Below are 72,089 nucleotides of genomic sequence, written 5' to 3'. Positions count from 1 at the left end.
ACAAGAAAAAATAAAAGGGATCCAAATTGGAAAGGAGGAAGTGAAACTGTTATTATTTGCAGATGACATGATATTGTACATAGACATATTGTAACCCTAAGACTCCTTCAAAAATCTACTAGATTTAATTAATGAATTTGGCAAAGTAGCAGAATACAAAATTAATATCCAGAAATCAATGACATTTTTATGTACCAATAATGAACACTCTGAAAGGGAAACTAAAAACACAATTCTCATTTAACATTGCAACAACAACAAAATACCTAGGAATAAACTTAACCAAAGAGGTAGAGCACCTGTTCTCAGAAAACTACAGGACTTTGAAAAAAGAAATAGAGGAATATATGAAAAAGTGAAAACATATACCATGTTCATGAATTGAAAAAATAAACTTCATTAAAATGTCCATACTACCCAAAGCAATCTACAGATTTGATGCAATCCCCATTAAATTCCCAATGGCATATTTGACAGATCTAGAACAAATATTCCAAAAGTTTACATGGAACCAAAAAAAAAAGAAAAAAAACCACAAAGAAATCCTGAATAGCCACAGCTATCTTGAAAAAGAACAAAGTGAGAGAGATCACAACGACAGATATCAAGTTATACAAAGCCACTGAAATCAAAACAGCCTGGCACTGGCACAAGAAGAGGCATATAGATCAATGGAACAGAACAGAGAACACAGATATCGACCCAAGACAGTATGCACAATTAATATTTGACAAAGGAGGCAAAAGCATACAATGGAGAAAAGATAGTCTCTTCAATAAATGGTGTTGGGAAAATTGGACAGCTACATGCAAAAAGAAAAGAAAAAAACTGCATCACCAACTTCACCATACATAAGAATAAACTCAAAATGATAAAAGACTTAAATGAAACCATAACAATCCTACGAAGAAAATGTAGGCAGAAAACTCTCAGGAACCATACATAGCAGAATTTTCACTGATACATTGCCTAGGTCAAGAGAAACAAAGAAAAAACATAAATGGAAATACATCAAACTAAAAAGCTTCTGCATGGCAAGGGGGAACAATCATCAAAATGAAAAGGGAACCCAGTTTCTGGAAAAACGTTATTTGCCAATGATACATCGGATAAGGGGTTAATATCCAAAATATATAGAGTACTCATACAATTCAACAAAGAGAAGACAAACAATCTAACTGAAAAATGGGCAGAGCCCTGGCCAGTTTGGCTCAGCAGTTGAGTGTCGGCCTGCGGACCAGAGAGTCCCGGGTTTGGTTCCTGCTAGGGGCACATACCACACACACACACACACACACACACACACACACACACATAATAATAAATAAAATAAAAAAATAAAATAAATAAAAAATAAAATAAAAAATAAAATAAAATAAAAAAATAAAAATAAAAAAAATAAAAAAAAAAAAAAAAAAAAAATAAAAAATAAATAAAAAAAAAAAAAAAATAAATAAAATAAAAATAAAATAAATATAAAAAATAAAAAAAAATAAAAAAAATAATAAAATAAAAAAAAATAAATAAATAAAAATAAAAAAAAAAAAAAAAAATAAAATAAAAAAAATAAAATAAAAAAAAAATAAATAAAAAAATAAATAAAATAAAAAAATAAATAAAAAATAAAAAAAAACATAAAATAAAAAAATAAAATAAAATAAAATAAATAAAAAATAAAATAAAATAAAAAAAAAATAGGAAAAGCTAGCTACTCCCAAAATATTTTCAATTACTTAAAAAAAAAAAAAAAAAAAAAGGAGGACAATGGGCAGAGGACCTGGATAGACATTTCTCTAAACAGCATGTACAAATGACCAGGAGACATATGGGAAAATGCTTAACATCTCTAATCATCAGAAAAGTGCAAATTAAAACAACTATGAGATATCACATCACACCTACCAGAATGGCAGCCAGCAACATAATCTCAAACAATTGCTGGTGAGGAGCTGGAGAAAAGGAAACTCTAGTGTACTGCTGTTGGGAACGCAGACTGGTGTAGCCACTATGGAAAACAATATGATGTTTCCTTGGAAATTAAAAATGGAACTGCCATTTGGCCTAGTGCTCCTATTTCTTGGAATATATCCTAAGAAGCCTGAAACACCGATCAGGAAGAATATATACACCCCAATGTTCATAGAAGCACAATTTACAATAGCTAAGATCTGGAAACAGGCCAAGTGCCCATCAGTAGTTGAATGGATAAAAAAGCTGCAGTACATTTACACAATGGAATACTATACAGCTGTAAGAAAGAATGATCTCTTACCTTTTGAGGCGACATGGAGCAACCTGGAGAGTATTATGCTGAGCGAAGTAAGCCAGTCAGGGAAATGCCATCTCTCAACCTGCCGGGATCCGTGCAATTGTAATGAACCTACAACCACATGCTGGTTGGAGTGAGAGGGAGCCTTGCAAGATAGCAAGAACTCTTGAACTCTGGATGCCATCCTATTTATTTTCAGATTGGTACCCCCAGGTGAAAATCATTTTCTTGAAGCCAACAGATCACAAACCCTTATTTTTACCCAATACACTTGGATGGGCCAGGTTCTCCCCCAGGTCAGGTGAGAGTGCTTAACACAAGGTTACATAACATCCTTCTTCCATCCCTCCAACCCCACATCTCCCCCCCCCCCTTTTTGTTTTCTTGCAAATATGAGAACACCACAGTTGTGGTGGTCAGGAGCATCATCACTCATTTTTCGGTCTTCTGCGTAGAGGACACCATTCGCCAGAGTCCTCAGAGAATCACATCAAGTCTTTGGGCTGGAAACGGTGCACAGGGCCCAAGGTGGGCACAGGCAGGGTGTCACAGATGAGTTAATGGACAGCTTTCTGGGTAGACTGCAGGGCCTGCAAGAATTGCAAGAGGGTGAGGGGGAGCAGAGTGGTCCAGTTTTCAAAGTAAATTTGGCTGAGGTTTCCTTTAAGGTCCTGTCTAAATCTTTCTTTAACTTGCATAGACCCTCTGCGACTTTCCTAGTGCTTTCCCTGCATAAACCTGGGAGCTTGCTCAATCTATCTGCTGTCTGCACATGGCCCAGGTTTCCTTCGCTTCCTCCTTACTCAGACCCACACATTCCTGTTTCTCTCTGCCTTCCCCCTTTCCCTGAGAGTTTACTGGACATAACCTCTCTCTCAGAAGTTTAGTAAGCTTGGAGTAACCTAAGTGGGTAGTCTGGTGCAGCTGGTTGACTAAAGTCCAACTTAAAACCTCTGGGACCAATAACCTCCCAGCAAGCAGTGTCCATCATCCATTGATTCTTGGGTGGCTTGCTTCTATTCAGCCAGGTCATTTTCTGACCTAGTGTATCTGGAGAGGCCCCACTGTTTCCAGGGCTCTAGTCTGTAGCAGATTTTCCTTGCCCTATTGGAGAGCCTGGATCAGGGCTATGAGTTCAGGCCATTGGGCTGAAGTTCCTCTACTTTATGACTGAGACCAAATGACAAGGTCCAGAGTCATTGCCGCTGCCCTAGCATACCCGACCTCCTCCTGGACACAGCTGCTCTGGTCCACGAACAATACCTCTTTCGATGAAGGCAGTGGAACATCCCTGAGGCCTGAATGGGCCATCTGCACCACGTCGACCACCTCCAGGCAGTCCTGAAGAGGTTTCTCTGGGCCACCACGCAGGAGGCAGGCTGGCAGGATTGATGGCCAACATTCTGTAGAACTTGATGTGGGGCTGGCCTGGAGTGGTAGTGGCCAGCAATTGAACAGTCACTGGAGAAGACATGTCCAAATAGGGGATATGGATACTCCAGCATGACCAGAAATGAGAGACAGTATTTCTCCCATGGTCCATAGTCCTCTTTGAAGTCCAGGGCTAGGTTAGTGGCCCATTGGCTTGGTCAGGACTGAGTCTGCTGCACCAGTATCCTTTACACCTGACTTAGTCCTAGTCTTTTCTATCCCTAATTGGGACCTAGGCCTGCCATCTAGACCCTTCCTAAGGTAACCCTTCCCCAAGGGCCCTGTTTCCCTAAAGGCTGCTTGTAATACCTTGGCTAATTTTTAATCTTGTTTTTCCCCAGAGGCGTCTCTAATATAACATATCTTTAGAGCTAATTAATCAATTGAGCCTTAGGCCTAACAGGAGAACATGGTGAAAAGTGTCCAAGGAAGCCCTCCCCTGGCAGTATTTGGGTCCCACCATGGGCAGAGAGATGGAAAAATTTCTTCCAACCCCAGATTTACAAAAAGACTCAGGAAAGGGGAGGGTCATACTTCGCGCCCGCACCTGAAATCCTTATTTTTAACTCCTCAAAGTTTAGAGAAGCCAGTTGGAAACTAGCTGCTGCTCGGGCTGGCACCGAAGGAACAAGCCCCTTTTGTGGCCTGATCGCCCTCCCTGGGGAACCTTGTGGCCTCCAGGTGAGTGCTTGTGTGTCTGCTTGACTGCTGCCCCCATTTCCCAGGACGAGGGGCTCTCCACACCCATCCCAGTCCCAAAGCCCAGCGCCATGCAGAACACACAGAGCGGCCCACCAGCAGGGATGGCCCCTGAAACATAAATTATTCTGTTAACTGCCTGTAGCTACAAAATCTTGATATGGCTCTTCGGGTCCCTGTGTGATGGATGTAAGATCTAGCAATTTTTTTTCCCTTTTGTTGGGAGCTCTTTCCAGGCCTACAAAGCACATATTAATTACAGCTGTAGTAGAAGATGGTGGGGGAGTTATTAAGGACTCATAGCCTTTCTCGGATTTTCTCAAGTCTTTCATTACACATTGCTTCCTCACCTTATTAGCCTCCTGCACAGGATTAAGGAAATTCCTAACCAGGGCCCAAAGAGTAAATGTTTGCACCAGAAACTTGTTTGGGCCTTTAGCTGTAACTCTGCCTCGCAGGCACTGCCCTACCGTTGTCCAGGTTTCTCTTGTATATGTGCCCTAATCATAACCTCCCTCAAGTCTTTCTCTAAGAATGTTTCAAAATGCAACCCTGCCCTGGCTGGTTTGGCTCAGCGGTAGAGCGTCAGCCTGCGGTCTAGAGAGACCTGGGTTCGGTTCCCACTAAGGGCATGTACCTCGGATGTAGTTTGTCCCCGGCCCTGGTTGGTCGTGTGGGTGGCAGCCACTCGATGTGTCCCTTTTGCGTCGATGTTTCTCTCTCTCTCTCTCTCTCTCTCTCTCTCTCTCTCTCTCTCTCCCTCTCTCCCTCTCTCCCTCTCTCCCTCTCTCCCTCTCTCCCTCCCCACTCTATCTGAACAATAACAACAACAAAAACCAAAATACAACCCTATGAGGTCTTCTGGGCACTAGGGCTGCTATCCATGATTAGATGAATCATAACAAAGTTCAGGGAGACACAGTAGGGAGGCAGATGAGGACAAAAACAAGGGAAGACACACAAGACAGAAACTTTTTCTTACAAACATCGTGGAGCACAGTCACACACACAATTACATTTACAGAGTCATATTCACATACCGTTTAAATTTTCTTCCAGAAATTTCTTATCTTGAGCGGTGCCTATGACACTAGGGAGGTGATCAGTCTCCTCTTCCGCTCCAGTGATGCGTCTGAATGAACAGATTTGCCAAATTTGAACCCCACCTAATGTCTTAGGGAGATTCCCAGGAGAGAAGAGGCTGTGCTGCGTCTGGCCCTCTCACTCTCATCTAGATAGACCGGTCACCCAGAATACACCTCCGGAGGCTTTACAGGTCTCCTTTAATCTTTCTGGGGATGTCTTGGCATCTCCCAGCTGCTCGTCGGAAACCCAAGTAGGATCTTCGAGGCCCTGGAACTCAAGGGGTGCCTCCCCTCAGATCTACAGGGGTCTGGCAGCCGGATGGGGAAAGGCTGTCCATCCCAAGCATCTAGTCCTTGGTGTAGCAAAACAGCAGGGAATCTTGCTTCAGAACATTGTTGCAACTGCTTAAGGCTTCCCCAGATAACCCTAGAAAGAATTAGAGAGGGGCCATGGGACCAAGTCCAGAACCGAGTGTGAGTTTTATGATCAGTGTCCAAGGTCAGCTGTATCATTTGGGGAGTCAGGTTGAAGGGCAGGTCCTTCCTATTCATGGTAAAGTTTTATCCACCAAGCTGCCAGCCACTTAGGACCTATAGGAGACAACACAAGCATACCCCGCCCCCAAGCCAGTAACTCTGCAGGACCTTGCCATTCAGGTCCTTGCTGTGGATCTCTGTACTGGACTAAAGGCTTGGGCCCTGTGTCAGAAGACTTTTGTCGATGTCGCTCCACAGCTATAGTGCCAAAGCAATCTTGATTTAAAAAATTTAATGTGTAGATTGCCAGAGAAAGCTGATTTACAGGGGGTTCTCCCATACTCCCCCCTTTTTGTTTTGTAATTAATAATTTTAAAGTAGCATGAGCACGTTCAACAATAACTTGTCCTGTAGGGTTATAGGGGATGCCAGTTTTATGGCTAATGTTCCATTGTTGGATAAATATTTTAATGTTTTGAGATGTACAGGCTGGCCCATTATCTGTTTTAATTTCCATTGGCACCCCTATATGTGCAAAACAGGACAGCCAGTAACGCTTAACATCTTTGGCTTTTCCCCTGGTAGTGGCGGTTGCATGTAGAAAATTGAAATGGGTATCTATAGTAACATGTACCCATTGAAATTGACCAAATGATGGACTATATGTTACATCTGTTTGCTATAAGGTATTAGGGGATAAACCGCGAGCATTGACTCCTGCTGATATTGGAGTCCCTCCGGAAAGTTGGCAATCTGGGCAAGTTTTAATAATAACCTGATAGGGCAAACATTTTTGTACAGGTTGTTGACCTGGCCATATTATAGCTGGAAAAACAAAATGGAAAAAAAAAAAAAAGGAACCACGACCTACTGAGATGCTAGCTGAAGGCAATAGGAATACAGAATGGAGAGTTGAGAAAGGTAGTTATAAATACCAGTTATAATCATGTGACCAGTTATAGGAAGTAGAACTGTTTCTATATCTGCCACGCACACACACAAATTTTTTCTTCCCTCTCTTACTCCCTTATCAAGTAACATAAGATATTTTGATTTTATATCATAGTAATTTAGTATTTTTAATTTAACATCATAGTACAAGTTATGGGAGATCATGGGGAAGGGTAAACATCACTCAAGGACTTTACCTTTTCTGGGAAAGAGCTTAGCAAATTTTTGGTTGTATATAGCCTAGTTGTCTCATGATAGACAAAATTATGCCTTTATTTGGAGATTAGGTATGGTTTAAGGAGATGTATATGGGTGCCACATTGAGAAGAGGTGGACTTATGATGGTTCATTTTGTATATCAACTTGAGTAAACCACAGAGTGCCCACATTAAACATTATTTCTGGAAGTCTCTTGAGGATGATTCCAAATGAGATTAGCATTTGATTCAGTGGACTCTATAAAGTAGATCACCCTCCCTAATGTAGCTGGGCGTCATCCAATCTGTTGAAGGCCCATTGAGAAGGAAAGATGGAGGAAGGAGAAATTTACCCCCTTTTCCTTGCCTCAAAGATTGAGCTATGACATCTTATCTCATCTTCTCTATCCCGCAGACCAGGATTTACATCATCATCTGCCCTGGTTCTCAGGCCTTCAGACTGACTGGATTACACCAGCAGCTTTCCTCGTTCTCCAGATTGCAGGTGGGAGAAGTGGGACTTTTCAGCCTCTGGAATCACATTAGTCATTTCTTCATAATAAATGTCTACATATATACATACATACATACCCACCCACCCATCTGCACATACATATCCTATTGATTTTGTTTCTCTGGAGAATCCAAATACAATTAATTGATTTCTCTCCTGAACATTCTAATTCTGTCATTTCTGGGGTGGAGTCGGGGAAAATGTTTTATTTTTGATGAGCATCCCAAGTGATTATCTTCATGAGGAAGGTTGCAAAGCTCTGAATCTAACTTAGGCAAACAGTTTATCCTAGCTCTACCCATAGTTGTCTCAGTGAATCTAATTAGGTCAAGGAACTTTTCTGAAACTCAGTTATTCATAAGAGAATTATGAGGACTGGATTGAAGCATAATCCAATCACTAGATATTCTCTAAAAAACTTCCATTGTGGTCATAATCTTTCCAAAAGAAAAACTTTTGGGTGGCCATAAAATTGATCAATGGGAGGCAAACTCATATGTGGTAACTGAATTTTCACAAATGACAACATTGGGAAAAGCTTAAGTATTTAGTCAGCAATGTTACACTTCCAATTAATTATCCTACTGAACCATGAAAGGATTACAAAAATTGCTAACCTTACAAAATAAAAAGAGAAAAGAAAAAACTCAATATCAATTGGGTTTAAGAAAGTATTTTTTTTATCCTCACCTGAGGACGGTTTTCCATTTTTTATTCACACAGAGTGGGAGGGAGGGAGAGGAAGAGAGAGAGAAACGTCGATGTGAAAGGAACACATCAAGTGGCTGCCACCCACACAACCAACCAGGGCACATGCCCTTAGCGGGAACTGAACCCGGGTCTCTCTGGACCGCAGGCCGACGCTCTAACTGCTGAGCCAAACTGGCCAGGGCAAGAAAGTGTTTTTGAACTAGATGTTTTATCAAAATTCTTTAACCACTCAGCCTAATTGAACAATGTCAAACCAGAAAGATAACAACCAGGAGAAACTGTGAAGAGATTCCTGGCTATAACTGCATTAGCTAATAGCCTCCAGATGCTGAAACCCAAAGCCCTATAATTAAAAGAAAATTTATGATAAATTAGCCTTATTTGGAAAGTGTTGGACGTGTAAATGAAGGTTAGAAGGAAGCGGAGGCTAGTGTAGGACAGACTGAGCCTGGGAAAGGGAGATAAAGCTGTCATGTGCTTTACAGACCTACTCTTTATCCCACGATTAACTTGTAAAACCAATACTGGCAACATACAAGATTCTTTTGGCGAGTGAAACTATCTGTGACTCATTAAAATAAAGGATAAGAATACAGAAGCTCTGTGAATCCCGATCTTCACTCCTTTGTCCTCAGTCTCATCAGCACTTAGTAGCACATGGAGAGCTAACCGTTCCCCATGGTAAAAAAGCAGATTGTCCAGGAATGGGCCGCTTAGGACTGAGGTAGCTGCAGGAATTGGCTCTGCCAGCTCATGTTTAAGAGTTTCTGATTCACAGGCATACCTTCATTAAAAAATCCTCATCCTTATCTTCCTTTACATGTTGCAAATTTCCAACTATTGTTATACGACTTGAAAGCTGCCCTTCCATCTAGCCAGGTTTTTTCTTTTTTATCCTCACCTGAGGACATTTTTGCATTTATCTTCAGATAGAGCAGGAAGGAGAGAGGGGGGAAGAGAGAGAGAGACACACACACCAACTGGTTGCCACCTATACAACCCCAACCAGAGTGGAAACAAACTGAAACCGAGGTATGGGCCTTTAGTGGGAACTGAACCTGGGACTCTCTGGCCGACAGGCCGACACTCTAACTGCTGAGCCAAACCAGCCAGGGCTAGCCAGATTTTTATCTATGAGAGAATGTGAGCTATGATAGAACAGCAGAACTGGAATGAATAGTTTCACACAGCAGGCAATCCAGTCATTTCTCCTGTTGACTGACGGACTCTACTGAACTGCTTCATCCAAAGTAACAAAATTATAACAACTAATCCTAACATTTCAATGAAACCACAAAAGACCCCCCCAAAAAACTCAAAGTAATCTTAAGATAGAACAAAGAGGGAGTAAAAACAGTCTATTCAATAAGTGGTTCTGGGAAACTGGACAGATACATGCAAAAAAATAAAATTGGACCACTTTTCTATATCATACCCCAAAATAAACTTAAAGTGGATTAAAGACTTAAATGTAAGACCTTAAACCATAAAACTCCTGGAAAGAAAATAGGCAGTAAAATCTCTGACATTACTCTTAGTAGTACATTTTTTAATACGTCTCTTTGGGCAATGGTACAAAAAAAAAACAAAAAAAAAACAAATGGGACTACATCAAATTGAAAAGATTTTTTTTTTTTACAGCAAAGGAAACCATCAACAAAACAAAAAGATAACCTACTGAATGGAAGAACATATTCACAAATGATACATCCAATAATGGTTTAATATCCAAAATATTTAAAGAACTCATACAAATTAACACCAAAAGAACAAACAATCCAATTTATAAATGAGCAGAGAGCCCTGGTGGGTTTGGCTCAGCAGTTAGAGCAACGGTCACAGACCAGAGTCATGAGTTTGATTCTGATCAAGGGCACATGCCTTGGTTGCAGTTCCATCCCTGGCCCTGGTTGGGGTCATGCCAGAGGCAACCAATCTGTATGTCTCTCTCACATTAATGCTTTTCTCTCTTTCCCTCCCTCCCACTCTATCTGAAATTAATGGAAAAATATCCTTGGGTGAGGATTAAAAAAATAAATAAATAAAAATGGGCCAAGTACCTGAATAGACACTTCTCCAAAGAGGACATGCAGATGGCCAATAGACATATGAAAAGATGCTCAATGTCACTAATCATCAGAGAAATGCAAATTAAAACCACAATGAGATATCACCTCACACCTTTCTAATGGCTATTATTAGTAAATGAACAAGCAACAGGTGTTGAGAATGTGGAGAAAAGGGAACCCTTGTACACTGCTGGTGAGATTGTAAATTGGTGTATCCAGTTTTGAAAACAGTATGAAGGTTCCTCAAAAAATTAAAAATAGAATTACCTTATGACCCAGAAATTCCACTTCTAGGTATTTATCTGAAGAAACCAAAACACAAATATAATTAATTAATCAAAAATATAATTAATCACACCAGACAGGGCTTGCTTAATCTTTAAAATAGGCCTCCCCTTCTCTCTACCTTCCTCTATCTAAGAATCAGTGAAGAACCCTAGCTTGTGTGGTTCAGTGGTTAGAGCATTGGCCTGCACACCAAAGGGTCATGGGTTCAATTCCCAGTCAAGGTACCTGGGTTGCTGGTTTGGTCCCCAGCCCTGGTCGAGGTCATGCGAGAGGCAATCAGTCAATCTCAATCTCTCTTTCTCTCTCTCTCTTCCCCCTCCCTTCCTTCTACTTTATCTAAAAATCAATGGAAAGCCCTGGCCAGTTTGGCTCAGCGGTTAGAGCGTCGGCCTGCGGTCCGGAGAGACCCAGGTTCGGTTCCCGCTAGGGGCGCGTGCTTCGGTTGCAGCTTGTCCCCGGCCCTGGTTGGTCGTGCGGGTGGCAGCCACTCGATGTGTCCCTTCACGTCGATGTTTCTCTCTCTCTCTCCCTTCCACTCTATCTGTACAAAAAGTGGAAAAATATCCTCGGGTGAGGATAAAAAAAAAAAAAAAATCAATGGAAAAATATCCTCAGGTGAGGATTAACAACAACAACCACCACCCATAAAAAGTAATAATAATAAAATAAAAATCAATAAAGAAAATATATTTTAAGGTCTCCCCTTTGTTTATAGCCTGAGAGGTCTCACATCTTTCAAAGGATGAGGAAATAGATTGTTGTCTTATGGTAGGGGAAAGATTAGAGTGAAGCCAGATGCATCCTGGGAGATCAGCTTTAGGAAAGAGTACCATGGGAAGCTGAGCATCTGATATTGAGTCCTTTCCAACATTCAATGATTGAGACCCCGGGGTTGGCATCTCTCACTTTGAACACCACTGCCCTAGGATGCTGGCATCTAAGATACCATCCATACTCCTCAATCCCGTCCCCATAGAACAGCCCTGCCTAGTGCCTGCCCCTGCTGCCCGACACTTACACCCTTGGCTTTCACTTTTCTGCCCCCACGCTTTACTCCAGGCTAGGGCTGCCTCCCAGCTCTCTTGTGGAAGAAGCTGAAAGGTGTCCAAGGACAAACGGGCTGAAGAACATTGCCTCAAAAAAATTAGGTAGATGATAGATAGATAGATAGATAGATAGATAGATAGATAGATAGATGGAGAGGGGGAGCTAGACAGTTTGTTTTGTGTATTTTTATATGAATATTAATACATTTCTCATTTCCTCTAGAGCAGCATCGCTTATAGTCTATGAAATTTCTCTTTATCCTGTCATGTATAAACTTTTACTTCCAGAGAAATGCAATTGGTATCTTTGAGAAAGACATTCTGGGGACTTTAAAGTAAGAAACAAAGAACATTTAAAAAAAAATTTTATTTTTGCTACAGATGTTTTTCCTTTTTTACCCCATTGACACCCTCCTCCCCATCCCCCACGCACCGACCACAGCTTTGTTGTCCATGTACATTGGTTATGCATACATGCATGTAAGTTCTGTGGTTTATCCCTTCCCTTCCCCCACCACCCCTCTTCTGAAGGTTGTCAGTCTGTACCCTACTTCCATGTTTCTGGGTCTACCCTATTCCTCACCATACTATTTTCCACAGTGGCTGCACAGTCTGAATTCCCACCAGCAGTGTACTAGAGTCCCCTTTTCTCCAAAACCTCACCAACACTTGTTTGATGATTTGTTGATGGCGGCCATTCTGACAGGTGTAGGTGATACCTCATTGTTGTTTTAATGTGCATCTCTCTGATGATTAGTGATGTTGAACATTTCTTCATATGTCTCTCAGCCATTTGTATGTCCTGTTTGGAGAGGTGTCTATTCAGCTCCTCTGCCCATTTTTTATTGGGTTCTTTGTCTTCCTTTTGTTGAGTTGTATGAGTATTCTATATATTTTGCAAATTAACCCCTTATCTGATGTTTCATTGACAATGATGTTCTCCCATACAGTGGGTTGCCTTTCCATTTTGATGGTTGTTTCTTTTGCTGTGCAGAAGCTTTTTAGTTTGATGTAGTCCCATGTGTTCATTTTCTCCTTTGTTTCTGTTGCCTTAGGTGATGTATCAGTGAGAATTCTGCTGCATATGATGTCCGAAATTTTGTTGCCTACATTTTCTTCTAGAATTTTTATGGACTCATGGGTCACATTTAAGTCTTTTATTCATTTTAAGTTTATTTTTGTGTATGGTGTAGTTTCATTTTTTTGCAGGTAGCTGTCTAATTTTCCCAACACCATTTATTAAAGAGGCTGACTTTACTTCATTGTATGATCTTGCCTCTTTTGTCAAATATTAATTGAGCATAGTGTCTTGGGTTAATTTCTGGGTTCTCTATTTTGTTCCATTGGTCTATATGCCTGTTCTTGTGCCAGTACCAGGCCGTTTTGATTACAGTCACTTTGTAGTATAACCTAATATCTGGTATTGTAATCCCACCTACTATGTCCTTCTTTTTCAAGATTGCTGAGGCTATTCGGGTTTTTTTTTGTTTCCATATAAACTTTTGAAGTATTTGTTCTAGTTCTGTGAAATATGTCGTTGGTATTTAGATGGGGATTGCATTGAATCTATAGATTGCTTTGGGTAATATGGACATTTTAATGATGTTAATTCTTTCAATCCATGAACAAGGTATGTGCTTCCACTTTTTTATATCTTCCTCTATTTCTTTTTTCAATGTCCTGTAGTTTTCTGCAAATAGGTCCTTTACTTCTTGGTTAAGTTTATTCCTAGGTATCTTAATTTTTTTTGCCATGATGGTAAAAGGGATTGTTTTTTCAGTTTCTCTTTCTGTGAGTTCATTATTGGTGTAGACGAATGCTGTTGATTTCTTGACATTAATTTTGTATCCTACTACTTTGCCAAATTCATTTATTAAGTCTAGTAGATCTTTGATGGGATCTTTAGATTTTTCTATGTATAATATCATGTCATCTGTAAATAATGACAGTTTCACTTCCTCCTTTCCAATTTGGATCTTTTTTATTTTTTCTTCTTTTCTGATTGCTGTGGCTAAGACTTCCAGTACTATGTTAAATAAGAGTGGTGAAAGTGGGCATCCCTGTCTTGTCCCTGTTCTTAAGGGAAATGCTTTTAATTTCTGCCCATTGAGTATGATGTTGGCTATAGGTCTTTCATGTGTGGCCTTTATTATGTCGAGATATGATCCCTCTATTCCCACATTGCAGAGCGTTATTATCAGAAATGAATGCTGGGTTTTGGTGAATGCTTTTTCAGCATCTATTGATATGATCATGTGGTTTTTATCTTTCATTTTGTTTATGTGGTGTATCACATTTATTGATTTGTGAATATTGTACCAGCCTTGAATCCCTGGAATGAATCCCACTTGGTCATGGTGAATAATTTTTTTGATGTATTGCTGGATCCGATTTGCTAATATTTTGTTCAAGATTTTGGCGTCTATGTTCATCAGGGATATTGGCCTGTAGTTTTCTTTCTTCGTAGTGTCTTTTTCTGGTTTGGGAATTAGAATTATGCTGGCCTCATAGAACGTGTTTGGAAGTTTTCCTTCTTCTTGAATTTTTTGAAATAGTTTGAGGAGAATGGGTGTTAGTTCTTTTTTGAGTGTTCGGTAAAACTCCCCCGTGAAACCATCTGGGCCTGGGCTTTTGTTTGCTGGGAGAGTCTTGATTACCTCAATTTCCTTAGTTTTTATTGGTCTGTTCAAGGTTTCTATCTCTTCTCGGTCCAGTTTTGGGAGACTGTGTATTTCTAGAAATTTGTTCATTTCACTCAGATTGTTGAATTTGTTGCTATATAATTGTTCATAGTAGTTGTTAATGATCTTTTGTATTTCTGTGGTGTCAGTTGTTACTTCTCCTCTTTTATTTCTGGTTTTGTGTATATTGGTTCTCTCTCTTTGTTTCTTGGTGAGTCTAGCTATGGATCCATCAATCCTTTTTATCTTTTTGAAAAACCAGCTCTTTGTGTCCTTGATCCTTTGAATTATTTTTTTGGTCTCAATGTCATTTATTTCTGCTCTGATCTTTACTATTTTCTTCCTTCTACTTGTTCTGGGGTTTTCTTTTTGTTTGCTTTCTAGTTCTTTAAGTTGTGTGGTTAGACAGTCAATTAGAATTTTTTTTTGTTTCTTGAGGGAGGCCTGTAGTGCTATGAATTTCCCTCTCAGAATTGCTTTCATTGCATCCCATAGATTTTGTGTTCTTGTGTGTTCATTTTCATTGGATTCCAGGAAGTCTTTAATTTCTTCCTTGATTTCCTTGGTAACCCATTCATTGTTTAATAGCATGCTATTTAGCCTCCATGTGTTCAAATGTCTTTGCATATTTTTGTTGTAATTGATTTCTAGTTTCATGCCATTGTGATGTGAGAAGATGCTTGATATGATTTCAATCTTCTTGAACTTGTAGAGATTTAGTTTGTGTCTTATCATGTGGTCTATTTTTGAGAATGTTCCATGTGCACTTGAGAATATTGTGAATTCTGTAATTTTGGGGTGTAATTCTCTGTAGATATCTATGAAATCCTTTTGGTCTAGTGTTTCATTTATAGTGTCTGTTTCACCCTGGCCAGTTTTGCTCAGTTGTTAGAGCATCAGCCCGCAGTCCAGAGAGACCTGGGTTCATTTCTTTTTAAGGGCATGTACCTCGGTTGCAGTTTGTTTCTTGCCCTGGTGGGGTCGTGCACGTGACAACCACTCAATGTGTCCCTTTCATGTCTATGTTTTTTTTTTCTCTCTCTCCCTCCCAGTCAATCTGAACAAAAAATGGAAAATAAAATAGTTATTAGAGTCTCTGTTTCCTTGCTAATTTTTTTCTAGAGGATCCATCCAGTGGTGTCAGAGGGGTGTTGAAATCCCCTGCTATGATTGTATTGCTGTCGATTTCTCCTTTGAATTCCTCCAGAAGATTTTAAATATATTTTGGTGCTCCTGTATTGGGTGCATATATGTTTATCAAGGTTATATCTTCCTGTTGGATAGATCCTTTCAATATTATGTAGTGGCCTTCTTTGTCTCTACTTATGGCCTTCATTTTGAAATCTATTTTATCAGATATGAGTATTGCTACCCCAGCATTTTTTTCCTTTCTGTTTCCTTGGAAAAAATTTTTTTCCATCCCTTCACTTTCAACCTATGTGAGTCTTTTGTTGTGAGATGGGTTTCTTGCAAACAACGTATAGATGAGTCATGCTTTCTTATCCAATCAGCTACTCTGTGTCTTTTTATCAGAGCATTCAGTCCATTTACATTTAAGGTGATTATTGATATGTATTTATTTATTGCCATTTTTGTTTAGTTTGGTTATATTATTCTTCCTATTTCTTCTACTAAATACAGCAGTCCTTTTAACATTTCTTGCGGTGCTTGTTTGGTGCTAATGTATTCCCCTAGCCTTTGTTTGTCTGGGAAGCTCTTTATTTAACCTTCTATTTTGAATAACAGCTTTGCTGTGTAGAGTAGTCTTGCATTTAGATCCTTGTTTTTCATGACCTTGATTACTTCATGCCATTCCCTTCTGGCCTGTAGTGCCTTTTTTTTTTTTTTTTTTTTTAGAAGTCAGCTGATAGTATTATGAGGGTTCCTTTGTCAGTAACGTGTTGCCTATCTCTTGCTGCTTTTAGGATTCTCTTTTTGTCTTTAATTTTTGGCATTTTAATTACTATGTGTCTTGGTGTGGGCCTGTTTTGGTACTTCTTACTTGAGGCTCTCTGTGCTTCTTGAACTTGAATGCCTTCTTCCTTCTCCAAATTAGGGAAGTTTTCTGTCACTATTTCTTTGAATATATTCTCTGACCCTTTCCCATTTTCTTCTACTTTGTGGACTCCTATGATGTGAATATTATTGCGTTTCCAGTTGTCCCACAGTTCTCTTAAGCTGTCTTCCTGTTTTTTAATCGTTTTCTCCTTTCGGTTTTCTGATTGGTTGATTTTTTCTACCCTGTCTTCTAATTCACTGATCTAGTCCTCAGCTTCCTCTACTCTGTTGTTTAGACCTGCCAATGTGTTCTTTATTTCTGATATGTCATTCTTGATTTCGTCTTGGTGGTTTTAATTTCTGATTGGTTGATTTTCAGCATCTCTATGTCCTTAGTCATGCTGTTGAGCTTCCTCAAGATCATGGCTCTGAATTCTAGGTCTGTTAACTTGTTTAACTTCTCCACATTTATCTCATCTTTAGTAGAGGTCTCTTGTTCTTTCATTTGGCTTTTGTTTCTGTGTTTCACCATTTTGGCTATCACAGTGGGCTTTAGAGCCTGCCAAATTTTTTCTGTCAGTGTTGGTGTTCTGCTGTTTGTGGCTCCCTCTCCTGTTTTGATGAGCGATCGAGGACCCATGTTAAACACCACTGTCAAGTTCTACTTTTTTGGTTAGAGTTGCTAGCCCAGGAATGGTACAGTTATCCTCTAGCTTTTTGCCTGGAGGCTATCAGTAGCAGTTACTTGAAGACTCTTGGGTTCTCAGTTGAGTGAAAACCTCCCTCAGGTGCTCAGAGTAAGGGGATTTTCTGAGGGTGGAGCAGATGCTGATTGTTAGTGAGCCTCAATTTGCTTCAATGGCCCACTTGGGTGGGGTTGAATCTTCGAGGGAGGGGCTGCTGCCTCCTTCCAGAGCCCTGGGAAGGAGCAAGATGGCCACCATCCTGCATGGCTTCAACTCAGCAAAAGCTCTGAGCACCCTCCAAATCCTGAGTGTCCCCCACACAGTTCCAGTCCAGTCTGCCCTCCCTCTGCTGGAGCCCAAAGTGAGTGTCCTTGGCTATTTTAGTGTCTGTCCCAGCTCTGCACTGTGGAGCAACTTGGGAGTTTAACCCTAGGGTGTTTCTCACAGCTAAGGCTGCTGCTGAGCTGCCACCTTGAGCTCCCAGCCCCTGTCTCATACCTTCGCAATCCTACCAGGATCTAGTCAGTGTCCCTGGTTATATGGTCCTCGCAAGCTGCGTTTCTGTTGTTTTTTCCTGTTGATTTGTCTGTGTTTTAGTTGTAATTCCAGTTTGGTCTTAGGAGACGATCTGTGTAGCTTCCATTCACTCTGCCACCATTTTGGAATCTGGAAACAAAGAACTTAATTGGTATAAATAATAATACCAATTTTTGAGTGAAAAGCAAAATCTATAAATTGTTAATTCTTTGTCATAAATCCATTTTAAAAAAATGTTAACATGAAATATAAAGCAACTAAGATGATCTAATTAAAATAATCATAGAATATTTTAAAATATTTCTACTAGAATAGTAAAGCATAAATTTACATAGTATTTTAGGTCACATTCCCATTGTGTACTTTATGTATCTATTGCTAAAATTATTTTAAATAAAAATTATAGCACAGATAAAAATAATGATGCTTTTTTTTTTAAAAAAGAAAAAGTACTATTTTTCTTATTTAATCTTTGAACAAATACCTATTTGTTGAACACCTTCAATGTTCTAGGCACTGTTGCAATGCTTCACATTCATAAATAAAAAAAATCCCACAAAGATCTCTATCCACATGGAGCCTATATTCTAGCCTGTAGAGAAAAAAAAATGAAGAATAACCACTGTGCCCTGGCTGGTGTGGTTCAGTTGTTTGGGCATCACCCCATGCACCAGGAGGTTGCCGGTTTGATTCCTGGTCAAGGACACATGCCCAGGTTGCAGGCTTGATTTCTGGTATGCGGTGTGCAGGAGGTTGCCGATCGATGTTTCTCCCTCACATTACTGTTTCTCTCTCTCTCTCTCCCTTTTCCTTCCTCTCTCTAAAAATCAATAAACTATTCTTTGGGGAGGAAAAAGATTTGGTATCAGTGCCTCTAATCATTCTGGATGGACTATTAACACCCAAAACCTTAAGATAAAAACAAAAAGAATAAACATGGTAAGTTAGTAAGCTATCTAATATATAGAAGTTAAAAAGTGCCTTGGGAAAAAAACAGCAACAACGACAAAAACAAAAAACACACACTAAAAAAGTTAACCAAAGTAGAAGAGATGAAAGTGCCAGACGTGTGTGTGTGTGTGTGTGTGTGTGTGTGTGTGTGTGAAATCATCATACCCAATCAATCAAGTACATGTATTTTTCCATCACACTAATATATATATATTTTAAATCCTCACCCAAGGACATCTTTCCATTTACCTTCAGATAGAGTGGGAGAGGAAGAGAGAGAGAGAGGGAGAGAGAGAGAAAGAGAGAAAGAGAAACATCAATGTGAGAGAGACACATCCACTGGCTGCCTCCCATATGACCCAACAAGGGCCAGGGACTGAACAGCAACCGAGGTATATGCCCTTGACTGGAATCGAACCCATGACTCTTTGGTTCATGGGCTGATGCTCTAACCACTGAGCAAAACCAGTCAGGGCATAATATTTTAATGAAACATATTATAGTGTAAAAAATATTCTAATTTAATAAGAATGTCATATCCACAGGTGCCCTCTGGCCCAAGGTTTATTACAGAACAAATTTTCTTTTGAATTGCCAATTCTGGTTAAATTAATTTCTTCACAACTTATATCATGTAAAATAGTCACAAAAACAGTCCAATTCAAAAAGTATAGGACATCTATCACTTTCATTTTTCTGTGAACATTTTTTTTCAGGTAAAAGAGTTAAGCTAAAATTTTACCACCATTTATTTCTTTGCTCATGAAACCAAAAAATTATGATATTATTCACTGTAAGTTTAAGGTAGAAGATTAAGCTTGGACTGCATAATATGATTATGACTTATAATCGTATTATTTATGAGTATAAGTATTCTGACTTATGATTATAATTTACCTTATGATATTAGTTAATTCTAGCAAATTTAGAATGGTCAATAGGTATAACAGTTTAATACCTTAATTTTTACCAACACTGAGTAATTTTATATTTTTAATTAAATTTATTGGAGTGACATTGTTTAATACAATTAGATAGATTTCAAGTGTAACATTTTATGATACATCATCCATATAGTGCACTCTGTATTTACCTCCCAAAGTCAAGTCTTCTTCTGTCACCATATATTTTACCCCCTTTATCCATTTTCTGACATCAGTAACAAGTTTCTACCTGTAATGGCTCTTACAAACTTATAAAGTGAGAATTGGAAGTTTGTATGAATAACTGGCACAAAGATAGAAGTTTTTCATAAATTAAAAAAAATAAACAACAGACAAGCACATCTCCAGGAGAAGTAGCATGAAAAACTGGGTCTCTTCAGGATCAGTGTCAGATATAGTCTTATTTAATATTTAAGTTTGCAAACAGCCATAGTAAACATCTCTGAACATTGAAAGATCGAAGTGACAAGGGAAGTGCTCTAAAGGCTATTACAAGAGAAACATTCCAGGCAAGGTGAAGTTAAGGTACATAAATAATATATTTAGAGGAAAGGGACTTCAACTATAGAGCCCATTGTCAATCATAATCCAAGGGTCTCATTACTATAGTTTCTGACACTTGAACCCAGCACAGAACAGTGGTCATTAAAGTTATGAAGGAGACACACTTGGAAGGAAAAGGGATAAGAACTGTTACCAAGAACCTGATCTGTGTTTTAAACAATACTTTAAACACACACACACACACACACACACACACACACACACACACACACACAATTATTTCATAAGCAGTAATAGGATTATAGACATTTTCCTAAAGTAATAACTGTTGAAAAAACTTAAAAATACAAAAGTTTTAGATATGCATATATATGTTGGTATCCTCAATGAGATATTAAAGGAATCCAAGTATTTTGGCTCTTCAGCTAATTTTCTGAGACTAATAGCAAGAATAATAACCAAGTCCTTCCACAATAGTCCTTTCGTGTCTGCCAGACAGAGCCCAGGCCTAGATGGAAATGATTCATTTAGTTCATCCAAATCCTGGAAATACATAAAGGGACCTTTAAAGGTTGTGCCTCTTCTGTGGTTAATTGTCTATAAAAGTTTAAAAATATGTATGTTGATGTTTGTGATGGAAGTCCTTTATTTCTCCTTATATATGTCTTGGATAAGTAGTAAGAAAAATTTCCCCTTAGAGTCACCTTTTCTCTATCAACCAAATAAAGTAAAAACAGGTCTTCCCTGTTTGACAGAGCCCAGAATGTTCATCCCTGCTGTTTCATGATTATTTAATTATGCGATGATTCATCAAGTTCTCATTTAGTCAGAGGATTATAAAAGAAAAAACCATAATGAAATCAACACTGAGGATAAGTTCTACAAAGGGGCAGGATTTTGCCTTTTATGTTGCCAGTTTTCTTCCCGGCTGGCCCCTAAACCTGGCATTCTGCGTGTTGGTCAGGAATCATTCACCAGTGAGAATGACAAAGAACTTCAAGATGTGTCGATGGGACATATGTTCAGTTTACCTCTACCTGTTGGCATTCTTCTATGTCCACTTATGGTTTTTAAGACAGAGGTTATTTTAAAGTCATAACACAGAAATGCTGTGGCCATAAATATACATGAAATCATTCTCAGATTATTCTATGAAGTGGACAACAGTAATCATCTTGATTATGTCCTGGCTGAGGCACAAATTTAATTATTTTTATTTTTATTGTTGCAAGTATTATAGATGTACCCCTTTTTTCCCCATTGACCCCCTCTTTCCTGCTCCCACCCCGCTCTTGCTTTCCCCAACCTAATGCCTGTGTCCATTTGTTGTGCATATATGTATATAAGTTCTTTAGTTTTATCTCTTCTTAGCCCCCGCCCCCCATTCCTCTGAGGTTTGTTAGTCTGTTCCCTACTTTCATGACTCTGGATCTCTTTTAGTCAACAGCTTATTTTGTTCATTATGTTCCATAAATAAGTGAGATCATGTGATACTTTTCTTTCTCTGACTAGCTTATTTTACGTATCATAATACTCTCCAGGTCCCTCCATATCATCTCAAAGGGCAAGAGATCTTTCTTTCTTATAGCTGTATAGTGTTCCATTGTATAAATGGAACAGCTTTTTTATCTACTCATCTACTGATGGACACTTGAGCTGTTTCCAGATCTTAGCTATTGTAAATAGTGCTGCTATAAACTTAGGGATGCATATATTCTTTCTGATTGGTGTTTCAGGCTTCTTAGGATATATTCCAAGAAGTGGGGTCACCCAGTCAAATGGCAGTTTTATTTTTAATTTTTTGAGGAAACATCATATTGTTTTCCATAGTGGTTGCACCAGTCTGCATTCCCACCAGCGGTGCACTAGAGTCCCCTTTTCTCCATCTCCTCGCCAGCAATTGTTGTTTGAGGATTTGTTGATGGCCACTATTCTGGCAGATGTGAAGTGATATCTCATAGTTGTTTTAATGTGCATCTCTCTGATGGTTAGAGATGTTGAGCATTTTCCCATATGTTTCCTGGCCATTTGTATGTCCTGTTTGGAGAAGTGTCTATTCAGGTCCTCTGCCCATTTTTTCATTGGATTGTTTGTCTTCCTTTTGTTGAGTTGTATGAGTACTCTATATATTTTGGATATTAACCCCTTATCTGTTGTATCATTGGTAAATACGTTCTTCCAGAGAGTGGGTTCCCTTTTCATTTTGATGCTTGATTCTTTTGCTGTCAGAAGCTTTTTAGTTTGATGTAGTCCCATTTATTAATGTTTTCCTTTGTTTCTCTTGCTCTAGGCAATGTATCATTGAAAATTCTGCTATGTGTCATGTCTGAGATTTTTTTGCCTACATTTTCTTCTAGGATTATTATAGTTTCACAGGTTACATTTAAGTCTTTTATCCATTTTGAGTTTATTCTTGTGTATGGTATAAGTTGGTGATCTAGTCTCTTTCTTTTCTTTCTTGCATGTAGCTGTCCAATTTTCATAACACCATTTATTGAAGAGACTGTCTTTTCTTCATTGTATGCTTTTGCCTCCTTTGTCAAATATTAATTGTGCATACTCTCTTGGGTTGATATCTGTGTTCTCTGTTCTGTTCCATTGATCTATATGCCTGTTCTTGTGCCAGTAGCAGGTTGTTTTGAATTCAATGGCTTTGTAGTATAACTTGACATCAGTCATTGTGATCCCTCCCACTTTGTTCTTCTTTTTGAAGATTGCTATGGCTATTTGGAGTATTTTTCAGTTCCATATAAACTTTTGGAGTATTTGTTCTAGATCTGTAAAATATGTCATTGGTATTTTTTTTTCAATCCTCACCAGAGGATATTTTTCTATTTATCTTCAGATAGAGTGGGAGGGAGGGAGAAAGAGAAAGATGAGAGAGAAAGAGAGAGAGAGAGAGAGAGAGAGAGAGAGAGAGAGAGAGAGAGAGAGAGAGAAACATTGACATGGGAGGGACACATCAAGATGTTGCCTCTCTCATAACCCCGACCAGGGCCAGGGACGAACCACAACCAAGGTACATGCCCTTGGCTGGAATCAAACCTCAACACATTGGTCTGTAGGCCGACACTTTAACCACTTAGCCAAACTGGTTAAGGCCCATTGTTATTTTAATGGGAATTGAATTAAATCTGGAGATTGCTTTGGGTAGTATGGACATTTTAATGAAGTTGATTTTACCAATCCATGAACATGGCATATGTTTCCACTTTTTGATATCTTCCTCCATTTCTTTTTTCATGTCCTGTAGTTTTCTGAAAACAGGTGTTTTACCTCCTTGGTTAAGTTTATTCCTAGGTATTTTGTTGTCATTGCAATGGAAATGGGATTGTTTTTTGAGTTTCTCTTTGTGTAAGTTCATTATTGGTGTGTAAGAATGCCATTTATTTCTTTTTTCTTTTTTAATTTTATTTTTGTTACAGATGTTTCTCCTTTTTCACCCCATCGACACCCTCCTCCCCACCCCCACCCCCACCTCATCCCTGGCTTTGTTGTCCATGTCCATTGGTCGTGCATACATGCATATAAGTTCTGTGGTTTATCTCTTCCCACCCCCCACCACCACCTCTTCTGAGGGTTGTCAGTTTGTACCCTACTTCCGTGTTTCTGGGTCTACCCTATTCCTCAGACTGTTATATTCATTATATTCCACAAATAAGTGAGATCATGTGGTATTTGTCTTTTTCTGCTTGGCTTGTTTCACTTAGGATAATACGTTCCAGGTCCCTCCATGTCATCTCAAAGGATAAGAGATCTTTCTTTCTTACAGCTGCATAGTACTCCATTGTGTATATGTACCACTGTTTTTTATCCATTTGTCTACTGATGGACACTTGGGCTGTTTCCAGATCTTAGCTATTGTAAATAGTGCTGCTATGACCATGGAGGGACACATATTCTTCCTGATTGGTATTTCAGGCTTCTTAAGGTATATTCCTAGAAGCAGGATCACTGGGTCAAATGGCAATTCAATTTTTATTTTTTTGAAGTAACACCATACTGTTTTCCATAGTGGCTGCACCAGTCTGCATTCCCACCAGCAGTGCACTAGAGACCCCTTTTCACTACACTCTTGCCAACATTTGTTGTTTGATAATTTGTTAATGGTGGCCATTCTGACGGGTGTGAGGTGATACCTCATTGTTGTTTTAATTTGCATCTCTCTGATGATTACTGATGTTGAGCATTTCTTCATATGTCTCTTGGCCATTTGTATGTTCTATTTGGAGAGGTGTCTATTCAGCTCCTTTGCCCATTTTCTAATTGGGTTCTTTGTCTTTCTTTTGTTGAGTTGCATGAGTACTCTATATATTTTGGATATTAACCCCTTATCTGATGTATCATTGGCAATGATGTTCTCCCATACAGTGGGTTGTCTTTCCATTTTGATGATTGTTTCTTTTGCTGTGCAGAAGCTTTTTAGTTTGATATAGTCCCATGTGTTCATTTTTTGTTGTTGTTTTGTTTTGTCTCTGTTGCCTTAGGTGATGTATCAGTAAAAATTCTACTGCGTATGATGTCCAAAATTTTGTTGCCTACATTTTCTTCTGGAATTTTTGTGGATTCACAGGCCACATTTAAGTCTTTTGTCCATTTTGAGTTTATTTTTGTGTATAGTGTTAAGTTGATAGCCTAGCTTCATTTTTTTTGCATGTAGCTGTCCAATTTCCCAACACCATTTTTCAAAGAGGCTGTCTTTACTCCACTGTATGTTCTTGCCACCTTTGTCAAATATTAATTGAGCATATTGCCTTGGGTCCATTTCTGGGTTCTCTATTCTGTTACACTGGTTTATATGCCTGTTCTTGTGCCAGTACCAGGCTGTTTTGATTACAGTCACTTTGTAGTATAACCTGATATCTGGCATTGTGATCCCACCTACTTTGTCCTCCTTTTTCAAGATTGCTGTGGATATTTGGGGTCTTTTTTAGTTCCATATGAACTTTTGAAGTATTTGTTCTAGTTCTGTGAAATATGTCATTGATATTTTGATGGGGATTGCATTGAATCTGTAGATAGATTTGGATAATACGGACATTTTTTTTTCCCTATTATTTATTTATTTTTTTGTTACAGATATTTCACTTTTTTTTTTTATCCTCGCCCGAGGACATTTTTCCATTTTTTTTTGCACAGATAAAGTGGGAGGGAGAGAGAGGAAGAGAGAGAGAGAGAGAGAAACATCGACGTGAAAGAGACACATCGAGTGGCTGCCACCCGCATGACCAACCAGGGCCGGGGACAAACTGCAACTGAGGTACATGCCCTTAGCGGAAACCGAACCCGGGTCTCTCCGGACCACAGGCCGATGCTCTAAACGCTGAACCAAACCGGCCAGAGCTATTTCACCTTTTTTAACCCATTGGCACCCCCCTCCCCACTCCACCCCCGCCCCGTCCCCGGCTTAGTTGTCCATGTCCATTGGTCATGCATACATGCATATAAGTTCTGTGGTTTATCTCTTCCCACCCCCCCTACCCCCACTTCTGAGGGATGTCAGTCTGTGACCTACTTCCATGTTTCTGGGTCTACCCTATTCCTCAGACTGTTATGTTCATTATATTCCATATATAAGTGAGATCATGTGGTATTTGTCTTTTTCTGCTTGGCTTATTTCACTTAGAATAATACTTTCCAGGTCCCTCCATGTCGTCTCAAAGGATAAGAGATCTTTCTTTCTTACTGCTGCATAGTACTCCATTGTGTATATGTACCACAGCTTTTTATCCATTCGTCTACTGATGGACACTTGGGCTGTTTCCAGATCTTAGCTATTGTAAATAGTGCTGCTAAAACATGGGGGTACATATATTCTTCCTGATTGGTGTTTCAGGCTTCTTAGGGTATATTTCTAGAAGTGGGATCACTGGGTCAAATGGAAGTTCAATTTTTAATTTTTTGAGGTAACACCATAAAGTCTTCCATAGTGGCTGCACCAGTCTGCATTCCCACCAGCAGTGTATTAGAGTCCCCTTTTCTCCACACCCTTGCCAACACTTGTTGTTTGATGATTTGTTGATGGCGGCCATTCTGACAGGTGTGAGGTGATACCTCATTGTTGTTTTAATTTGCATCTCTCTGATGATTAGTGATGTTGAGCATTTCTTCATATGTCTCTTGGCCATTTGTATGTCCTGTTTGGAGAGGTGTCTATTCAGCTCCTCTGCCCATTTTTAAAAAATTATTATTATTATTTTTTATCCTCACCCGAGGATATTCTTTCCATTTTTTGTACAGATAGAGTGGGAGGGAGAGAGAGAGAGAGAAACATCGACGTGAAGGGACACATCGAATGGCTGCCTCCCGCACGACCAACCAGGGCCGGGCACAAACCGCCACCGAAGTACGTGCCCTTAGCGGGAACCGAACCTGGGTCTCACCGGACCACAGGCCGACGCTCTAACCACTGAGCCAAACTGGCCAGGGCTCCTCTGCCCATTTTTTAATTGGGTTCTTTGTCTTCCTTTTGTTGAGTTGTATGAGCACTCTCTATATATTGGAAATTAACCCCTTATCTGATACATCATTGGCAATGATGTTCTCCCATACAGTGGGTTGCCTTTCCATTTTGATGATTGTTTCTTTTGCTGTGCAGAAGCTTTTTAGTTTGATGTAGTCCCATGTGTTCATTTTCTCCTTTGTTTCTGTTGCCTTAGGTGATGTATCAGTGAAAATTCTGCTCCGTATGATGTCCGAAATTTTGTTGCCTACATTTTCTTCTAGAATTTTTATGAATTCACGGGTCACATTTAAGTCTTTTATCCATTTTGAGTTTATTTTTTTGTATGCTGTAGGTTGATGGTCTAGTTTCATTTTTTTGCATGTAGCTGTCCAATTTTTCCAACACCATTTATTAAAGAGGCTGTCTTTATTCCACTGTATGCTCTTGCCAGCTTTGTCAAATATTAATTGAGCGTATTGCGTTGGATCCATTTCTGGGTTTTCAGTACTGTTCCACTGGTCTATATGCCTGTTCTTGTGCCAGTACCAGGCTGTTTTGGTTACAGTCGCTTTGTAGTATAACCTGATATCTGGTATTGTGATCCCACCTACTTTGTTCTTCTTTTTCAATATTGCTGTGGCTATTCGGGGTCTTTTTTGGTTCCATATGAACTTTTGAAATATTTGTTTTAGTTCTATGAAATATGTCGTTGGTATTTTGTTGGGGATTGCATTGAATCTATAGATTGCTTTGGGTAGTATGGACATTTTAATGATGTTAATTCTTCCAATCCATGAACAAGGTGTGTGCTTCCACTTTTTTATATCATCCTCTATTTCTTTTTTCAATGACCTGTAGTTTTCTGCAAATAAGTCCTTTACTTCTTTGGTTAAGTTTATTCCTAGGTATCTTAATTTTTTGGCGTGATGGTAAATGGGATTGTTTTTTCAGTTTCTCTTTCTGTGAGTTCATCATTGGTGTACAAGAATGCCGTCGATTTCTTGACGTTAATTTTGTATCCTGCTACTTTGCCAATTTCATTTATTAAGTCTAGTAGATTTTTGATGGAGTCTTTAGGGTTTTCTATGTATAATATCATGTCATCTGCTAATAATGACAGTTTCACTTCCTCCTTTCCAATTTGGATCCCTTTTATTTTTTCTTTATGTCTGATTGCTGTGGCTAAGACTTCCAGTACAATGTTAAATAAGAGGGGCAAAAGTGGACATCCCTGTCTTGTTCCTGTTCTTAATGGAAATGTTTTTAGTTTCTGTCCATTGAGTATGATGTTGGCTGTAGGTCTTTCATATATGGCCTTTATTATGTCAAGATATGATCCCTCTATTCCCACATTGCTGAGCGTTTTTATCAGAAATGCATGCTGGATTTTGTCGAATGCTTTTTCAGCATCTATTGATATGATCATGTGGTTTTTTTCTTCATTTTGTTTATGTGGTATATCACATTTATTGATTTGCGAATATTGTACCAGCCTTGAATCCCTGGAATGAATCCCACTTGGTCATGGTGAATAATTTTTTTGATGTATTTCTGGATCCAATTTGCTAATATATATATATTTTTTATCCTCACCGAGGACATTTTTCCATTTTTTGTTCAGATATAGTAGGAGGGAGAGAGAGGAAGAGAGAGAGAGGGAAACATCGATGTGAAGGGACACATCGAGTAGCTGCCACCTGCATGACCAACCAGGGCTGGGGACAAACTGCAACCGAGGTACATGCCCTTAGCGGGAACCAAACCAGGGTCTCTCTGGACCGCAGGCCCATGCTCCAACCACTGAACCAAACTGGCCAGGGCCGATTTGCTAATATTTTGTCAGGATTTTGGCATCTATGTTCATCAGGGATATTGGCCTGTAGTTTTCTTTCTTCGTAGTGTCTTTTTCTGGTTTTGGAATTAGAATTATGCTGACCTCATAGAATGTGTTTGGAAGTTTTCCTTCTTCTTGAATTTTTTGAAATAGTTTGAGGAGAATGGGTGTTAGTTCTTTTTTGAATGTTCGGTAAAATTCCCCTGTGAAGCCATCTGGGCCTGGGCTTTTGTTTGCTGGGAGAGTCTTGATTAGATCTTCAATTTCCTTATTGGTCTGTTCAAGTTTTCTATCTCTTCCCAGTCCAGTTTTGGGAGACTGTGTGTTTCTAGAAATTTGTTCATTTCGCTTAGATTGTCAAATTTGTTGCCATATAGTTGTTCATAGCAGTTGTTAACGATCTTTTGTATTTCTGTGGTGTTGGTTGTTACTTCTTTTCTTTCATTTCTGATTTTGTGTATTTTGGTTCTCTCTCTTTGTTTCTTGGTGAGTCTAGCTAAGGGTCCATCAATCTTGTTTATCTTTTCGAAAAACCAGCTCTTTGTTTCATTGATCCTTTGAATTGTTTTTTTTGGTCTCTATGTCATTTATTTCTGCTCTGATCTTTAGCATTTTCTTCCTTCCACTTGCTCTGGCGTTTTCTTTTTGTTTGCTTTCTAATTCTTTAAGTTGTGAGGTTAGATAGTCAATTAGAAATTTTTCTTGTTTTTTTTTTGAGGTAGGACTGTAGTGCTATGAACTTCCCTCTCAGAACTGCTTTCGCTGCATCCCATAGATTTTGTGTTGTTGTGTGTTCAGTTTCATTGGTTTCCAGGAAGTTTTTAATTTCTTTCTTGATCTTCTTGGTGACCCATTCATTGTTTAATAACATGCTATTTAGCCTCAATGTGTTAATATGTCTTTGCATGTTCTTGTTGCAATTGATTTCTAGTTTCATGCCATTGTGATCTGAGAAGATGCTTGATATGATTTCAGTCTTCTTGAACTTGTAGAGATTTAGTTTGTGTCCTATCATGTGGTCTATCTTTGAGAATGTCCCATGTGCACTTGAGAAGAATGTGTATTCTGTAGTTTTGGGCTGTAATTCTCTGTAGATATCTATTAAATCCATTTGGTCTAGTGCTTCATTTAGAGTCATTGTTTCCTTGCTAATTTTTTGCCTAGAGGATCTATCCAGTGCTGTCAACGGGGTGTTGAAGTCCCCTGCTATGATTGTATTGTTGTTGATTTCTCTTTGGAAGTCCTCCAGAAGATTTTAAATATATTTTGGTGCTCCTATATTGGGTGCATATATGTTTATCAAGGTTATATCTTCCTGTTGGATAGATCCTTTCCATATTATGTAGTGGCTGTCTTTGTCTCTAGTTATGGTCTTCATTTTAAAATCTATTTTATCAGATATGAGAATTGCTACCTCAGCTTTTTGTTTGCTTTCTATTTGCTTGGAAAATTTTTTTCCATCCTTTCACTTTTAACCTATGTGAGTCTTTTGTTGTGAGGTGGGTCTCTTGTAAACAACATATAGATGAGTCATGCTGTCTTATCCAATCAGCTACTGTGTCTTTTTATGGGAGCATTCAATCCAGTTACATTTAAGGTGATTATTGATATGTACTTATTTATTGCTATTTTTGTTTAGTGTGGTCTATTTTTCTTCCCATTTCTACTGCTAATCACAGCAGTTCTTTTAACATTTCTTGCAGTGCTGGTTTGGTGCTCTTATATTCCCTTAGCCTTTTTATGTCTGGGAAGATCTTTATTTGACCTTCTATTTTGAATGATAGCCTTGCTGGATAGAGTAGTCTTGGATTCAGATCCTTGATTTTTATGACCTTTTTATTACTTCATGCCATTCCCTTCTGGCCCGTAGTGTTTCTTGTGAGAAGTCAGCTGAGAGCCTTATGGGGTTTCCTTTGTATGTAACCTGTTGCTTCTCTCTTGCTGCTTTTAGGATTCTCTCTTTGTCTTTAATTTGTGGCATTTTAATTACTATGTGTCTTGGTATGAGCCTGTTTAGGTTCTTCTTACTTGGGACTCTCTGTACTTCTTGAACTTGAATGCCTTCTTCCTTCACCAAATTAGGGAAGTTTTCTGTCACTATTGTTTTGAATATATTCTCTATCCCTTGCTCATTTTCTTCTTCTTCGGGGACTCCTATGATGCAAATATTATTACGTTTCCAGTTGTCCCACAGTTCTCTTAAGCTGTCTTCCTGTTTTTTAATAGTTTTTTCCTTTTGGTTTTCTGATTGGTTGATTTTTTCTACCCTGTCTTCTAATTCACTGATCCGGTCCTCAGCTTCCTCTACTCTGCTTTTTAAACCTTCCAATGTCTTTTTCATTTCTGATATGTCATTTTTTATCTCTTCTTGATGGTTTTCAATTTCCAATTGGCTTATTTTCAGTGTCTCTATGTCCTTACTCATGCTGTTCAGCTTCCTCAAGATCAGGGCTCTGAATTCTAGCTCTGTTAACATGCCTAATTGCTCCACAGTAATCTCATCTGCGTTGGAGGTCTCTTGCTCTTTCATTTGGCTTCTGTTTCTGTGTTTCACCATTTTGGCTATCACTGTGGGCTTTGGAGCCTGTCAAGTTTTTCCTGTGGTGTTGGTGTTCTGCTGTTTGTGGCTCCCTCTCCTGTGTTTAGATGAGCGAGGGGGGACCCACGTTAAACACCACTGTCAAGTCTTACTTTCTTGGTTAAAGTTGCTAGCCCAGGAAAGGTACTGTTATCCTCTAGCTTTTTGCCTGGAGGCCAACAGTCGAGGTTACTTGATGAGTTTTGGGTTGTCATTTGATTGAAAAACTGCCTCAGGTGCTTAGGGTAAGGGGATTTCCTGAGGGTGGGGCAGATGCTGGTTGTTAATGAGCCTCAATTCGCACTTCAATGGCCCACAGGGTGGGGTTGGATCTCTGAGGAAGGGGCTGCTGCCTCTCCCCAGAGCCCTTGGAAGGAGCAAGATGGCCACCGTCCTGCGTGGCTGCAACTCAGCAAAAACTCTGAGTGCCCCCAAATCCGGAGTGTCCCGACACAGTTCCAGTAATATGGACATTTTAATGATGTTAATTCTCCCAATCCATGAACAAGGTATGCGTTTCCACTTTTTTATATCTTCCTCTATTTCTTTTTTCAATGTCCTGTAGTTTTCTGCAAATAGGTCCTTTACTTCTTTGGTTAAGTGTATTCCTAGGTTTCTTAATTTTTTTGCCACAATGGTAAATGGGATCATTTTTTCAGTTTCTCATTCTGTGATTTCTTTATTGGTGTATAAGAATGCCGTCAAATTCTTGATGTTAATTTTGTATCCTGCTACTTTGCCAAATTCATTTATTACGTCTAGTAGATTTTTGATAGAGTCTTTAGGGTTTTCTATGTATAATATCATGTCATCTGCTAATAATGACAGTTTCACTTCCTCCTTTCCAATTTGGATCCCTTTTATTTTTTCTTCCTTTCTGATTGCTGTGGCTAAGCCTTCTAGTACTATGTTAAATAGGAGTGGCAAAAGTGGACATCCCTGTCTTGTCCCTGTTTTTAAGGAAATGTTTTTCATTTCTGCCCATTGAGTATGATGTTGGCTATAGATCTTTCATATATGGCCTTTATTTTGTCAAGATATGATCCCACTATTGCCACATTGCTGAGCGTTTTTATCAGAAATGGATGCTGGATTTTGTCGAATGCTTTTTCAGCATCTATTGATATGATCATGTGGTTTTTATTCTTCATTTTGTTTATGTGGTGTATCACATTTATTGATTTGCGAATATTGTACCACCCTTGCATCCCTGGGATGAATCCCACTTGGTCATGGTGAATAGTTTTCTTGATATATTGCTGGATTCAATTTGCTAGTACTTTATTCAGGATTTTGGCATCCATGTTATTCAGGGATATTGGCCTGTAGTTTTCTTTCTTTGTAGTGTCTTTTTCTGGTTTTGGGATTAGAATTATGCTGGCCTCATAAAATGAGTTTGGAAGCCTTTCTTCTTCTTGAATTTTTTGAAATAATTTGAGGAGAATGGGTGTTAGTTCTTTTTTGAATGTTCGGTAAAACTCCCCCGTGAAGCCATCTGGGCCTGGGCTTTTGTTTGCTGGGAGAGTCTTGATTAGATCTTCAATTTCCTTAGTTGTTATTGGTGTGTTCAAGTTCTCTATTTCTTCCCGGTGAAGTTTTGGGAGACTGTGTGTTTCTAGAAATTTGTCCATTTCGCTTAGATTGTCGAATTTGTTGTCATATAATTGTTCATAGTATCTGTTAACAATCTTTTGTATTTCTGTGGTGTCAGTAGTTACTTCTTTTCTTTCATTTGCAATTTTGTGTATTTTGGTACTCTCTCTTTGTTTCTTGGTGAGTCTAGCAAAAGGTCCATCAATCTTTTTTTTTTTTTTTTTTTTTTATATGAATTTTTATTTATTTTTTTGTTACAGATATTTTACCTTTTTACCCCATCGGCACCCCCCACCCTACCCCTCCCTCCACCCTGTCCCCGGCTTAGTTGTCCATGTCCATTGGTCATGCATACATGCATATAAGTTCTGTGGTTTATCACTTCCCACCCCCCCACCCCCCATCCCCTCTTCTGAGGGATGTCAGTCTGTGCCCTACTTCCATGTGTCTGGGTCTACTGTATTCCTCAGACTGTTATGTTCATTATATTCCGTATATAAGTGAGATCATGTGGTATTTGTCTTTTTCTGCTTGGCTTCTTTGACTTAGGATAATACTTTCCAGGTCCCTCCATGTCGTCTCAAAGGATAAGAGATCTTTCTTTCTTACTGCTGCATAGTACTCCATTGTGTATATGTACCACTGCTTTTTTATCCATTCGTCTACTGGTGGACACTTGGGCTGTTTCCAGATCTTAGCTATTGTAAATAGTGTTGCTATGAACATGGGGGTACATATATTCTTCCTGATTGGTGTTTCAGGCTTCTTAGGGTATATTCCCAGCAGTGGGATCACTGGGTCAAATGGAAGTTCAATTTTTAATTTTTTGAGGTAGCACCATATTATTTTCCATAGCGGCTGCACCAGTCTGCATTCCCACCAGCAATGTATTAGAGTCCCCTTTTCTCCACACCCTCGCCAACACTTGTTGTTTGATGATTTGTTGATGGCGGCCATTCTGACAGGTGTGAGGTGATACCTCATTGTTGTTTTAATTTGCATCTCTCTGATGATTAGTGATGTTGAGCATTTCTTCATATGTCTCTTGGCCATTTGTATGTCCTGTTTGGAGAGGTATCTATTCAGCTCCTCTGCCCATTTTTTAATTGGGTTCTTTGTCTTCCTTTTGTGGAGTTGTATGAGCACTCTATATATATTGGAAATTAACCCCTTATCTGATACATCATTGGCAATGATGTTCTCCCATACAGTGGGTTGCCTTTCCATTTTGATGATTTTTTCTTTTGCTGTGCAGAAGCTTTTTAGTTTGATGTAGTCCCATGTGTTCATTTTCTCCTTTATTTCTGTTGCCTTAGGTGATGTATCAGTGAAAATTCTGCTCCGTATGATGTCCGAAATTTTGTTGCCTACATTTTCTTCTAGAATTTTTATGGAGTCACGGGTCACATTTAAGTCTTTTATCCATTTTGAGTTTATTTTTGTGTATGGTGTAAGTTGATGGTCTAGTTTCATTTTTTTGCATGTAGCTGTCCAATTTTCCCAACACCATTTATTAAAGAGGCTGTCTTTCTCCACTGTATGCTCTTGCCACCTTTGTCAAATATTAATTGAGCGTATTGCCTTGGGTCCATTTCTGGGTTTTCAGTTCTGTTCCACTGATCTATGTGCCTGTTCTTGTGCCAGTACCAGGCTGTTTTGGTTACAGTCACTTTGTAGTATAACCTGATATCTGGTATTGTGATCCCACCTACTTTGTTCTTCTTTTTCAAGATTGCTGTGGCTATTCGGGGTCTTTTTTGGTTCCATATGAACTTTTGAAGTATTTGTTCTAGTTCTATGAAATATGTCGTTGGTATTTTGTTGGGGATTGCATTGAACCTATAGATTGCTTTGGGTAGTATGGACATTTTAATTATGTTAATTCTTCCAATCCATGAACAGGGTATGTGCTTCCACTTTTTTATATCTTCCTCTATTTCTTTTTTCAATGACCTGGAGTTTTCTGCAAATAGGTCCTTTACTTCTTTGGTTAAGTTTATTCCTAGGTATCGTAATTTTTTTTGCGCAATGGTAAATGGGATTGTTTTTTCAGTTTCTCTTTCTGTGAGTTCATCACATCAATCTTGTTTATCTTTTAACAAAAATCCAGCTCTTTGTTTCATTGATTCTTTGAATTGTTTTTTTTTGTCTCTATGTCATTTATTTCTGCTCTGATCTTTATTATTTCCTTCCTTCCACTTGCTCTGGGGTTTTCTTTTTGTTTGCTTTCTAATTCTTTAAGTTGTGAGGTTAGACAGTCAATTAGAAATTTTTCTTGTTTCTTGAGGTGGGCCTATATAGCTATGAACTTCCCTCTCAGAGTTGCTTTTGCTGCATCCCATAGATTTTGTGTTGTTGTGTGTTCAGTTTCATTGGTTTCTAGGAAGTTTTTAATTCCTTCCTTGATATCCTCGGTAACCCATTCATTGTTTAATAACGTGTGGAGATTAATTTTTGTCCTATCGTGTGCTCTATTTTTGAGAATGTCCCATGTGCACTTGAGAAGAATGTGCATTCTGTAGTTTTGGGATATAATTCTCTGTAGATATGTATGGAATTTATTTGGTCTAGTGCTTCATTTAGAGTCTCTTTTTCCTTGCTAATTTTTTGTCTAGAGGATCTACCCAGTGGTGACAACGAGGTATTGAAATCCTCTGCTATGATTGTATTGCTGTCAATTTCTCCTTTGAATTCCTTCAGAAGATTTTAAATATATTTTGGTGCTCTGTATTGGGTGCATATATGTTTATCAAGGTTTTATATTCTTGTTGGATAGATCTTTTCAACATTATGTAATGGCCTTCTTTGTCTCTAGTATGGCCTTCATTTTGAAATCTATTTTTTATCAGATATGAGTATTGCTACCCCGGCTTTTTTTTGCTTTCCATTTGTTTGGAAGATTTTTTTCCATCCCTTCACTTTCAACCTATGTGATTCTTTTGTTGTGAGGTGGGTCTGTTGTAAAGAACATATAGATGAGTCATACTTTCTTATCCAATCAGCTACTCTGTCTTTTTTATCAGAGCATTCAGTCCATTTACATTTAAGGTGATTATTTATATGTACTTATTTATTGCCATTTTGGTTTAGTTTGGTTCTATTTTTCTTCCTATTTTTTCTACTAATTACAGCAGTCCTTTTAATATTTCTTGTGGTGCTGGTTTGGTGCTCATGTATTCCCTTAGCCTTTTTTTTTGTCTGGGAAGCTCTTTATTTGACCTTCTATTTTCATGACAGCCTTGCTCGTTAGAGTATTCTTGGATTCACATTCTTGTTTTTTATGACCTTGAATACTTAATGTCATTCCCTTCTGGCCTGTAGTGTTTTCTGTGAGAAGTCAGCTGAGAGCCTTATGTGGTTTCCTTTGTAGGTAACGTGTTGCTTATCTCTTTCTGCTCTTAGGATTCTCTCTTTGTCTCTCACTTTTTGGCATTTTAATTACTATGTGTCTTGGTGTGGTCCTCTTTGGGTTCTTTTTACTTGTGGCTCTCTGTGCTTCTTGAACTTGAATGCCTTCTTCCTTCACCAAATTAGGGAAGTTTTCTGTCACTATTTCTTCAAATATATTTTCTAACCCTTGCTCATTTTCTTCTTCTTCGGGGACTCCTATGATTAAATATTCTTACATTTTGAGTTGTCCCACAGTTCTCTTAAGCTGTCTTCCTATTTTTAAATCATTTTTTCCTTTTGGTTTTTTGATTGGTTGATTGTTTTTCTACCCTGTCTTCTAATTCACTGGTCTGGTCCTCAGCTTCTACTTTGCTCTTTAGACATTCCAATGTGTTTTTTATTTCTGATATGTCACTCTTGATCTCTTCTTGGTGGTTTTTAATTTTCAATTGGTTGATTTTCAGCATCTCTATGTCCTTACTCGTGCTGTTGAGCTTTCTCAAGATCATGGCTCTGAATTCTAGCTCTGTTAACTTACCTAACTGCTCCACATTGATCTCATCTTCAGTGGAGGTCTCTTGTTCTTTCATTTGGCTTTTGTTTCTGTGTTTCACTATTTTGGCTATCACAGTGGCTTTTGGAACCTGCCACATTTTCCCTGTGGGCATTGGTGTTCTGTTTGTGGCTCATTTCCTGGGTTTAGATGAGCAAAGGAGGACCCACGTTACACCGCTGTCGAGTCTTACTTTTCTGGTTAGAGTTGCTAGCTCAGGAATTGTACTTTTATCCTCTAGCTTTTTGCCTGGAGGCTGGCAGTCCAGGTTACTTTAAGAGTTTTGGGTTGTTAGTTGATTGAAAAACTCCCTCAGGTGTTCAGTGTAAGGGGATTTCCCAAGGGTGGGGCAGATGCTGGTTGTTATTAAGCTTCAATTTGCATTTCAAGGCCCACAGGGCGAGGTTAAATCTCTGAGGGAAGGATTGCTGCCTCCTCCCAGAGCCCTGGGAAGGAGCAAAATGGCCACCATCCTGCATGGCTGCAACTCAGCAAAAGCTCTGAGCACCTTCAAAATCCTGAGTGTCCCCCACAGTTCCAGTCCAGTCTGCCCTCCCTTTGCTGGAGCCCAAAGTGAGTGGCCGTGGTTATTTTAGTGTCTGTCCCAGCTCTGCACTGTTGAGCCACTTGGGCGTTTAACCCTCGGGCACTGCTCCCACTAAGAGCACTGCTGAGCTGCCGACCTTGGGCTTCCAGCCCCCATCTCACACCTGCAATCCTACCAGGATCAAGTCAGTGTCCCTGGTTATATGGTCCTCGCAAGCTGCTTTTCTATTGCTTTTTCCTGTTGATTTGTCTGTGTTCAGTTGTAATTCCAGCTTGGTCCTGGGAGATGGTCTGTGTAGCTTTTATTCACTCTGCCGCCATTTTGGAATCTGTGTATTTCTTGATGTTAATTTTGTATCCTGCTACTTTGCCAAATTTATTTATTAAATTTAGTAGATTTTTGATGGAGTCTTTAGGGTTGAATAATGAGTTTTACTTCCTCCTTTCCAATTTGGAACCCTATTATTTTTCCTTCTTGTTTGATTGCTGTGGCAAAGACTTCCAGTACTATGTTTAATAAGAATGGTAATAGTGGGCATCCCTGTCTTGTTTTTGTTATTAAAAGAAATGCTTTTAGTTTTTGCCCATTGAGTATGATGTTGGCTATAGGTTTTTCATATATGGTCTTTATTATGTTGAGATATGATCCCTCTATTCCCATTTTGCTTATCAGAAATGGGTGCTGAATTTTGTCAAATGCTTTTTCAGTGTCTATTGATATGATCATATGGTTTTGTATCTCATTTTGTTTATGTGGTGTATCACGTTTATTGATTTGCAAATATTCTACCTGCCTTGCATCCCTGGGGTCAATCCCATTTGGTCACGGTGAATTTTTTTTAATGTATTGCTGGATCCTATTTGCTAACATTTTGTTAAGGATTTTGGCATCTATGTTCATCAGGGATCTTGTTCTGTAGTTTTTTTTTTTGTAGTACCTTTATTTGGTATTGGGATTAGGGTTATGCTGGCCTCATAAAAAGAGTTTGGAAGTTTTCCTTCTTCTTGAATTTTTTGGTATAGTTTGTGGAGAATGTGTTTCAGTTCTTCTTTGAATGTTAAGTAAAATTCTCTTGTGAAGCCATCCAGGCTTGAGCTTTTGTTTGCTTGGAGTTTTTAAATTACATCACCAATTTTCTTAGTTGTTACTCATCTGTTCAAGTTTTCTGTCTCTTCCCAAGTCAGTTTTGGGAGACTGTGTAATTCTAGAAATTTGTTCATTTCACCTAAGTGGTCTAATTTGTTGACATAGAATTGTTCATAGTATTTTGTTTTTCAATTAGACAACTTTTACTAAATGAAAAACCTACATTTAAAATGTGCTTTAAAACAAAATGGAATCAGAAATAAAGACATATGCATTTCAAAGATTGTTGCATTGTGCTGAAAATCAAATCTCTTGCAGTAATACAATACACCAATTCATAAAATGTAAGTTAATAGAATTCTCAATTTAACATTTTAAAAGACAATATTAAAGTCAAGAATTTCACATCTATGGCAGAATATATAGAAGGGCATTATAAATATGGTGTCTATCCCTATGAAGCTTACAAATTTAACAATACTTAATAAAAGTTCTTAGAATCACATCCAGAAGTATCGCATCTAAAAACCACAAATCTGTGTCCTCTAAGTTTTCCTTATAAAATGTTTATGTTCACTTTTCTACTCTTGCCATTTGTTAACACTAACCCTTAAAAAAGAGAGAGAGAACAGAAAAAGAAATACAAAAAATCCTTGGTTGTGTACAGAAACTATTGCTACTATAGTTCACTACAAAGCATGTCTATACAATATCATATGAACTTTGATCATGAAAAATCAGAATAAAAATCTTTAGTGACGTAAGCCTTACAATTATATACAACATTCACATGGCAATATTAGACAGTTAAGCACCTACTGCCCATAGTTGACAGAATGTCCGAATGACCATCATTCATTTAAATATGTCCTTCGTACACACAGGGATAAAGAGGTAGTGTCAGCTTTCCAATTCTTGTCAAAAAGGATTCTCATGTTTTGTGGACCTAAAAACAAAAAACAATGACAACAACAAAAACCCAAAAACAAAACCAATGTAGGTGAGAGTGTTACCAGAAAGTTAAGCATGCCAAAAGGTATTCCATGCAAATTAAAACCTAAAACCAAGGTACCACATAACCACATTACCAACTCGTTGGGTAATACTATATGAGCCTTATCTTAAAATTAAATGAAATGCTACTACACGATAAAGCATCAATCAGTTAAAAATTAGAGTGCACAAATCAAAATCTGAGGCAATTTTTGTATGAAGCAAAATATTTACTATCGGCTGTAAAGTTTGCCCAAACTGTTTGATTAAATCACTGGATTGGACAGTTTGCATACTTTTAAAAATATCAACCTCTAAAATTTCTTTTTATGGTAATGAGGCATAAGTTTTTTTTAGTTAGGTCAAATAGATTCATAAGTAAATAAGCAAAAGAAAATAATAGTTGATGAATGTCCTTAAAACTTGTCCCATATTTCACTTTTTAAAATGTTTAGGGAAACATGGTTAAAATATTTGCCATTATTCCAGCAAAAACAAACAAACAAACAAACAAACAAAACAAGCTCAAAATAATTAAACAACCAAGCAACACTAAAACCACATTACACAGATGGATCATCATGCTTTCATCTGGTTTAAATATTACATCTAGTTTAATTGGGATGCTGAATTTTCAACATTAAAATCTGTGATAAGTGAAGATGTAACTTTAATGGGTAATTCTGAATTTGGATTTAACTTTGTTGAATATTATAACAGAGTATACTTATTACAATACAGTGTAGCACATCTTTCTATTAGAAAAAAAGTTATGATTTTTTTTACCAATTTCCTTAAGTTAAAGGTGTGACACCATAAAGGGTGTCAAATGGCTAGATGATTTTACAGTGCACACTTATATACTATGAAGTATGTCCTTAACAAATCTGATGGTTTCTTTACACAGTTCTTTTCCTCACCTTGTCTTCAGTAGATTAGCTATTTGAAGTGGAGTGACGGGAGGTCCTGAATTCAGTCCACCATACTGGTAATCAGCTTTCTTTTCAGATGGTTTTAATAACTGAAATGAACACATCCAAGTTTCATCCACACTCATCATTCCACCAGCATTATCAAATTCACCACAGTAATTTGGGGCTGAAAATAGGGTTATCAATTGTCATTTAGCAAAAAATTCATATCCATCTTCCACTACCTGATGAGCTCAACAAATCAAGTCTAAATCATGACGATTTAGAAATTTACTGACTACATCAGCTTCAAAAGTGAAGGAAACACCACAATCATTTTCTCCCCAGCCTTGCACATTCTTTTCTGGGTCAGACAACAGCAAGTCACAGAGCAAACTTGTTTCAGGGACATCAATGGGTCTCATAAGTCTCCAAATCTGCTCCATAGATTGAAGGCCTGGTGACAGCCCTCCATGACAACAGATCTCATCCACAATGGCAGCTAAGGCAGACAGTTGAACAATCAATGAAGGTCTTCCACAATTTAATATTAAACCTTCGTTTGCATTCATCATAGAATCCATAAATGTGATTGATGCTAGCACACTCATGGTTTCCTCTTAAGAGAAAGAAGTTCTCTGGATATTTGATTTTATAAGCCAATAGCAAACAAATGGTTTCCAAAGACTGCTTTGCTCTGTCCACATAATCTCCTAAGAAAAGATAGTTGGCTTCTGGTGCAAAGCCTCCATATTCAAATAATCACAGTAAATCTGTACACTGTCCACGAATATCTCCACAAATTTTCAGCGGTGCTTCCAATTCCAAAAGAATAGGCTGGCTGACAAAGATCTCGTGGGACTTGATACATAAGCCCTGAACTTCTGCTTCAGTCATCTGCACAATCTTTCCTGGAGGACATCCTCGTACCTCCAGCAGTCGGGTCATGAGACTGTCCATGGTCAGCTCCCTGCCCGCCATCTTGTCGGTGCTGGACGCTCCTTCTGGCAGTGGGAACCAGGGCTTCTCAGCGGGGAGGCTACGGTACCAGTGTGGCCCTTGGCTCCAACTCCACACCGCTCTGCCCCACCACCGCCGCATGCAGCTGGAGCAGGCGCTGGCGCCCATGGTATTTTTTAACAATCCTTTGTGTTTCTGTGGTGTCAGTTTTTACCTCTCTTTCCTTTCTAATTTTGCTTATTTGGGTCCTCTCTGTTTCTTGGTGAGCTTGGCTAAAGGTTCATCGATCTTGTTTATGTTTTCTTTTTTATGTTTTTGTTTATTATTTTATTTATTTATTTTTATCTTTATTGTTGAAAGTATTACATATGTCCCCCCCCACAGATCCCCTCCTCCCTGCTCCCATCCCCCTCCTGCCTTCCCCACACTATTGTCTGTTACCGTTATTTAATGGTATAAGTTCCTTTGTTTATCTTTTCCCACCCACCATTCCCCTTCCTCTGAGGTTAAAATCAACATCCACTTAACTACTCAGCATTCCCTTCCTAAAACTGGAGATTAACAGTCTCCTCTATAATATGCTTTCTTATCACTTGAGTTGTATGCTTACAAAGAGTTGAGTTTTTTCAAAACCTGTTGTATTTCTACTTGTAATTATAATTACATAATTAAATGATACAAATATCCCAATTTGTGAGTAAAAATATAGAGTTATTGCTTCTTTGAAAAATAAATTTAATGTTTTGAAAAGACACAATAAAAGAGAATTGCTGAATGTAAGGTCTGCGAGCTCTGGGGAGTCACATGACCGAGGAGTCACATGACCGGGAAATAGCTGGCCCTTGGAGACATCAAAAGCACAATCAAATACTTTCCCTCTTTGTTATGTAGAATCAAGTACATCCCCTCTTTGATCCTCAACCCCCCCCCCCTATAAAACTGTCCTGGGTGGCCATAACAGTGTGACTTCCCTGGCCCCTGCCATGTGGACCAGCAAACCTCGCCCAGGGATGCTTCAATATCTTGACCGCTTTTGTGGCTCCATTTCTCTTTCTTCCTCAGTGAGATATCTTACATCTGATGCTGAAACCTGGGAGGAGCCTGAGCCTGCCTGGGCCACTCCTCTCCCTCCCGAGGAAGACCAAGGACCACCGACCTTCCACCCAGTTTGGCGCACTGTGTGGTAAGTCCCCCTGCCTCTGGCCTCTCCTCAGTTCCCTCCGCCTCCAGGGCTCCCTGTCTGTAATCGCAGCTGCATCAGGGACCTCCTATCTGTTCTGAGTGTGTGGGGTTCCACGGAAATGTCCTATAAGCCCTCTCCCCCCCCCCCACCACTCTATCCATCTGTCTGGTAACCAGACACCAATTCTCATCTCTGATCACTTCAGGACTGAGGCCAACCATGGGCAATCAGGAATCTCGACCAGATCCAAAAACACCTCTAGGGTGTCTCATTTTAAATCTCAAAAATAGATCCCTCCCTAAAGAAGAAACTGTTCTTCTTCTGCACTGTGGCCTGGCCAAAATACCCACTGGACAACCAGTCCAGATGGCCTCCTGAAGGGACTTTCGATTTTACCATACTCACTGACTTAAAAAACTTTTGCTAAAGAAATGGGAAATGGTCGGAAATCCTATACATTCAGGCTTTTTGGTATTTGCAATCCCGTCCTAACCTCTATGTCTCCTGTTCCACGGCACAAGTCCTCCTAACTAAAGACACCCCCTGCAGAGCCTTCGCTCCTGACCTCTCATTTGCCAACCCTCCAGAGGAACTGTCTTCACTTCCCATCCAGCCTGACCCCACTCCTAACTCTCTTCCACCTTACCCTGCCCCATCCGCCTCTAACCCTCCTCCACCCTCCACTCTCTCCTCCTGTCAGCACTCACACGTGGTCACATCATGACCCACGGGAAGGAGCTGACCTCCTCTGTCCTCTCTGTGAGGTAGCGGGAGCACAGTGACTTTTGCGGGTCCTTGTCCCCCTTTCTCTCTCCGATCTATCCACTATCAAAAGGCATTTAGGATCTTATTCTACCAACCCCAAAGTCTTTATTAAAGAGTTCAGATATCTCACTCAGGCTTATGATCTTACCTGGCACGATCTCTATGTCATTATGTCCTCTACCCTCACCCCCGATGAACGCAATCAGATCCGAACACTGGCAGGAGCCCATGCTGACAGGTACATCTTACAGACAACCATATGCCCATCGGGACTCAGGCAGTCCCCAGTTGGGCTTATCAAGCAGGGCAAAACGGTAGATGGAGGCAAGACCAAATGGTCCAATGCCTCTCGGCAGGCATGCAGAATGCAGCCCAAATGGTAGTTAACTACGACAGACTAAGAGAAGTCACGCAGGAACCTGATGAGAACCCAGCTCTATTCCTAAACCATCTGACTGAGACTATGGTTGTCCACACCCAATGGACCCTGCCTCAGCAGCAGGGGCCACAGTCTTAGCTACTCATGTTATCTCCCAGTCAGCTCCAGATATTAGAAAGAAACTTAAAAAGGCAGAAGAGGACCCTCAGACCCCTATCCGAGACCTGTTGAACATGGCATTTAAAGTCTTTAATTCCCAGGAGGACAAGGCTGAGGCCACTCGTCAGGCCCGAACGCAGCAGAAGGTAAACCTCCAAACCCAGGCTCTAGGGGCAGCCCTGAGGCCAGCAGCCCAGCATGGGCAGGGTACAGGGTGCGCCCGACCTAAGGAACGTAACGTCTCTGGGCCGCCGAAGGGAACCCCACCAGGGGCCTGCTTCAAATGTGGCAATGAAGGCCACTGAGCCTGTCAATGCCCATGTCCACGGCCACCTACAAAACCATGCCCAGACTGTAAACAGCCTGGTCACTGATGGAGTGATTGCCCTCTCCAGGTGACAGGCTCATCCTTAGCGCCTCCACACAGAGGACAGGCCGGCCAAACCGGCCCATCACTTGAGCTCCTCAGCCTCCTGGATGACTGATGCATCCCAGACTCAAGGACCCCAATCACACTTGCTGAGCCCAGGGTAAAGCTGCAGGTAGCGGATAAGTCCATCTCATTCCTGGTTGACATGGGGGCTACCTTCTCTGTTCTGCCATCACACTCCAGGCCTCTAGTCCCTTCTCAGGTCTCAATTATGGGAATTGATGAGACACCCTCCTTTCCTCTTGGCACACAACCTCTGTCGTGCAGTCTAGACGGATACCCGTTTTCACACTCCTTCCTAGTTATGCCCTCTTGCCCTGGGCCCCTCCTGGGCAGAGACATATTACAAAGTCTTGGGGCTACTATCCAAATGATATCACTCCAGACAACTTACTCTCATGTTCTCTTACCCCTCCTCACCGAAGACTCTCCCACGACCACAGACCACCCTCCTTCTCTCAAACCCCCTATCTCCCCAGACGTTGTCAACCCTCAAGCCTGGGACACCTTGATAATAACCACCCGCCACACTCCCATTCAAATTCAACTGAAGGACTCTTCACAATACCCATTGAGGCCCCAGTTCCCCATTATGGTGACTCACCACTGGAACCTCAAACCTATAATTACCTGTCTCTTAAGTCAGGGTCTGCTGATTCCCACCAACTCACCTTGCAATATCCCTATCCTTCCTGTTTGAAAACCCTCAGGGGCTTACTGCCTCATCCAGAACCTACGTTTGATAAATGAGGCAATTATCCCCCTCAATCTGGTAGTCTCCAACCCTTACACCTTACTTTCACACATCCCCCTGGTACCACCCACTTTACTGTCCTCGACCTTAAAGATGCTTTCTTTACTGTTCCTCTTCACCTGGATTATTACTTCCTATTTGCCTTTACCTGGACCAACCTGGACAGCAACATAGCTCAGCAACTCACCTGGACTGTCTTGCCACAGGGGTTTTGAGACAGCTCACACCTATTTGGACAGGCTCTGGTGTGGGATCTCGCTTCCTGTTCACTTGAGCCCAGTACCCTCCTTCAATACGGAGATGACCTCCTCCTTTGCAGCCCTTCACTGTCCGCCTCAAGACAACATACTGCTACTCTCCTTAACTTCCTCGGCTCCAGGGGATACCGTGTCTCCTCTGCTAAAGCCCAACTTCACACCAAGTCTGTCACTTACCTAGGTGTTTCTCTAACCCCTAACACCAGGGGCCTTACTCTAGACTGGACCCAAGACCTCCATAATCTCCAGCCACCCAAGACTGTGGAACAGATCTTCTCCTTCCCTGGTTTGATCGGTTTCTCTAGGCACTGGATACCTAATTTTGCCCTCCTGGCCAAGCTCCTCTATGCAGCAGCCAGAGAGGCCCCTGCAGGACCTCTCACCTCACCCAGCGCCATAAAAAGGGCCTTCTCCACCCTCCGGGACACTTTAATCTCTTCCCTTCCTCTCACTCTGCCTGATTCCAGACGCCCTTTTCACGTTTTCACAGACGAAGAACATGGGAATGCGGTAGGAGTCCTGGCCCAACCGATAGGACCTACCTACCGCCCAGTGGCGTACCTCTCCCAGCCCTGCCTTCGAGCGTTAGGTGCCACAGCTGAACTTGCAAAAGAAGCAACTACACTGACCCTATGCCAACCTATATCTGTTTTCTCGTCACACAGACTCACTGACCTTCTCTCACATAAATCTCTTTCCCTGCTAGGTCCTTCCTGGATACCCTCCCATCACTCTTTCACCTTCCCCCCGGCTCAACCCAGCCACCTGACTTCCAATTCCGGCTGTGCTACCAGAACCTTCTCACTCCTGTACTGAACTAATAGACTTTCTCAACAGGCCTCATGAGGGGCTGTCGGATTCCCCTCTAGAGGACCCAGACCTTGTCCTCTGTGTGGACGGGAGTTCAACCCTGGGGCCCCAAGGACTGCGGCGGGTGGCCTGCGCGGTGGTCACCATCTCCTCCACCCTAGAGGCCCAATGCCTACCAGACGGCACCACTTCCCAAAAGGTAGAACTCACTGCCCTTGCACGGGCACTCACTCTAGCCCAAGGGAAATGGGTAACCATTTACACCAACTCTAAATATGCCTTTCTTATCACCTGTAGCCACTCTGCACTCTGGAAAGAATGGGGATTCCTCACGACCAAGGGCTCCCCCATAATAAATGCTACCCTTATCTCTAAGCTCCTGGACGCTCTCCTGTTACCTGCTGAGGTGGCTGTGGTACATTGCAGGGGACATCAAACCTCACAAGACCCTGTTGCCCTAGGGAATGCTCGGGCAGATGCTACAGCTCAGGGCCTCGCTGGGGGCACTTCCCCTGCCCCTATCATGTTTCTCTTCACCCCCATCAAGCCCTCATATACTCCTCAGGAAGAAGAAACTCTCCTCCAGAAAGGAGGAAAACTATCCAAGGATGGTTATTTCTCGGAGACAAAATTGCCCTGCCGAGAAAATAGGCTACAGCCCTCCTCTCTGACACCCACTGTTTCCCCTTTACCGGTTTCTGCAACCACTCTTTTTCTTTCCAGGCCTCCAACAGACAATTGAAAAGATACACACAGCCTGTGCCATCTGTTCCAAAACCTCCCTGCGAGGGGGTCTCCGCCCCCATTTTCCCACCCACTAAATGAGAGGACATCAGCCAGGCCAAGATTGGCAGATTGATTTCACTCACATGCCTTCTCACAAGAAACTCCACTACCTCCTAACCTTTGTTGATACCTTTTCAGGATGGATTGAGGCCTTTCCTACCCCTTGGGAAACAGCCAACATCGTTGCCTCTATCCTCATTGACCAGATCATTCCATGATTTGGGCTGCCTGCCATGATCCAATCAGACAACAGGCTGGCCTTTACTGCCCAGGTGGTTCAGCAGGTAGTGGACTCCCTCAACATCACCTGGAAACTCCACGTATCATACTGTCCCCAATCATCTGGTAAAGTTGAACGGGCCCATAGCATCCTGAAAAACCACTTAACCAAACTCTCTGAGGCCAGACTCTCCTGGCCAGTCCTTCTTCCCTTAGCCCTCACCAGGATTAGGGCTACCCCACGGGGCCCCACCGGACAGCCCTTTTGAACTGGTGTATGGCAGACCATTTCTTATTAACCACAGTTTACCCATTAACCCCCCACCTCTTGCCCCCTATCTCCTCTTCCTATCGCTGCTCTGACATCCCTTAAGGGAACATGCCAACCAGACCCTTCCACCTTTGGGGAGCTGCAATGACACTCAGACCACAGTTTCTCTCCAACCAGGGGACAGTGTCCTTCTACAAGAACTTCCGCCTGGCTCCTTACAACCCAGGTGGATAGGACCTCATACAGTAATTAACCACCCCCACAGCAGCCAATCTCCTGGGCAGGCACCCTGGTAGCATGCTTTCCGCCTCAAACTGGCTCCACACCAGGATCACTGGTGGTGTGAGCCCTTCGGCCCCATCTGCCTCTGGATTACCCAGAACCCAGCCCCTATGGCTCCTCCTCCTTCTGACCCTCCCTCAGGGAAACTTCACCACAACTAAGTGGATCAATGCCTATGTCTGGTGGTTCTATATTCAAGAAAGCTGGACACAAAATGGGACAACTTCCACTCATGTCATAGCCACAGGGGACTGCCAGCCTGGCAGCTGTCAGGCAGCAGTAACTATCATGGCCCCACAATCTAAAATAAAAAGTTTACCTGATGCAGTTAGTTCTGCTGTCTGCTTCATCCATGATCAGACTCAAGACTACTGCTGATGGTGGCCTGAGACATATGGAGGTTGTCCCTACCACTCATGTGAAAGAAATTTCATCAGGCCAAGTGATTTTAAACTCATTACCAAGGACTTCTGGGATCAGAGATGGGTAAATGGGGTAGAGGGAAAACTCTATAGATGGCACAGAGATGCTTACCCATCAGGTACCCTGAAAATTTTTTGGACTAATACCCACATCGTCTCAGAAGCCATAGAACAACTGGGCCATGTGTCCAGCGTCATCCTCCGCAATGAGGCTGCTCTGGACAGCCACCTACAGCCTCAGCAGGATGCACACTCTAATCCATTCTTCTGGTTGGCCTTGATACACCAAGGGACTGAAATCCTAAACCACACCGGACTGGGTAATGTTACTGACTGCTTCATGTGTGCTTTTCTTGGCCATTCATGGCAGTTCTCCTAATCCAGGGCTTCAGCAATTTGACTCTAGCCCCCAGCCCATCCTTTTCTCCACTAACAGAGATACCCCTATTCCGGGAATTCCTCACCCAAAACTTCTCTATCTGTTACATAGGCTCTTCTACCCTCTCATCTCTCTTGCACCTCCAGTATCACTGTCACTGCCTTACTTAATGCACCACCTGGAGGATTCTTTTGGTGCAATGAAACCCTAACCAAATCTATATATGCCTCATCCCCCTTTCCCTGCCTATCAGTCACTCTGGTATCCCAACTTATGATGTATGGCCAAGCAGAGCTCCTTTCCTTACTATCTTCACCAGCCCACTGGGAAAAGAAGAACAGTTTTCCCCCCAGTCCTAGTGGGCTCTCTCTAGCCTCCTCCTTCATTGTTGCAGGTATGGGAGGTGGTGCCATAGGCCACAGTATAACAACTGCTTCCCAGTTGGAAGAAAAATTGCACATAGCTGTAGAGGTGTCAGCAACATCCCTAGCCTCTCTCCAGTGCCAGATCACTTCCCTTGCTCAGGTTACACTCCAAAATTGACGGGCACTAGACCTACTAACAGTGGACAAGGGGGGGACCTGCCTCTTCCTCAAAGAACAATGCTGCTAATATATCAATGAGACTGGTCTAGTAGAAGAAAATATCAACATCCTGAATCACCTGCAAGATGAGCTCTGCAGGAAGCAGACAACAGATAACCCTTTCTCAGGATGGTGGCAATCACACCAGCATTTACACAGCTTGCACCTATCCTAGGCCCTCTTCTAATTATCTGCCTATTAGTGATGTTACTCCTCTTTTCCTCAGATTTTTGCAGAACCGCATCCGCAAGGCTTCTTGAGTGGCATTGAACCAGATGTTGCTTCACCCCTATATACGACTCCTAACTGAGTCACCGGCCATTGACCTCCCCTACCCATGATGATTCTACCCAACAGGAAGTAGCCAGGCAAAAAGTGGCACCCCTATCTAACACAAAAGATCAGAATGTAAGGTGGGTGGGCTCTGGGGAGTCACATGACCAGGGAGTCACATGACCAAGAAAATGGGCGGCCCAAGGAGAAATCAAAACCACCAATCATATACCTCGCCTCTTTGTTATGCAGAATCAAGTACCTCCCCTCTTTGTTCCTCAACCCCCCTATAAAACTTTCCTGGGTGGCCATTAACAGTGTGACTTCCCTGGCCCCTGCCACGTGGACCAGTGAACCTCACCCGGGAACACTTCAATAAAACTTTCTTGCCCGCTTTTGCAGCTCCTTTTCTCTTTCTTCCTTGGTGAGATACCTTACACTGATAATGTTTAATTAGGTGAGGACAGGGCAACTATTAAATATTTGGAGAAAAATAATATAAAAATTTTTTTATGTAGATTGCTTTTCAAGTTTATCTGTTCAAAGAACCGACTCTTTTTTCCATTGATCTTTTGAATTGTATTTTCAGTCTTTATGTCATTTATTTCCACTCTGACCTTTAGTATTTACTTCCTTCTACTTGCTCTGGATTTTTCTTTTTGTTTGCTTTCTAGTTTTTTAAGTTGTAGGGTTAGATAGTCTATTATAAATTTTTCTAGTTTCTTGAGGTAGACCTGTAGTGCTATAAACTTCCCACTCAGGACTGCTTTCACTGTGTCCCAGAGAATTTGTGTTGTTGTATGTTCATTTTCATTGGTTTTCAGGTAGCTTTTTTTATTTCTTCCTTGATCTCCTTGGTAACCCATTCACTGTTTAATAACATGCTATTTAGCCTCCATGTGTTTGAATGTTTTTGAGTGTTTTTATTGTAATTAATTTCTAGTTTCATGCCACTGTGATCTGAGAAGATGCTTGATATGATTTCCATCTTCTTGAACTTGAAGAGACTTAGTTTGTGTCCTAACATGTGGTCTATCTTTGAGAATGCCCCATGTACATTGATAAGAATGTGAATTCTGCGGTTTTGGGGTGTAATTATCTGTAAATATTTTAAATCCATTTGATCTAGTGCATTATTTAGAGTCTCTATTTTATTGTTAATTTTTTGTCTAGGGGATCTGTATACAGTGATGTCAGTGGTGTGTTGAAATCCCCTCTCATGATTGCATTGCTGTTAATTTCTCCTTTGAAGTCTTCCAGAAGTCTTAAATATATGTGGGTGCTCCTATATTGGGTGCAAATATGTTATCATGGTTTTATCTTCCTGTTGGATAGATCCTTTCAGTATTATATAGTAGACTTCTTTGTCTCTTGTTATGGCCTTCATTTTGAAGTCTGTTTCATTAGATATGAGCATTGCTACCCCAGCTATTTTTCATTTCCATTTGCTCAGATTTTTTCCCTCATTCCTTCAGTTTCCACCTGTGTGTGTCTTTTGTGGTGAGGTGGGTCTCTTGTAAACAACATATATATGAGTCACGCTTTATTATTATTATTATTTTTTGGTACATGCCCTTAGTGGGAACTAAACACCCGGGATTCTGTGGACCACAGGCTGATGCTCCAACTGCTAAGCAAAACCAGCCAGGGCTAGTCATGCTTTCTTATCCATTCAGCTACTCTGTCTTGATTGGTGCATTTAATTCATTTACATTTAAGTTATTATTATTTTTTTAATTTATTTTTTTATCCTCACCTGAGGACATTTTTGCATTCATCTTGAGATAGAGCTGGAGAAACATTGATGTAAGAGAGACACATTGAGTGGCTGCCACCCACACAACCCCAACCAGGCCAGATGAACCACAACTGAGGTACATGTCCTTAGCAGGAACCAAACCCAGGCCTCCATGGTCCACATGCCAATGCTCTGACCACTAAGCCAAACTGGTCAGGGCTAAGTTATTATTGATATGTACTTATTTATTGCCGTTTTCATTCATTATGACCACGTTTCTCCCTCTATTTCTTCTGCTTATTACCACAGTCCTTTTTACATTTTTTGCAGTGCTGGTTTGGTGCTAATATGTACCCTTAGACTTTTTTGGGGGGTCTGGGAAGCTCCTTATTTCACCTTTTTTTTTTTATCCTCACCTGAGGACATTTCTCCATTTTTTTATTCAGAAAGAGTGGGAGAGAGAGAGAGAGAGAGAGAGAGAGAGAGAGAGAGAAACATCAACGTGAAAGGGACACATTGAGTGGTTGCCATGCGCATGACCCAACCAGGGCTGGGTACAAACCCCAACCGAGGTACATGCCCTTAGCAGGAACCGAACCCAAATTTCTCTGGACTGCAGGCTGATGCTCTAACTGCTGAGCCAAACCGGCCAGGGCTTGCCTTTTATTTTGAATGATAGCCTTGCTGAATAAAGTAGTCTTGGATTCAGATCCTTGTTTTTCATTACCTTGAATACTTTGTGCCATTCCCTTCTGGCCTGTAGTGTTTCTGTTGAGAAATCAGCTGATAGCCTTATGGGGGCTCCTTTTTAGGTAACCTGTTGCTTTTCTCTTGCTGCATTTGAGATTTTCTCTTTGTCTTTAATTTTTGGCATTTTAATAATAATGTGTCTTGGTATGGGCCTCTTTGGATTCTTCTTATGTGGGGCTTTCAGTGCTTCCTGAACTTGTATGCCTTTTTCTTTTACCAGGTTAGGAAAGTTTTCTGCCACTATTTCTTCAAATGTATTCTCTAACTTTTGCTTATTTTCTTCTTCTTTTGTAACTCTTATGATTTGGATGTTGTTATGTTTCATGTTGTGTCACAGCTCTCTTAAATGGTCCTCCTGTTTTTTATATGTTTTTTCTTTTTGGTTCTTTGACTGGGTGATTTTTTTCTACCCTGTCTTCTAATTCACTGATCTGATCCTCAGCTTCCTTCAATCTGCTGGTTATTCCTTCCAATGTGTTCATTATTTCTACTATGTCATTCTTTATTTCTTCTTGGTGAGTTTCATTTCCAATTGGTTGATTTTCATTGTTTCTATATCTTTACTCATGCTGTTGAACTTTCTCATAATCACTACTTGAACTCTACCTCTGATAGCTTGCTTAACTTCATTTCATTTATCCCTTCTTCTGTAGAATTCTCTTGTTCTTTCCTTTAGTATTTGTTTCATTGTTTCATGATTTTGGCTGTCTCAGCAGGGTTTGGAGCCTTCCAAATTTTCCCTGTGTGTATCTGTGTTCCACCAATTGTGGCTCCCTCTGCTGGGTTTGGATGAGTATAGCAGGGACCATGCTAAACACCAATGTCTAGTCTTTCTTTCTTGGGTAAAGTCACAGGTCAAGCAAAGATTCAGTTATCCCAAGACTTTTGCCTGCAGGCTGACTGTTAGTCTCAGGCAGGCACAAGGCTCAAAGTATTCAGAATCTCATCTCTGCCTACTGGCTTACTGGTAGTCTCTGGCTGTTAATAAGCCTCAGGTTGTGCCTCTCTGGGCCAGGTGATGTTAAATTTTCTAGGGTGGGGTAGTTGTTTCTTTCCCAGGCTAAAACCACTCTGATGAAGCTACTTGATAGAGATGGCTACTGAAGGAAGGGGGAGTGGTTCAGCATAGGAATTCAGTCCTCAGCCTTCACAGCTGAGACTGCAGAGCCATGATCCCCAACACTGAGAGCTAGGTCCAAAGCTCGACGCTTTCAGAAGCTCTTCTGTGCTTACTAGTTGACGAGTAGTCTCTGGCCATTAATGAGCCTCAGGTTGCACTTCTTTGGACCAGGTGATGTTACATTTCCTAGGGAGGGACTGCTTCTTCTCCCCTAGGCTACAGCCACTCTGGGAAGGGGCTCTTTGAGAAATATGGCTACTGTCCTATGGGGAAGTGACCTGGCATAGAGCTCCTATAGGTCACCCCCCCCCAAGCTCTCTCCCCCATGCCATGAACCCCTGACATTTCTCCCTATGCTGGAGCCCAAGATGAGTGGCTGTGGCTGTAATATCATGCACTGGCCCTTTGGGGAAGTGCTGGTGTTCCTGCATCTCTCCCTGCTAGACAGAACCTCTGCTCTGGTAATTTTCTTAGCCAGATGTTATGTTGCTGTCTTTCCCTGGTCTGCCACTTTGTGCTAGGGAGCCATCTTGGGGTTTTAACCTTCAGCTTCTCAGAGGGAAGTGCTTACAGCTAAGACAGCCCTCAGCTGCTGACTGTGGGCACCCAGCCAGCCCTCTTGCACCTCTGCAGCTCCTATCAGTCTCAATTTGGGGTTCTGGGTTCTCTTTATGTCCCCAGTTATAAGGATTTTCTCCAGCTGCTCTTCAGTTGTTTTATTCCAGGTGACATTTTTAAATTTCAGTTGCAATTCCAGTTTGGTCCTGGAAGACGGTCTGTGTAGCTTCATTTTATTCTTCCGCCATCTTCCTCTCTCCTGGTTGTGATTCTTTAACTAGTTTTGTGACCTAAATCTTCATTTCTGAATGGTCTGGGCCATTAGTAGTCCTTCCTGGATTGGGTGAGTGTAGTTTTCCATTGATCATAATGACAGGACATGGTAATCCTGAGTGATGCCTTAAGGACTTGCCTGTGTTCTCAACAAAATCCTTTTTGCCTCCATTGTTGAATAGTAGTCCAATTTTTCCTACCTATCAATGGTGGGGAACCTTTTCCTGCCAAGGGCCATTTGGATATTTATAGCACCATTTTTGGGCCATACAACATATCAACTTAAAAATTATCCTGTTATATTTGGTCAGGCTAATTTGGTGAGGCATGTGATGTTAGTTGGTATTGATTTCACAGGCCTTATATAGCCTGTGGGCCAGGCATTCCCCATCCCTGCAAATCGATCATCCCAGCTTACATTAAATCTCTTTATTTGCCTCTTGATTCAGGAGCATGAGGAGCATAAAGTGACAAGCCGGGTGGCAGTCTTAATTTCCCGTTCATTATTGTATGTCCTGTGGATGTTCTTTCCTATGAAACTAAGACCTCTAGGCCAGCAGAGTGTGAAGTCTTAGGAACATGAAGCAACAATTTTGCTAATAGCTAGCAGGGTAAAACTGAATGCTCTTTTCATTTCCATCCCTTGGCTCCTAGATCTATAAATGCTAGCTATGGGAGAAAGAACACCATGTACTGGATACTGTTTCAGAGCAGATAGAGCATTCTGGAGAAACTTGCCCAAGCCCTGCAGATATGGTATCACCTACCTGGTGCTGTAACTGAGTTTTCAAAAGGCCATTCCACTGTTTTGTCAAGTCAGATGCTTCAGGATGGTGGGAAGCATGGTAGTTCCTTGATCTGAAGCAATATTTTTTGGGTTAACAAGATGATGGATAAAACATTGTGTAAATCTTTTAATGGCAGTTTTGGCAGAAGCACCGAATATAGGCAAGGCAAATTCATATCCAAAGTAAGTGTCTATTCTAGTAAAGACAAAACACTGCCCCTTACATGTTGGAAGTGGTCCAATGTAATCATCCTGCTACCAGGTAGCTGACTTATCACCGCAGGGAATGGTGTCATATTGTGGGCTCAGAATTGGTAGCTCTGTTGCTGGCAGACTGGGCACTCATTGGTGGCAATAGCCAGATTGGCCTTGGTAATTGGAATTCCCTGTTGCTTATTTTATACTCAACCTCCATTCCTGCCATCAGGAGCCCAGTGGACAATGACAGGAATGGCTGGGGAAAGAGGTTGACTGGTATCCACAGAAAAGGCCATCCCATCCACTTCATTAAAATCCTCCTCTGCTGAGGTCCCCATTTGGTGAGCATTCACATGGGACACATACTTTTTTTTTTTCTTTCTCAGAGAGGTCTATCACCATAATTCTCCAAATTTCCTGGTCATCAATTTTCCAATCATGTTCTTCCCAAATCCCTAACCATCCAGCCCACAGCCCATGAATTGGTACATATTTGCCAATATGGTAATTTCTGCTTTCAAGCAAAGCTCACAACCAGTTGCACTGCCCACTGGAAGGATTTCCCTGCACCATTGTCCTTCAGGATGTCCCAGAAAGGGGCTATAGTACCACATCTGTCCACTTTCAGGTGGTGCTTGCAGAACCATTGTAAAGTGGCTCCCATCTTCTATCCATTGATTGTAAAGAAATCACCATGAGGCCCTAGATGCAGGCAGGGAGAAAGAAAGCAGTAGAACAGAAGTGGGGATTACGAGCATTTGAGCTGCTTCTTCATGTAAACTTACTTGTATCTTCAGGACTTGCTTGGGGTAAATCACGTACGTACCACTTCAATTTGACTATGAAATATTGCTTTGCAAACCCAGCATTATGGCTTGATGGCTCAGATAATACCAAGTCTAAGCTAGTTGCTATTTCTTGCTCACCAGATCCAGTCACCATAATTGTTATCAATGTAATAGACCAGTGTGATATCCTATGGAAGGGAAAGGCTATCAACATATTTGAGTTAAATTGTGACATAGTGCTGGAGAGTTGTGATATACCCATGAGATAGCATGGTGAAGGTGTATTGCTGGCCTTACCAGCTGAAAATACAACAACAACAACAACAAACCCCAAAACAAAACAGAAAGCCCTGCTTCTGGTGGATTGTCAGGACAGGAATGGAGAAATAGGCATTTACCAGATCAATAGCTGCATACTAGGCATGGTACCAGGGAATGTGTTAATTTGCTTAAGCAGTGAAATCTCATCTAGTACAGTAGTTGCAATTGGAGTCACCCTCTGGTTAATAATCCCCTGTTATTCTCTAAGACCCATCTGTTTTCTGCACGGGCCAAATAGGAGAGTTGAGTGGGGATGTGGTAACAATCTTTACCCTTGCATCTTTCAATTCCTTGATAATGACACTAATCTCTGCAGTTCTTCCAGGAATGTGGTATAACCTCTGGCTTCCTGTTTCCCTAGGTAGTTTTAGTGGCTTCTACATAGCCTTTCCTACCATATTGCCCTCAATTCACAGGCCAGAACACGAAGGTGGGGATTTTATCAAATGCAATGTATGTTTATTCCAATTACTAGTACTGGAACTGGGCAGATAACCACAGGATACATTCAGGGACTCATTGGATCCACTGTGAGATGGACCTGAGCTAAAACTATGACCTGACCTGCATAAACCCTACTCGTCCTGGTGTTTTGGGTCTCCTGGTGTTAGTGTCAGTTCAGAGCCAGTAACCAGTAGTCCCGAAAGGTCTGATTATTTTCTTTTCCCCGATGTACAGTTATCCTGGCATAAGGCCATAGGTCTTTTTTGGGAAGGCTGGGAGAAAAATTAACAGTATATATTTTTGGTAATATAATGGAGTTCCAGCTGGCCTCCTCTTCATTCAAAGGATTTTGGGTCTGTAAAATGGCTCAAGTCTGGGATTTGATGGAGGAGCTGTGCTTCTGTATTATTATGATTCAGTTTTGACTTTTGGTCACTTAGAACTTTTCTGCTTATACAGATTAAGTAAGAATTTAGTAAGTTTCTTATTTATTTCACTCCTAGGAACACCATGATGAACTAACCAATGTCATATGTTTATGTAAGTAGACAGTTCTGAGTGCTGCTTGGACTATTACAGTGACCACACCCACCTTGTCTCTGGTGGTTGAGTGATTTCTCTTGGTTGCTGCTACTTTATGATTCAATTATTCTCACTGCATTTAGGTTTCCCAGTTCAGTGACTGCAGTTCCTACCGTGAAGTCTGGCCTACAGAGAAGAGTAATCACTGAGCTCTTCAAAAATGCTGAAGTTCCCCTCACAAGTTTATTTCCCACAATCTTGGTAAAAGGCATGACTTCTGGACACTCCCAGTGTGGGTGAGTCGGTCTTCAATGGCAAATCTACTCTCACATTGCACTCTCCCCAGGTCTGTGAGTCCCTTTTTCTACACTCAGGAAAGCATGTGCTGCATTTCTATTATGCTTGCAGTGGGCCACCTTTTGATCCATGTTTCAGCCAACCAACCAAACTGTTAAAGCCTGTTCTGACTCCTCGAGCTGTAGCTTCCATGCAGAATTTCTGCTTAGTGAGCTGACTATATCCAGCCTGATCCAACTTTATGTTCCTTCTACCATTATTTCACACTCTTTGTACCCATTTTTACATGTTTCTTGGATTTCTGTCTGTATACATTTATTTATTTATTTATTCTCACCCAAGGACTTTTTTTTTTTTTTTTTTTTTTTTTGCATTTATCTTCAGATAGAGGGGGAGAAAGAGAGAGAAACATGGATGTGTGAGAGACACATCGACTGGCTGCCATCCACATGACCCCTACCGGGGCCAGGGATAAACCGCAAGCAACGTACATGCCCTTAGTGGGAACTGAACCCAGGACTCTCTGGTCTGCAGGCCGATGCTCTAACTGCTGAGCCAAACTGGCCAGGGCCTGTCTGTATATATTTAAAACTCAAGTAATTTTTTTGGAGTACATGATCCTCATGGATCATGCATTGTATCTCACCTTTCAGGGTCTCCTGGGACCTGATTCTAGTTATAGGTCTAGAAGCAAAGAGGAGGTGGTTGGGTTGGTCCTGAGAAGAATCAGAAGGACATTATAGTTTTCTCAGGCAATGCAGATTTAATCTCCTCAACTGAAGGTGGACAAGGTGGTGGGGAGGCCATAGCCACTGACAAAGAAGACTCATCAGAATTTAGTGACTCAGTGTCTCTAGGTTCATCAGGGTATTCCTGCATATCCCCAGGCAAACATACAGAATCCCATTCTTTCTTAATCAACACCCCCACTTTAACCCTAGACACCTTGTAAGGCTGGAGTTCAACTTTAATTGTAATTCAGCCAGTCATAGGATGAGATCTTGCTTTTTCTTTTCAGTAATTTCAGCCAGGAGGCTGCAGAGGATATGGGTCTCCTTCAGGGCACCCATGCGGGTTATTGATGTTGTGCTCGAGCTAGTAATTAAAATTCCTGAGCTCATCCTTTTCTTGCACCACTTTGTCCACAAACATTAGGAGCAACCAGCTAACATAATTAAATTCATGTTTTCCAAAAACCTCGAAAACGGACATACACAGAGTTACTCTTACTTATATTATAAGTCATTGATTAGGAGCATCCAATGCAGATATTTTATGTATCTTTATTGGTAGATCATGCCATGGACTGTCAGGACTATCTTTTTACTAGAAACAGAGTCATTATATCTATCTGTATATCTAGTGGGAACCAATAGAAATAGGCTCATATGATTATGGAGGCTCAAGAAGCCTCAGGACCTGCAAACTGGAGACCCAGGAAAGCCAGTGATGTAATTCAATAACAGCTTTAACACCTGAGAACTAGGGGAGCCTCTGGTGTGAATCCCCGTCCTAAAGCAGGAACAAATAAGATGAGACGAAAAGTCCCAGCTCAATCAGTGGGGCAGGAGAAAGGGAGGGAATTCCTCCTACACCTGCCTTTTGTTCTTTTCAGGTCCTCAGTGGATTAGTGATGTCCAACTACACTGAGAGGACAACTACTGAGGCATCTGATTCAAATGCCAATCTCATCTGGAAACAACCTCATAGACATACCTAGAAACTATGCTTAATCTGGCATCCTGTGACCTGCTCAAATTGACACAAAATTGACCTTCACACTTAGATATATATGTTTTTAAGAACCTCCTCACCAGCTGAGCTTTGCATGCACACAAAATTGGGGATTACTGATTTCACTTTTTGGTAGACACCACATTTGATGTCATATTATATAAGAGTTCAGTAAAATGTTCTCACAAATATGCACATTTGAGAAAATAGAGAAAATGAATGTAATTATACAATCTGAGAAAAGAAATAAATGTTTAGACATTTGATCTTGCAAAATTCGTTTGGATGCTGTATAAAGGAGTACCTAAGCAGATGGCAGGACAACGGAAAGTACAATTAGAGATGTAGTAGATAGATGTAGTTGTAATAATAAATTGGTTATTCTTTTACCTTTGTGCCATTTTAGGATTTGCTATAATGTGAATTTTTGGAAAAGTTACCAGCAGGTGGTAGTACTGTTTAACAAATATACCCCCAGATCTCAAAACAAGTGACCGTGAATGAATTATTGGCTGCAAGTATAGCATTTGTCAAAATATTGAGTTGTGATTCAGAAAACCTGATCCCTGGTCCCATCACTTTGCAAAAATAATTTAATCTCATAGTGTTTAAAAAAGTTGGTATAATAATAACTGTCCTCGCTTGTATTTTTTTTTATGGGTGGAAACAGAGATTGGGAAATTATTCTGGAAAGGGCAGAATGCTATGTAAATACAAATATCATTTCTCTTTTTTTCTCTTTATTTCTTGTTATCCAGGCATTTATTTTAAGATGCCTTCTTACTAGCAACAATGGTGGTCATCATGTGAGAACTTAAGTGTTAAATGATTTCTCATTGTTCACATATTCCACTGTTTTTTGACCACTTTCAATGCTGTTTCATTTCTGTGTGGGGTAAGGTGCCCAGACCCCACATTTGCTGGGTCTGAGGGAAAGTAGTTTTAGCCTCTGGATGCTTTTACATTCACAACCATTGCTGGCCTAATTTTTGCGTGTTCATTGACTAAAGAGGAAAAGTCCAAGAGAATCCAAATAACTTAAAGGATTTTTCAGAGAAGGAAATAGCATCTGTATGCACTGGCATATTTAAAGTATAAGGAGCACAGTAAGCCAGCAAGTAACCTTGACTGTTCACTGTGTGCAGAGAAGTGTACTAACCTCTAAATAAAGATTCAAAGATACAGAACCCAGAGGCTCTTAAAAATGAAACACTTCTATTCTTTGTTTTTTTTACTTGACAGATATTTATGGTTCATGTTCAAGAGACTGAACAGTTTACATATGTAATTCTCAAAGTTGCAATTTCTGCAGATGAATAGCAACCATCTATAAACAAGAGCAAACAAATATAGGACATAGACTAGAGGCAAGAGCATGAAAGGGCATGCATAGCTGGGTTACTCACCTGGTGAAGTCTGAATGAGAGGAGAGATTCTAAGGGGAAACAACACCCATAAGGGCAGGTATTTGATATGGAGGCTGTAGATATAACAGTGAAGAGTATAGGCTTTTGAGTCAGAATAATCTGCAATAAAGTAATAACTCTACCACTTGCAAACTGAGTGACCTGTAGCAAATTACTTTGAGGTTTTGGTTCTTGGTTTCCTCATTTGTAAAATGAAGATGGTAGTAGAATCTCTTTTATGTTTATTGTGAGAATCATATGTGAAAATTAGTGCACAGTAAACTCTTAGTGGGGAAAGCAAAGAGATTTTTTTGAGATATATAAAATATACAGAAGAACAATTGATACAAGACACTGAATGCTTGATATTGAAGTTTGGATTTATTATAGCAAACTTTGGGTAGTATAGACTCTTGTATAGAAAAAAGTATTAGCAAAAAGATAAAAGTGTTATAGCAGTGTGAACAGCCTGTTTTGGAACAAGATTAAATGGAGGCAAGAGAAGGAAGGTCATCTCAAGAGTATGGATGTGAGGTAATAGTTGAAAAGGGTAAGGCATTTGGAAAGACTTGGTGATGAACTGGATATGAGGTCAAGGGGGAGAATGGATTAAACAATTGTTCCAATAATATAAGCCTGGGGGAACTAGGGGGGGTAGTTGTATCTTTGCAAAAATGTGTGAGAAGAGCAAATATATTTATTCTAATGGGAAAGAAACAGTAAGAAGACAAAAAGTACCAGCTAGATATGGTATAAGATTAAGGCTGGGAATAATCTGCTGGCTTTCAAAGTGTTCTTTGAAGCCAGCTGCTATAGAGTGGTTGAAAGTAGTAGAAAAGGAAAAAGAAAAATCACATATGCATATTTCAAGAAAGAATGTCCTTGAAGGATATAGAACATTTGAGAAAGCGATAAACTTATCTGCTTCACAGCAAGTCAAATTTTCTTTACATGAACTTGAAAGAGCAATTGTCTCTTTCTGTGCAGCCTTTTCACTCAAGTCCTTGAAGTCCCTTTCTCCTTAACAATGCCATAAGTTCAATTGAATTAAAATCCCCAATGCTAACACATTATAATTAATTTAGTATAAGGTACCTGCCACATGACATGTATAGCAATGTCATATAGCAGGTACCTTATATTCTATTAAATTACTGTGTTCTTGAGGGGATCCAAGATGGTGGCAGAGTAGGATGTTACATTCACCTCCTCCCAGGACCAAACTGGAATCACAACTAAATTAAAGAACCATCATCCTGAATAACCAACTGAAGACTGAAGACTAGCTGAACAGAAGTCATATAACCAAGGATTTACAGAAGAAACCACATCTAGACTGGTAGGAAGGGTGGAGAAAAGAAAAAGACTGGTCCTGCTCCCATGCGTGGTGGCTAAGATTCAGGAGGGATATCTTAGCTGCAAAGTCTCCCCCTGAGAAGCAATGGGTCTCAACCTCAATCCAGAATCCCCAGCCCAGAGCACCAGAGCCAGGAATAGGTGACCACATAATATCAGCTGTGAAAATCAGTGGGGATTCTGCCAACTAGGAAGAGACACAGGCATCCTCCTAAAGGGCCAACACACAACATATTGTTCACAGTCACTCACTCTGGGCTCCAGTGGAGAGAGGGCAGAGTGGACTAGAGTTATGTTAGGAGAGACTGGGGTTTGTGTCTCTGGGGAGATAGCTGAAGGGACAGCCACCAGAATCCCTGTGCTGAGTTTCTCTCCCACACTGCAGATGCCATCTTTCTTGGGTGGAGCACTCTCTTCCATATGGTATCAGCCTGGGGAAATGCAATAGCCCCACCCTCTAGACTCCCTGTCACCCTATCCTGCAGAGCTCACACCCTGCTGAGGAGTCAGCTGCCTGGGTTGGGGTGTAGAGGTCTGGGCAGACTCAGAGGGTGTCAGTGACTGAGTTGTGTGGCTTTGTGGTGGGGGCCATTTCCCCAACTTTCCAGTGAAGCTGATTGATGCCTTCCCCTCACAGGAGATCTGCTATCCCTGCTTTTTGGTCTCTCAGTGGCCTCACCCTCTAGACTCCTGGAGGCTTCTCCTTGCCGAAATATGGGCAGAATTTGGGACAGACTGAGTTGTGTGGCTCTGGGGCAGGGGCCAATTTATCCATGATACCCCAAACCTAACTAGACATCCCCCTCTTGGAAGATCCTCTAGCCCCACCCTCCTGACTCCAGGTGGCCCCACCCTGTTGAGATCAATCTCCTGGCAGAATCTGGACAGACTGAGTTATGTCCAGGATGGGGGCCATTTCCCCCCTGCACATCTGAGTAGTGCAGAGCCCTCCTTTTACATGACAAAATCTTGGTCTGTTTGGGCCTGATAAACTCTACTGGTTTCACCCTAATGACTCCCTGAGACCCCACCCCACCACAAAGGTGTGCAAGCACCCAATAGGTGACAGCTAGACTTAGTATACTCTGGGACATTTGCTGAGTGGCCTCAGACCCAGCACTGGCACAAAGTTTGAACCTGTATCATCTGGTAAATACCACTTTCCCCTACCTGGTGACTCACTGAGAACCTACCTCATGCAACTCAAGTACTGCCATAGCTCTTTCAGTGACCCAGCCTAGCAAGCAGCTGACAGGAGGAGGCAGGCAGGGACAGGTCTTGGGGTGCCTTGGGACTTTTGCTAACCTGTCCCTGGGTCTGTGCTGGTAAAGGCCAGCCTTTGTGCACAGCTTTGGTGTTTTCTGCACACACCCAAGCCAAGCAGAGGCAGCCACAAACTGTGGATTGCTTTGTAGCTCCAAACAGGTTGCCTAGGGTCAGTCACAGGTAGTGTGTGACATTGGCCTGTGCCAGAGTCTATACCAAGAGGCCCCAGAACCAACACACCCACCAGCTTTAGACAACATTACAGCAGGATCCAATTAGCTTCACAAGTGTCATATTCAAAGGGAGATCATGGCAGGTACCAGACCCTGTTGAGGCGAATTCTGCTTCATGTGGTCAGCACCTGCACAGCAGCTTGTACACTGAGGTATGTATAATTTGATCCTCACAGTCAGCCAACCTGAGGTTCAACCTCATGCATAAACAGGCCAATAGAAATTAAGACTTAAGTACAAGAGGAGGACATATATAACCCACATAAGAGACATTCTTGGAGCACCTAGTTCAGGTGATTAAGGAGAATGTACTACTGGGTCCCACAGGTCACCTACTATAAAAGGTCACCATACGAAAGCTGAAGGTCATAGAAGATCTACCTAATACATAGAAACAAACACAAAGAGGCAGCCAAAATGGGGAGACAAAGAAACATGTATTAAATGAAAGAACAGGAGAAATTGAGAAAAAGAGCTAAATGAAAGAGGCAAGCAATTTACCAGATATAGAGTTCAGATATATGGTTAGAAGGATGTTCAAGGAACTTAGTGAAACTTCAACAAAGAGAGAGTAAGCATAAAAAAGGACATAGATACTAAAAAATAAACAGACATAAAGAATATAATATCTGAAATAAAGGATACACTAGAATGAATAATCAGTAGGTTGGATGAAGCAGAGGATTGAATTAGTGATTTGGAAGACAAGATAGCAGAAAACACCCAATCCGAGCAGCTCAAAGAAAAAATAATTAAAGAAATGAATATAGGCCCTGCTCGGGTAGCTCAGTTGGTTAGAGCACTATCCCAATATACCAAGGTTGCAGGTTCGATGATCTCTGGTCAGGGCACATACAAGAAGCAAACAATAAATGCATAAATAAGTGGACCAACAAATCAATGTCTCTCTCTGTCTCTCTTTATTTTTCTTTCCAAAATGAATAAGTAATAAATAATAAAAAGAATCTGAATAACCACAGCAATCTTGAGAAAGAAGAACAAAATTGGAGGAATCTTGCTACCTGATATCAAATATACTACAAGGCCATAGTAATTAAAACAGTATGGTACTGTATAAAAACAGACATATAGATCAATGGAACAGCATAGAGAACCCAGAAATAAATCCAAACCTTTATGGTCAATTAACATTTGACAAAGGAGGCAAGAACATACAATGGGGTAAAGAAAGTCTAGTCAATAAATGGTGTTGGGAAAACTGAATAGATATGTGCAAAAAATGAATCTAGAGTACCTTCTTACCCCATATATAAGACTAAATGTTAGTCTTTAGACTAACATTAAAGACTTAAATGTTAGACTGGAAACCATAAAACTACTAGAAGAAAACATAGTAAACTCTTGCACATTTTTTTGTAGCCATAATTTTACTGATATATCTCCTTGACCAAGGAAAACAAGAAAAAAATAAATAAGAGTATATCAAACTAAAATGTTTTTCACAGCAAAGATTACCATCGACAAAATGAAAAGACAACCCATTGAATAGGAGAATATAGTCACCACTGATGTATTAATATCCAAAATTTGTAAAGAGTGTATATAACTCAACACTAAAAAAATCCCAAAAATATCCAATTGAAAACCGGGCAAAGGACCTGAATAGACACTTCTTCAAAGAGGACATCAGATGGCCAATAGACATGAAAAATGCTCAACACCAGTAATCATCAGAGAAATGCAAATTAAAAGCACAATGAGATAATACCTCACACCTGTCAGAATGGCTATCATCAATAAATTAACAAACAAGTGCTGGCAAGCATGTGGAGAAAGGGAACCCTTGTGCACTGTTGGTGGGAATGAAGATTGGTGCAACCACTGTCTAAAGAAGTATGGAGTAAGCTCAAAAAATAAAAAAAATAAAACTGTCTTATGACCCAACAATTCCACTTCTGGGAGTATATCTGAAGAAATCTGACACACTAATTGTGAAGAATATATGCATCACTATGTTCATTGCAGCATATTTACAATAGCCAAAATTTGGAAATAGCCCAAGTGCCCATCAGGAGATGAGTGAATAAAAAAGTTTTAGTACATTCCTAAGTAACAACAAAACACATTTTAATGGGTTCTCTAGGTTTTGCTTATAAATCAATATGAGGCAGTAGTTATAGTCATGGAAAAAGAAAGAAGGTAATCTAGAAATACTACAGAAAATATTGTTGGTTTTTTTTGTGTGTGTGTGAAGAAAGTCAATTTTATATAGTTTATTTCAATGTAAATAAATTGTGAATTTTATTTTAAGTTATAGAAAATGTTGTGGTACATTTACACAATGGAATACTACTCAGCCATAAAAAGAAGGGAATCTTATCTTTGCAACAGCAAGGATGAACCTGGAGCGTGTTATGCTGAGTGAAATAAACCAGCCATAGAAAGACAAGTGCCATATGATTTCACTTATATGTGGAATGTAATGAACAAAATAAACTAACAAACAAAATAGAAACAGATTCATAGATACAGAGAACAGCCTGACAGTTGTCAGAAGGGAAGAGGGTTGGGGAGTTGGATAGAAAAGGCAAAGGGATTAAAGAAAATAAAACTCAGAGACACAGACAACAGTATGGTGATTAGCAGAGGAAAAGGGGTTGGGGAGAGGTGGAGGAAGGTAAAGCGGGGATAAATGGTGATGGAAGGAGACTTGACTTAGGGTTGTGAACACACAATACAATAGACAGATGATGTGTCATAGAATTGTAGACCTGAAACCTATACAATTTTATTAATCAATGTCACCCCAATAAATTCAATAAAAATAAATTTTAAAAAATTATTGTTTTTAGAAAAACTTAGTTTTCCCTGTAAAGAGAATGGAAATTCTCTCTGGAACAAGTTGATCATCCATAAAACATGTAAAAAGATGGAAGAGAAGGGTGTCGGTGAGGGGAAAAGGAGAAACATCTGTAATAAAAATAAATTAATAAAACAACAACAACAAAATAATAATTATTACAAAAAAATAAAAAGATGGAAGAGTGAACTCTCTTTTAGAGAGTGGGAAGCCTTCCCTGAGTCTGTAATTCCACAACTGTGTCAGGCAACTAGCCTTAAGGTTGGAATGCAATATATACTTTTTTTTTCTTTACCCGATTTTCTTCACTTTGCATCCTGTTTTAAAGAGTCATCTATGTTTTTGCATGTATTAGTATTTTTTTCCTTTTTTAATTGATTAAATTCCATACTTTATTTGAAATGCATCAGTTTTTCCCTAATCTCTTTTTCCAGAATCCAATCTAAAATATCGCATTACAGTTAGTTGTTATAGCCCAAATGAGTCCAAAGAGACATAACTATTTCTCAAACATTTCTTGTTTTTAATGACTTTGACATTTTTGAGGAGTACTGGTCAGGTATTTTAGACAGTGTCTCATTTTAGTTTGTCTCATGGTTTCCTCATGGTTAGAGTAAGGTTGAGGATACTTTATCATGTTGTAAAAATACATGATATTTTTATTTCAAATTTTATTAATTTATTTTTATTACAGATGTTTCTCCTTTTCCCCTCACCGACACCCTTCTCTTCCATCTTTTTACATGTTTTATGGATGATCAACTTGTTCCAGAGAGAATTTCCATTCTCTTTACAGGGAAAACTAAGTTTTTCTAAAAACAATAATTTTTTAAAATTTATTTTTATTGAATTTATTGGGGTGACATTGATTAATAAAATTGTATAGGTTTCAGGTCTACAATTCTATGACACATCATCTGTCTATTGTATTGTGTGTTCACAACCCTAAATCTTGTCTCTTTCCATCACCACTTATCCCCCCTTTACCTATATTGTTGTCTATGAGGTTTTAAAAACTTCTTTTCTTAATTCCTTCACCTTTTTCACCCAGTCCTCCTCCCACTCCCCTCTGACAACTGTCAGTCTGTTTTCTGAATCTGAGTCTGTTTCTATTTTGTTTGTTAGTTTATTTCGTTCATTAGATTCCACAAATAAGTGAAATCATATGGTACTTGTTTTTCTCCTATTTCACTTAATATACTCTCCAGGTCCATACATGTTGTTGCAAAAGTAAGGTTTTTTCTTTTTTATGACTGCATATCTTTCAGTTTTGATCTCAGTAAATTTTTTTTCCCTTGCTCAATCTGGTCAAATGTTTATCAATTTTATTGAACTTTTCAAAGAACTATCTTTTTTTGGTTTACTTGATTTTCTCTTTTCTTTGCTTTTTATCCTATTGACCTCCCCCTCCAAAATTTATTCTTTTTTTTAGTCGTCCTAATTTAGGTTTAATTGGCTCTTCTTTTTCTAGTCTTTAGCTGGAAGACCTGATTTTCTAAGGTAGGTATTTACTGTTATCAAGTTTCCTTTAAGTATAGCTTTAGTAACATGTCACAAATTTTGGTATGTTGTCATTTTATGTTCATTCAAGGAAAAGTACTTTTTAATTCTCTTTACAATGTATTATTTAGAATGTTATACACCATATGTATATGGCTTAGTCATCATAAAATTCTTCCATTTTTAAGGTAGAATTAAATGATTATTTTGTAAGTACAAGGTATGCAACCATCAGCATGATCTAGTGTGACAATATTTCAATCACCTATAAAGATTCCTGATGTGTCAATGAGAAAATGGCAGAAGAGTGAATAGAAGCTACACAGATGATCTCCCAGGACCAAACGAGAATTGCAACTAAAACAAAGACAAATACCCAGAAAAAAGCAACAGAAAAGCAGCAGGACAGGACCATATAACCAGGGACAATGGTAGGATCTGAGAAGTGCAAGAGGGTGGCGGGCTGGGAGCCCACAGACAGCAGCAGTCATAACTGTGAGCAGTGCTCTCAGGGAATAAAGACCAAGCCTGCTCCACAGTGCAGAGAGCCAGGACAGAGTGCTAAAATAGCCACAGCCACTCACCTGGGGGCTATGGCAGAGGGGGGGGGCAGACAGGGCTGGAACTCTGTGGGGACAACCGGGATTTGGAGGGCACTCAGAGTTTTGGCTGAGTTGTGGTCACAAAGGACGGTGGCCAGTGTGCTCCTCCCCAGAGCTGTGGGGAAAAGCAGTAGCCCCACCCCCACCCTTCACAGCTTCAGCCTTTCCCAAGTGAGGCAAATTGAGGCTCATTAACAAGCAGCATCTATCCCACCCTCTAGAAATCCTCTTATGCAGAACACCAGGGCTACATTCCAAGGCACTGAGTAACTGAGACTACTAGCCTCCAGGAAAAAGCTAGAGGATAACTGAATCTATCCTGGGCTTGCAAATCTACCCAGCAAAGTAAGACTTGACAGTGGTGTTTAATGTGGGACCTCTCTTGGTCATCCAAACCCAGTAGAGAGAGCCACAAACAGCAGAACACCAACACACACAGAGAAAATTTGGCAGGCTCCAAAACCCACTGAGATAGCCAAAATGGTAAAACAAAGAAACAAATCCAAAATGAAAGAACAAGAGAACTCTATTGAAGATTAAATAAATAAAATGCAGTTAAGCAAATTATCAGAGGTAAAGTTCAGAGCCATGATCTTGAGGAAGCTCAACAGCATGAGTAAGGACATCAGCACCATGAGTAAAGATATAGAAACATTAAAAACCAACCAAGTGAAAATAAAGAATGACATAGCAGAAATAAAGAACATATTGGAAGGACTGACCAGCAGAGTAGAGGAAACTGAGGACCAGATCAGTGAATTAGAAGACAGGGTAGAAAAAAATCAACCAATCAGAAAACTAAAAGGAAAAAACAATTAAAAAACAGGAAGACAGCTTAAGAGAACTGTGGGACAACTGGAAACATAATAACATTCATATCATAGGAATCCCTAAAGAGGAAGAATATGGGCAAGGGTTAGAGAATATATTTGAAGAAATAGTGATAGAAAACTTTCCTAACTTGGTGAAGGAAGAAGGCATTTACATTCAAGAAGCACAGAGAGCCCTAAGTAAGAAGAACCCAAAAAGGCCCACACCAAGACACATAGTAATTAAATTGCCAAAAATTAAAGACAAAGAGATCATTCTAAAGGCAGCAAGAGATAAGCAACAGGTTACCTACAAAGGAAACCCCATAAGGCTCACAGTGGACTTCTCAACAGAAACACTACAGGCCAGAAGGGAGTGGCATGAAGTAATCAAGGTCATGAAAAACAAGGATCTGAATCCAAGACTACTCTATCCATCAAGGCTATCATTCAAAATAGAAGGTCAAATAAAGAGCTTCCCAGACAACGAAAGTCTAAGGGAATATATTAACACCAAACCAGCACTGCAAGATATGCTAAAAGGACTGCTGTAATTAGTAGAAGAAATAGAAAGAAAAATAGAACCACATTAAACAAAAATGGCAGTATTCAATTATCACCTTAAATGTGAATGGTTAGAATACTCTGATAAAAAGACTCAGAGTAGCTGATTAGATAAGAAAGCATGACTCACATATATGTTGTTTACCCACCTCACAACAAAAGACTCACATAGGTTGAAAGTGAAGAGATGGAAAAAATCTTCCAAGCAAATGGAAAGGAAAAAAAGCTGAGGTAGCAATACTCATATCTGAGAAAGTAGATTTCAAAATGAAGGCTGTAACTAGAGACAAAGAAGGCCATTACATAATATTGAAAGGATATATCCAAGAGGAAGATATAACCTTGATAAACATATAGGCACCCATTATAGGAGCACCAACATATATTAAAAATCTTCTGGAGGGCCCTGGCTGGTTTGGCTCAGCGGTTAGAGCGTCGGCCTGCGGTCTGGAGAGACCGGGGTTCGGTTCCCGCTAAGGGCACGTACTTCGGTTGCAGTTTGTCCCCGGTTCTGGTTGGTCATGCGGGTGGCAGCCACTCGATGTGTCCCTTCACGTCGATGTTTCTCTCTCTCTCTCTCCCTTCCTCTCTCTCCCTCCCACTCTATCTGTACAAAGAATGGAAAAATATCCTCAGGTGAGGATAAAAAAAAAAAAAATCTTCTGGAGGACTTCAAAGGAGAAATTGACAGCAATACAATCACAGCAATTCAACACCCCGCTGACATCACTGTATAGATCATCTAGACAAAAAATTAACAAGGAAACACAGACTCTAAATGAAGAACTAGATCGAATTAATTTCATGGATATCTACAGAGAATTAGACCTCAAAACTGCAGAATTCACATTCTTCTCCAGTGCACATGGGACATTCTCAAAGATAGATCACACGTTAGGGCACAAACTAAGTCTCTACAAGTTCAAGAAGACTGAAATCATATCAAGCATCTTCTCAGATCACAATGGCAGGAAACTAGAAATCAATTGCAACAAAAACATTCAAAGACATTTGAACACATGGAGGCTCAATAGCATGTTATTGAACAATGAATGGATTACCATGGGGATCAAGGAAGAAATGAAAAATTTCCTGGAAACCAATGAAAATGAACACACAACAACACAAAATCTATGGGATGCAGAGAAAGCAGTTCTGAGAGGGAAGTTCACAGCACTACGGCCTACCTCAAAAAATAAGAAAATCTCTAATAGACTATCTAATCTCACATCTTGAAGAACTAGAAAGCAAACAAAAAGAAAACCCCAGAGCAAGTAGAAGGAAGGAAATAGTAAAGATCAGAGCAGAAATAAATGACATAGAGACCAAAACAACAATTCAAAGGATCAATGAAACAAAGAGCTGGTTTTTTGAAAAGATAAACAAGATTGATGGACCCAGAGCTAGACTCATTAAGAAACAAAAAGAGAGAATTCAAATGCACAAAATCAGAAATGAAAGAGAAGTAATATCTGACATCACAAAAATACAAAAAATTGTTAACAAATATTATGAACAATTTACGGCAACAAATTTGACAATCTCAGTGAAATGGACAAATTTCTAGAAATACATAGTCTCTCAAAACTGAACCAGGAAGAGATAGAAAACTTGAACAGACCAGTAACAACAACAAAAAAATTGAAGATGTAATCAAGACTCTCCCAGCAAACAAAAGCCCAGGCCTGAATGGCTTCACAGGGAATTCTACCGGACATTCAAAGAGGAACTAATACCCATTCTCCACAAACTATTTTAAAAAATTTAAGAAGAAGTAAGACTTCCAAACTCATTTTATGAAGCCAGCATATTTCTAATTCCAAAACCAGAAAAAGACACTACAAAGAAAGAAAACTACAGGCCAATATCCCTGATGAACATAGATGCCAAAATCCTGAACAAAATAACTAGCAAATCGAATCCAGCAATACATCAAAAAAATTATTCACCATGACCAAGTGGGAAGAAATGCTCAACATCACTAATCATCAGAAAGATGCAAATTAAAACAATAATGAGGTATCACCTCACACCTGTCAGAATGGCCACCATCAACAAATCATCAAACAAATGTTAGCGAGGGTGTGGAGAAAAGGGGACTCTAGTACATTGCTGGTGGGAATAGCAGCACTATTTACAATAGCTAAGATCTGGAAACAGCCCAAATGTCCATCAGTAGAAAAATGGATAAAAAAGCTGTGGTACGTATACACAATGGAGTACTATGCAGCTGTAAGAAAGAAAGATCTCTTATCCTTTGAGACGACATGGAGGGATCTGGAAAGTATCATTCTAAGTGAAAGAAGCCAATCTGAGAAAGAAAAGTATCACATGTTCTCACTTATTTGTGGAATATAATGAACATAACAGTCTGAGGAATGGGGTAGTCCCAGAGATGTGGAAGTGGAGTGCAGACTGACAATCTCCAGAAGAGGGGGTTGTAGGAGAGATAAACCACAGAACTTATATGCACGTATGCATGAATAATGGACATGGACAACAAAGCTGGGGACAGGGCGAGGAGGGAGGGAGAGGGGGAATCAGTGGGGGGAAAAGGAGAATCATCTGTAATAAAAATAAATACAAAATAAATAAAAATACATTCATATCCATTAAAAAAAAAAGATTCCTGATGTTTATTTGCAGTAAATCCTGATTCTTACTTCCAGTTCCAGGAATCACTAGTTTACATTCTATCTTTATAAAGTTGCCATTTCTGGGTATTTTATATTAATAAAAACATAATAGGTTATTTAGAAGTATGTTATTTAATTTCTAATATTTAGGAATTCCCAAATTTTCTTCTGTTGTTGATTTGTAGTCATGTGTATTATTTTAATTATTTTAAATTTGTGGAGGCATGTCTTATGGCCTGGGATATAGTTTATTTCAGAGAATGTTTCATGTGTACTTGAAAAGCATGTGTGCTGCTGTGTGGTGGATAATGTGTCTGAGAGCTATCCGTTAGTTAATAGTGTTGTCCAAGTCTTCTATGTCCCTGCTGATTTTCTGTGTAGTTGCTCCTCTTTCCATTAGAAAGTATTTTTTTTTTTATATTACTATAGTCTTTCCAGCTCTCTTATGGTTATTATTTGCCTGATATATCTTTCCCCATTCCTTT

General features: G+C 40.1%; 1 pseudogene; it reads right to left on the bottom strand.

Moving 5' to 3' along the window:
* Nucleotides 1-39,973: 39,973 nt before the first annotated feature.
* On the bottom strand, nucleotides 39,974-40,949 carry LOC118615830 (annotated as a pseudogene).
* Between the last annotated feature and the right edge of the window lie 31,140 nt (nucleotides 40,950-72,089).

This window comes from Molossus molossus, unplaced genomic scaffold (assembly GCF_014108415.1).
Source record: "Molossus molossus isolate mMolMol1 unplaced genomic scaffold, mMolMol1.p scaffold_m16_p_4, whole genome shotgun sequence".
Taxonomy (NCBI): Eukaryota; Metazoa; Chordata; class Mammalia; order Chiroptera; family Molossidae; genus Molossus; species Molossus molossus.
This window is presented reverse-complemented; position numbering and strand designations above follow the sequence as displayed.